We start from the raw sequence: 71197 nt of genomic DNA on the forward strand, positions 1-71197 counted from the left end.
GAGCCGCGCACGCACCGTGTCCTTTACGTGTGCGTGAGTCCCTTCTAACTCGCGTGATGGCTCTCTTTACGTTAGACGGTTACGGTGTGTATACACCACATTCTCGTCGTCTGTCGGTTGAAATTAAAAAATAGAATTGAGGTTCTTCTTGGTGTCGTTTGAACCCTCATTTTCCACCAACATTTTTTCTTTTTCTCATCAACAGACGTTTCTTTTTCAGAGCGCCATGGGGCACAAAATGTAAATGAAGACATGAAGAGAGCAAACCCAATCTGACGGTAGACACGGCCACTCTTTTCTTTCGTTCTTATTTTTTTGTTGTCTATTTTGCTCCACCCTCTTCGCCTCCTCTAATGTATTTCTACGTGTAGATGCGCGTGTGTGTGCTCTCCTCCTCCTCTCGTCTCATTGAATACTGTAATATATTATTTCGGTTTGTTGTTGTTGTTCGAGATGGAGATGCCGAACGAAAAACAAAAAAAAAAAACACCTAAAGAAAACGATGATTAAGATGATGATGTTTCGGCACCCACCCTTCTCTCTGTATAACATGTACTCTTAACCCACGTATATATAAGAGCTCATCATCTTATGGTTGAACATGTAAAAAAAAAAAACAAAGAGTGAAGAGATGATTCCGATCCTTATATTTATTCCGTCAAAGACGGGCCACACGCACGTTGCACGCGCCAGGGCACGACGGACTTGGCGTGCCCCTCTGAACAATTCACGTAACGTGTTGCGGGTGGGGGGTGGGATGTTAGGAATACGTGAGAGCACAATGGAAGATCCAGGTGTGTATATTGCATATTAGATTGTTGGCCGTTGAATTTTTTGTTGTTGTTTACTCTCATTCGTTTTTTGTTGTTGTTTTGTTTGCATATTTTTATCATGTAATTCAAATTTTTTTCTTTTGCGCGGGAGTTTCGTCTTACACGGCCGATCATTTCGCACCTCCCGCGTGTTTCTTTCCTTCCTTATTTGGGATAGGGGAGGGCGATGGTTTTCACGCCAGACCTCCCACCGTCTAGTCAGTTGAGGTAGCAATAAAGAGGCCACAGGTGCGAGAGAAGGGAGAGATTGAAGACACACACAAAATGAAGGGATGGAAGAAAGATGGAAACGTATAGGAAGCTGTCACGGACGCCGACAAAACGCCCCGCACTGCCTTGATCAATGGATTTCCTAGAGTTGATGAGCGAGCAAAAAGGGATCTTTGGAAAGCTCGAGAGAGAGAGAGTCAATCATTTCGACTCTATCTCACCGTGTTCTCCACATTTCTGCGTATATATAACTATTACAAGAATTTGATTCAAAAAGAGACGAATACCGTCGTTTTCCCACCGAAAGAAAAAAGAAAAGAAGAAAAGAATGATTACGGAGAGGGTGAAATCCGATTGGGTTAGACGCTCCCCTATGTGCAGTGGCTGCGTGATCGCTCATCTCGGTCCGATATGCCTGTCTCGTTGTCTGTCTCCATCTGTTATAGGCGGCGGTGTTGGATGACTCTGGCGGACGAACACAAGAATGCCTTGTATAACGAGCCGCAAAAGCTACTGATATAGTATAATACACTTTCCATTTGTCAACCCTCCCACTTCACGACCGCCTCGATCCAACGAATATTTCAAAACTTCTAAGGGAAAAATATGGAAAAACAAAACAAGAGGAATATTTATTATTATTTTTGAAGAATATACAAGAAAGCCGCTATGGCCCGTTATGAATTAAACACAAAAAGAAGAAGAAGAGATGGGTACATGATTGGATACGTGGAAGACATTCTTGTGCAGCGTGGAAAATGAGGCATTATGAATAAACGAACGGAGTATAACAATGCCGAGTAAAAGAACAACCATACCAATGAAAAAAAGAAATAATAATTCGGAACCAAACAACAACAAAAACGAATTTTTAGAAAAAAAAAATGAAAAATTAATCAAGAATAACAAAAAGGTAATAGATGCGTTAAGGGGAACAAGAAGAAGAAAAAAAAAATGGGGGCTGCTGGCCAAGATGAATAGAGTGTAGGCCATCGTATATTTATCTTGAGCACACAAGAGGAAGATGTCGGTTGGCATCTTTTCTCTTCCTTTGTGTCTGCGCTGGAGAAAGAGAGAGTTTTGTTACGCAACTGGCGCTCAGGTGCAACAACGGACTGCGTACCACTTTGTCATCCAACCTTGTATTAATCTCACAGCATCATACTCTTGCATATAAACACGTATACCTCTATCCTCGAGACTTCTCAATTCTTTCCACCATTTTTTTTTTGTTCTGTTGTGTCCCCCCACCGATGCATCTATCAGCTTCTATTTTTTGTGAATTCTCCATTCTTTTCTTTCTATATGATCCCCTTTCTTCTTCCTGTTTCTATTGTGGTGTGAATTCTCTTTCTCAGCCGACAGATTTGAACACATCTTTCTTTCGTTATATTACAAAAGTGTTGCTGATGCTAGCAAGACGAAAGAATAAATGAGAAAGCATTGGAGCATTGATTGAATTGTTGCTCATTTCTCATCTCTTCGGCGTAGAGGTTACCTATATGCACGTCTATAACTTGTTGAGTGAATTCACACGCGCGTTGAACAACCCCCTGCAGTTTGCGGTGTCTTTTCCGATATTCATTTTACCTATATATTCTTTTAGCTTAGAAGGGGAGTCCCCGGAGTCCCCGCTAACACAGATTTCTCATGATCAGTGAATATCTATGGAATAGAGAGAAAAATCGGTACTTGAAAACGAATGAAACTGATTAGTGTTATATAATAGCAACATTCCACATCATAAGAGTAATGGTTTTACTAGACGCATTCTCATAAGTCCATATGATTCATTCCGATCTCTCCAGTTGTATATACTGTATATATATCTGCCAACGTGCGCTGCGTGAATTACGGCGCATGTAATGTATCCTGAGCTGTTTTATAATCACATACTTACATCGTTCATTAATAGCCCGTAATAATCAAGAGAAGTGGGAGAAAAACACGAAGAGAAAGCAAAGATTTACGTGCAGGTATGACAGCACGGCCGCAGCTTGTTTTTTGTTTTTTTTCTTAAACAATTCCACAACAAAATAGAGCAGCTAAACTTGAAATGCTTAAGTAAAGGAGAACTATATAATGCCGTGCAATTTCGTGTGAAATGGTGTACAACTGTCGCTGCGCCGAGAGACTCGTTGGCGTTGGTGCAGTTCCCGCGTGACTCGGTCACGGGCGGCGAATCATTTTCGAGCTCGACAACAAAAATTTTAACGAAAAATTCTTCATCCACTTGATGACTGTGTGTCTCACGATTTCAACCTTGTCAGTTTTATCTCTTCTCTTATTCAACAACCCAAAAGAAGAAACAAGTTGCCATTTTGTTTTGTTTTTTTAAAGAAATGAGAAGAAGTATTCAATCAAGGTGATCAGCCATGATGACTGCGGTTAAGTTAACTACAAGGAAAAAATTCAAATCAAAATAAAAGGATAGAAAATTAAGTTGCTCACCTTTTTGGGTGGGCTTGCTCTTCATTTCGCTATGGTATAAAGAACAAAAAAAAAAGGAGGGGGGGAATCTCTTTATTCCAATATAGAATTTTTTTTTGAAGAATCGAGATTAAGGTAGCCTATACACGTATACCTCTAGTTAGTTAAATATACACTTCCGAGCCGAAAGAAGGAGGAGATAAGGGGCGGGCGGCTGAATGAGGGACGAAGAAAATCGAATTACCGAAACGTTTTCGAGAAGACGAGTTGTATACAAGAACAATAGAAGTTAAAAAGAAAAGAAAAAAAAAAGAGGTATAAAATAAAAGGAACAAGATGAATCAAGTCATTCAAAAGTGACACACACACGGGTCGACTAAGGAAGTCATTCGTTCAGCTTCTTATCGGTGTATATACCAACTACCTGTGTCTATACACATGCTGTGGTCTGCGTGTCGATGTGATTAGTATACTTGTACATACCTACCACCAACGTTCGCTCTAGATAGCTGGACATGCGCAGTGCATAGGACAAAGAGTTCTTCTCTTTTATATGTGCACAGCACTCTTTTTGTCTTTCTCGTTTATTTCATTTCTTATTTTCTATTTTCCCTCTTTTCTTTTTTTTTTTTTTGCTATGTATCTATATACCCCCCAAGTTCTTGTTCTATCTTTTTCTGTCGGCCTTTGACTCTTTCTCTCTTCCTTAGTTTAATTGCGGCAGCGTGAGGGTGGTGAGGAATGTCGGTACCAGGGCGGTTTCCCTATACCAAGTTTTTCTTTTTTTCTTTCTCTCTTTCCAAAACAACAAAGAAACGAGAGATAATTGGATCGGACTACGGTTGAATAGACCTGAAAACTTATTTTTTTTTTTCTTCCCTGAAAGTGAAGGCAAAGAAAAAAAGGATGGCCAGGGTGTGGGGGAGGTGAAGGAGAAGGCGGGCCCCGGAGTTTGCTGCGGCACCGCTATACACACCGAGTGGTGCATGTCCACGGGAAATATTTGTATTAGATCTTGCTTTTTTTTTGGTTTTTTTTTCTTGGCTTTTTTTTTTCTATATAGTGGAGTATTGCTTGTGTTTCTTCTTTGATTGTCTTTTTTCCCCCTTTTCTTTCGCTTCTGCTGGCGGGGGAGGAAGTCGGAACGCACCACAATATACGCGTATATATATACATATAGATATGTATAATATCTACTAGTTTGCCGGCCACCCATGACGACCAGCGACGGCCAAAACATCGGGGCGAGAGAAAAAATTTAAAAAAAAGAAATGAGGAAATCAAATCATCGAGGAATTTTTTGTTGTTTTTTTTTTGAATTTTTTGTGAGAGAATATAAGAAACAGGAGGGAGAGGCGGAAAGGGGTTAATTGATTTGTCAGACCGCATACTAAGACTATTTAGTAATCTTGATATTGTTGTTGGTATACCCACCGCCAGTCACCATATCTCTAAGCAACGTCCTTTCTAAACCGGATGCCTCGCTCAAAGAAACGTTTTTTACGAGTTACTCCTCGTGTTGATGTAAGCAAAATCGTGATGAAAGATCAGAGTTAGATTCCGTAATTTTGTTTGATTTGCCAAGCGCGCGCAATTCATTGAAATAGGGTAATAAGAATTTCATATCCAGGCCGGAATGGTTCAACTGACCCGAATGGAGAGTCTATGATATGAATGCGTCTGGCAACGTTTGACAACATGATGGAAACTTTCCATGTCCTTGTTTTGTTTTTTGTTTTTTTCCAATTATGCAATCCAGTTGAAGATCATTCATTCCTAAAAATATAAATAAATATACACGTTCTTTTTATTATCGAAAATAAAAAAAAGGTCCAGGTGTATAATGTGGCACCTTCCTGAGAGAGCTAATTAGTCGGTGTCCCCGGATCTTACGCTAATTTAAATATTCATTACCTTCTATTTTTTTTTTTTTTTAATCCTTTCGAAATAAAAATATGTATCTCGCCTTTCATGGAGGGAAAGATAACGAAAATTTCTTTAACAACTGGTTTTCTTATTTATTGCAAAATTGTATATCTTTTAGGTTTTCTTTTAATTCGAAGTATACTATATACTCAGGGGTCCTATATAATATATCATTTGGTTTCATGGGTCGTATTATATAAGCCTGTGTTAACTTATGCTAAGCATGCAGACCAAAGAAAGCTGTCTGAACTCCATTCCCGGGCGTGTGTGTGTGTGTGTGTCTATGTGTCTCGTTTTTTTTTTTTTTTTTAATCTGCTAGAGACATTCATCAACAAGGAAAATGGACAACAAAAAAAATTAGAACTTAATGTCGAGAGATATCATTTTTATTATAATGAACGTCTAAATGGACAGCGCGATGGGACGTATAATTTTTCTTTTTTCTACAAGAAGAAGAAGAAGAAAAAAAAAATTGACACGTGACGCATTCCTTTTGTCTGATGGGCGTATCGGAGAAGTCAAAGTCGATCCATTTGCTGACAGAATTTCGCTGTTAAAGCAGAGACATCACGACACGCACTTTCATGTCTGCCTTGAATGGATATAGTTATACGAAATAATGAACGGGAACGTTTGATATCCCTCGGCATAAATTAGGACGTGTAACAAGAAATCAAACAGCCAACTAACAAAGGTGACAAGATGTTGAAGAGGAAAAAAAACACACAAAAAAAACAAGAAGGTAAAAAATAATTAATTTAAAAAGAAGCGCATCCGGGCGTGTTAAATGTCGCTATTTATTTAACTGATTAGTCTGTGTTTTTAAGTTAAAATTAAAATAAAACAAAAAATTGTCTTTAATAACAGATGACCGCAATCTGCAGCCGGTTCTACGGCATTTAAAACAACTAAAAAAAAAACTTACCTAATCAAGTTTAAAAAAAAAAAAAATCAACGACTCACGCCATCGACGATGACAAGTCAATATCACATTTTTTTTGTTTAGTCTATTATAAAGACTATAATATACACGTTAAAAAATAAAGGCTCTATTGAAGGCAAAGATGTGTTTGCAACGGCCCTTGAAATAGACGTGGGTGGGCAATTCCCTCTTCTCTCTTAATATCCTAAACTATTTCAATTTTTTTTTTGTTCGTTCAAATTCTATTCTTGTTGTACTTTTTTTTTTCCTTCTTTCGAAATATTCAATGTCTTCATGTAAACAAAGGCGAGCGCGCATTATGTACGAGAAAGAGAGCGGGACACACAAAAGTCGGTTCGAATTTCCCCTTTTTCTTATGTAAGATATACCGCCCCTCCCTTTTCACTTTTTCTTCCCCTCTCAATGCTCTTCATCCTTGATCGCTTCCGATCAGATTCAGAGAAAACCACTTCAACGCCGTCACAAAGATGACGGTGATTTTATTTTTTGTCCTTCCATATTCGTCTTTAAACATATCTCCCTAAATAAACATGGACGCTCTAAACCCAATTCTTGGACGAGTGGCATCTATATTATGAGTTTAAACAACGAAACGTGAAAATGTGGGGCAGCCAACAACCATCCGCTTATATACAGATGAAGAAGAGTTTCTTATTTATTTTAGCAGATGGGTTATAGTAAAACGTGCAACGTTGAACGCGAGCGCAGCACCATGTGTGTACACGCGTTCGCGAAATGATTCACCCGCTTCGGATTTGATCATTTGTTATTCGACACGTGATTTAATGTGCAGGCAAAATGTGCGTCGTTTCAATGAAAAAGAAAAGCGGGTCGATTGCAGCTATAGACGAAGGATAACAAAAGAAAAGAAGAACAATGTCAAGTGGTAAGATGCGTATTGTGATGGTACAAACATCACGGGGGCGAAACGAAAGCAAGTTGTTTCGCTTCTTTGTCTATATGATAGATATATTGTAGACGTATTACTCTGTACAAAGAGATAATAGAGTCAAGATGTAATGTATATTATCTCTTGTTTGATTCGTGTTCAGTGTTGGACACGGCAACGAAAATCATTACAAAACAAAACAATAAAAGGACATTTCATCGCAAATACATCAGTCAACCGAGAAAAATGAAAGTCTCGCATACGCATCAGCAAACCGGAAAATATTCGGGTTATGAATATTTCCCAATTTTCCAAGAATTTTGGGTTGGTTCTCAAATTGTAAATTCACCGTATTACGTAAGCGCCACAAGCATCGATCAAACGTGTTACCTGGAAAACCATGAAATGAATCGCCATTTCGCTTTGCGCTAGTTGGACAGCAGCTTTCAAAAAGGAAAAAGAAAATGTGACATTCCGCGTGATTGTCACAGCCGGAATTGCGGATTACAAATGTAGAAGGACACAGGTGACGAGCCACAACGAGGTGGGGTCGCTCGCGCAAACTATTCAGTTCGAAGCCAATGTATAGTGGTATATACGCTGGTATTATAACTCTCTTATACACATCAAGTTTATATCTAACCTAAACATTCCGCTGCTGCGAGGTATGCGCAGAATAATTATTGTTCGATGCAGACAGCAGCAGCATCAATGCACATTTTCTAGTTTCTTATTTGATTTTTATTCTCTTTTATGGTTCAGGTTCCCCGAAAAATCCCAGCAGCTGAGATATAGTTAAAGCCTTTCGTATATATTTGTACCTCAAAATGTATCGACACGTACAAGGCAGTTGATTGCTCGCCATGCTCTTAAGGAAACACGAAAGGGACGCCAGCACACCGGCCTGGATTTTGTAGCCTTCATGGCTTGTGTCTGATCATATATTATGTACACTTATCCATGTAACATAACATGTATATATATAAAAGATACACACAAATGGATAGAATTCTTTTTGAAAAAGGGCGTTTCTTTTTTTTAAATCTTTTTCTTTTGAATTTACTTGGCGAGAGCGACCGGCAGGCTCAAGTTGCATGTCGTATTATTACATCAGACTTGCCTCCCCTCCACACACACACAAAAAAGGGGTGGGGGTCGCATATTTTGTCCACGAGATTGCCATCAGTTTGGCTTTTTCATCAATCCGCAATTGGCCTTTCTCTCGGATATTTTTTTCGAATATCAGCTGGACCGCCATTGTTGCATAGTATCGAATGTGTGTCTTATCGCTTAATGAGACGATCTGAAGCTCGTGTTACACCGGCTGGCAGGGCTTTTGCCCCTCAAGTTTTTATATCCAACGGTTCCACAGGTGATCGAATTACTCGACGCACAGACGGCGGTGACATTCGATTTGAATTGGATGAAAACAGAACGCGTTTTTGGCGAATGATCGGACTGATGCCAATCGAAATCTCGTCATCAAACTGCGCGATCGAATGTCCATACTTGGATGTTGGAGACAACAAAAGAATGTGTCCGTTCCAATGTCCGTTCTCCGTGTTTGCCCACAGCTAATGCCAAAATCAATAAATACACAGACATGTCGGGTCCGAGTTCTTTTTTTTTTTCTCGTTGAAATGTGTTTGTCGAGAGACATCAACGCTGAAGAAAAAGGTAAAAGAAGGAATTCTTCCGACGAGATTGCGTCAATATTTACTCAACTTATCTGTCAGTACACACACACACGTATGCGGAACAGACTCGATGTCCGTAGGGCCGCATCGACTAACGAATGGGGCACATTTCTTTTCCGCTTTTTCAGTTTAACATAATTCTGTTACGAGGCCAAAGCCGACAACATCAATAGAACATTACAACACACAATATTGATTCAATATATAAGAAGGGTTAATTATAATCAGTAAAGCGTCTTTTCCAATCAATCACTGTCTAAACAAGTCAAACAAATTCTCAAAGCTCAAACCATTTTTTTTTAAATTTTTTCTAAAGATTTTGACGTTGTCGAAAATGTTTCGGCGGTTTGTTGTGATTGCAGTGTCAAATGTATCGCACTTTGGATTGCTCCCTAGCGATTGATCGAAAATACGATTGTGTTGATGTTCCCAAATGTTCCCACGGTATTCAACTGAGCAAAGGGCCTCCTTCTGTGGATAACCAAAAGTCCAATTGTTTTCTCTATCTCTATTCTATCTGGCATCGGTGCCGACAACGTGCCACCGCTTCAGGAAGCCTTTCCCAGCTAAAAAAAGGTGCACAAAAGCAACGACAATCAATGTCCATCCCCGACGTTTGGCTTTTTGATTTGATTCAACAAACTAATGGAGAAGGCTATGAATATATGGGGCACACCGCCCACGTAGAAAATGAATAATAAAACTTGAAAGCAAATCACATAAACGTAGAACAATCGTCGAAACGAAATGTTCGACAGAGAAATACCACCGCCATTGTAAAAAGGAAAAGAAACACGTCCATAGGAGAAGGAAACAACGCCATCATGTCTGGCACGTACGTGGCAAAGGTGAGCTGCCAAAGGTGTATATATATATAAAGATTGTCGTGAGAGGGACAAATGGGGCTGGGTCGAGGGGGAGATTTGAAAAATAAATGCGCGCGAGCCTCTTCCTGTGTATAACGGCGATATGGCGGAACGCGGCAGCGCTAGAATTTTTTGTCGTCTTACCTTGTTTCTAACCTATTTTTCTTTTTCTTCTTTTCTCGACGTCTCGCTAATGAACTTGTCTAGCGATATGAAAACACAGAAGGACACGCTTCCGTCCTGCGCGCTCTCTGTGTCCGTCGGACGGCAGAGCCAAGGGATGTAAGGGCGGCTCGTCTTTTTGCCACATTTCCCATCGATGCTAAGTTTTTATTCTTTTATGTTTGGATTTAGATTAGAGTCGTCTCCTCATACGTTAAATTTTTTTTTTTGTTTTTTTAAGAAATGCCAAACAGCCTATACTTATGGTCTCTTAGCGTGTTAGACGCCGATGTGCGCAAACAGAGGCCCGGAATCGTTTTGCACAAGACGAAGCAAAACAAACAGAAATCGCCATTTGTTATGAGATTATGCGTGTGAAAGAGCAACCGAGGGCCGAGTCAACATCAAAAGTGTGTACCTTGTCGGATGCCCATCACGCGAACGTTGGACGCCGCGTGGAAGGGGTCAAAAGGGAAAGAGAATTGTTAACAACACGGTAGACCCTACTTAAATTTTTTTTTTTTTGCGCTCTAGATGACCGTGGGAGTGTATATTTTAACTTATCGATCACTTGATTTTTTATTTTTTCGGCCCACGTAAGGGACGCATGAGAAATATGTCAATAGCTTTCAAGGGAATATACTCAATGTTCTATCGCTGACGTACTGCGTGTACCATTCGGCACAAGAGACTCGCTATACTCTCTGTAGTATTTCTATCTTTTATCTATATAATTACCTGGCAATTTGCCAATAGGGTAGTAGAGGAGTGGTTCCCCATTCCTTTCTTTTTGTTAACCTTCCTCTCTTCGACTTCTTGGGGGCTCTCTCTCTCTCCCCCCCGAAAAAAGTGGCAGGTTCAAACGACCGACTTAAGAAAGAAATAATATCTATATACCACTCTATACTCGTCTCTCTATACTCTGCGGAGCAAAACCTTTGCCCGTCACTTCTCACCACCTTCGAAACGAAAGCGTCTCCTCCGACATGATTCACACCTTTGGTTCTCACGCTGGCCAAGTTTTCTGAGAGGATGCCATCAACACAAGAATCATCCGCTGATGGATCAAAAAGGATCGTCTATCTCTCTCAGCATCTCGAGGGCGCACACCTATAGTTGTTGAAGAGCCTCCCCTTTTGCTCCATCCATTACCTGATGGAATACACACATATATATATTTTTTTTCTTTTTAAATTCTTTGTTCCACTTTCTTCTTCTCAAATCAGCGTTTTTCCCCTAAAAAGAGAATAAATTTTATTTCATTATTAATTTTTTTTGGTTCGAATGCGAAATGGAAAGGGAATAAATACTAGTAGAGAATGTAGCAACAGTATGTTGGCTCCATATAAACTTGATCGAGTGACTCTGGAGAGAGAGAGAGAAGAAAAGAATGACTGGACTTATATTATATAGTGGCCGGTTGCTATAGAGCTTCCATACGATGTACACATCAGTAAATTGCGCCATGGCTAAGACGGAAAAATTGTTTGTAGGCTCCGTGTTAATTAAAAGTAGAATTTACAACGACAATAATTGCGCCACAGGGAATTTTTTTTCTGGGTAGCAAAAAGAACAAAAAAAATGTTTAAAGATGAATATGTATACACAGGCATATAATAACTGGGAAAAAGAGGGGAGTGGGAAAGCACAGCAGCTCCGAGAAGAAGTAATTCACGTCTAGGTTCTATTTTTTATTGCGGAAGGTGCGTTCCATTATTTTGATAAAACGCCATGTTTGCGTTGGTATATTTCAAGCTTCTCTCTTTCTTAAATTTTATTTTATTTTTGGAAGGAATTAAAGAATAACAAAAGAATAGAGAACGAGCCTTGTTCTTCTCAATGACGCTTGCTGCTAAAAGTCTACGAGAGAAGAATGAAAACAACAAAAAAATTAGTCAATTAGAATGTTGAGGGACTCGATTCAAAAAGAGGCATAGAAAGGCCGTCTGGACGGCCAACACGAGAAAAATCTACAACAGTGGGGGGTGGTTAACGTTAGTCCGTTTGCTGCTGTGCCATATACATGACTGGACATATATACATTCGGTTTATATCTTTTGAAACGGGGAAAGGATAATATCATCATCTCACACTTTCTTCTTTTTAATGTCTTCTTGGCCCTTGTGAGCAATCAAAATCTCCTTTTTTCTTGTTTTTATTTTGCGATTGCTCGTTTTTGAAACTAGAGGCTAAAAGAAGAGTGGCACTGTTAGGATTGTGACATTTAAAAAATAAAAAAAAGAACTTACGACGTTTAAAGAGAACCACAAGCTCTGACGTTATGGAGGAATTATCACATCCTTTGACTTTAATACGTGAAAATATGCAAATGTGTTTCATGGAAAGCCCAATAAAAAAAAAATGCACTGCCCCTATGACCAGATACAATTGTGATAGCTTTCAAAAAGAATAATGTATTCGTGATGTGTTTTTAATACTCACGTGCCCCGGATTGGACACGGATATCACAATCGGACGCTTTCTAGATTCTTAAATAGATCTACCGTTGCAGAGCTAATCTGGACATCTATACAGACAAAGGGGGGTGTCTCAGGAAGAAGAAGAATTTCAAATCCGCAGATTTTATGACGATATTGACGACGAAGATGATGCACTTTTTAGACAGAAGAAAGAACCGCTCGCCATCAGAATGTTATCCTCATTTCTTCCACTCAATTGCTATTATTCGTTGTCTCCTTTTGACATTCCGAATGGTAACAGTGGCTGACCAGGCCAACAGAAAAAGGGCTTTTCTTTCTTCATATCAAATAAGCCAAACAATAAAAGAAAAATGTAACACAGACGAGACACTAATATAGGGTGGCAGGGATGAAAGAAGCAAGGGCAATTTACCCTGGCCTTATGAGGCCATCAAATCGATCGCTCGATAAGCAGCAGCACATACTTCTCTGATTTTACGTCCTACCCTTGGCTACTTATTGTATCTAACATTTTTTTGACGCAGATGACAAAGCTAGCCAAAGGCTATAAGTCTGAAAGAAATGACATCAGTCGAATAGAACAAAAGTCCAGCAGAAACAAGTAATATATGATGGAACAGCTTTTGGGGAAAAAAGATGGGGCCTTTCTATATCTTATCCTCGCTTTATTAAATAGACACAGTAGAGAGAGAGTATTAGGGCCACCTACTTCTACTTTGTGTACTCTATATACATCGTCCAAAATGGTTACGATTGAATTGGCCTTAAATGAAGCAGTTTCACAAAAGCACGTACATAGCGGATATATAGCAGAAAGGGCGGACATTGCCGATTTATGTTTCAGGTTGCAGCCGGTGGAAGAGAAGGGACTTGAACGATTTCTTTTGTGTAAACTTATCTTCTCTTTTGCTTTATCCCATATAGCCTTTATTTTTTTTTTGCTGCTGCTGCTCCTAAACAAGGTAATAATCCTGGGGCTTCTTCGCCTGATGGTTGGCAACTGAATCATCAACCAAAGTCTATATATCCTCGAAATCAAGGGAGTTTAAAAAAAAAATAATAATAAATTAAGGAAAGGGTTGAACTTGATAAGCCAATGCGAAAACCACAAAAATGCGCTGGTTTAGACTGTATATACCGACTATTATAACAACCCATATAATATAAACAGTATACTATTTGACCGCTTCCTTTTCTATAATGACGGCCGACCCCACTCATTTGCTTAGAAACTTGCGCAGGCCAATGGGTATATACGTGTATGTATTCTTATACGGTGATTATAACGATACACCTGTGCAGCTTAACTCGCACCGCCTATACGTCATTGTTCTGAATCGACGTTCAATCGGGAAAAATTCCTTGAAATGAATATGATTATCCAATATTATATACTGGAAGGTTATAAGGCTCTATCCAATCACCGAAGATCATGTAGCTATAGCTCACGTTATTTCACGCACGTGGGAAAGAAAACACCAAATGTCTAAAATTTCGGTGGAATGCAAATTAACGCTGGATATTAACATATATAGAGGCAACTCGTTATCTTTTTTTTAAAAAGAAAATGACTCTATTTTGACTTTGCACTGAATTATAGATCGTTCCGCGTGAATCAGAAATCATTTCTAACCCCAAAAACATTTTTCGGACGTGATTGCATCATGATTTTTTTGCCGATGTAAATGAAGGCGCTTGATAACCGGATAAGAAAAGGAAGCCAATCCTTAATACATTGTGTGTGTAAAAAGGCAGACATAAATGTTTATTTTGTTTTGTTCAAATTATAAAGAAGAAGAAGACAGAGTGCTGGTCTGTGTGAGGGGCGAGTCGAGTGCCATGTAATCCAAGCTGCTCCAAGCCGAGGGGTTTTTTGTTGTCGTTGTTGTTGCATTGTTGAAACGTACTACCTATACACACCAGCAACAGACAGCAGAGAGGGTTCTGGCCGGGAGGTCTAACGAGATATTATACCAGCAAGTTTGGCCACCAATGACTCAGACGATTGGTCGATGGCTGTTTCACCTCCTACGTCGCCATTGGTCGAACCCAACATCATAGCAATTGATACCCCCTACACTCCCATTTCTTTCTCGGTGTATATATATGCATCATCTCAAAACCCACGGATAGTTTTTGGAAAACACAAAGAAATGAAGTCAGCTGACATCAAATAATGGACAGTGAGGCAAGGCAGAATGCACGTCATTTCAGCGAAACGATTGAAAATAACGATGAGCCAATCATCCGGGGGAAATCGATTATGACGTAGTATACGTTCATCGTCACAACGTAATCAATATACCTGAAACTTTGTATTGCAGTTGATTTCAAAGCGGAACTCTATCTATAAAACCCATCCATATTTTTGTTTTTGTTTGTCAATAATGAGCTGCGTGACTGGGCCCAACCTTGTGTCTCGATTACTAGACACAGACATCCGTGAATTTTCGAAATAAATGAGAATGTCATGTTGCTTATGATTGTTTTCAACTATCCGGTCAAAGAGAGAAAGAGAGAGAGAATAGGTCGAGTAGAAATCTACTTGTCGTGCTGATCTCTCCATCGTTGAAACAAACGGCCCCCGGAATAAAATAAAATAAAATTCCCCCTTCACAAAAAATTGAAAAGACAAATTGCTCTTGTCGACTCGTGCTTGTTATCGTTCCTCTGTCTCAACGTCCGCGTCTTTTTCAGTTTCCCGCTGTCACTTTTTTTTTTTTTTTTAAGGGCCTCCAAACAATGTGGTTCTCTACACGGGCAAAAAAATAAATAAGATTATCGTACCAATTTGGGTGGCAACCTCTAAGGGTCTCGATATGGGTGGCAAGTTTCTTCGATCGCACACAAACGTGATGTCTCCATCCTCCTTGACTGATGAGTAATAAGGGCACATAGACCTTTTCTTTCTTTCTTTGCAGTAGCCACAGGTTACGTTCATTTTTATTCGCGATCCTTGTCAGCCTTTTTTTTTGTTTTCTAACCTTCTTATTTTTATCTAACCATCCGATGTCTTTGTTTCTGACTTATTGTTAATGGGGCCAACCTCTTGACCAGACTTTGATCTTTATATCAATTTTCATCGTCGTCTGGACGGGCTTTTTTTCTTCTTCTTTTAGTTGCGTACGGTAGCAACGGTTGTATATACACCTGGAGGCTGGCTGATGCTGTTAGAGGCCCGAGGAGATATATAGGATAGGTTTTGTGTCTGTCATCTTCTCTTTTTCTTTTTTAAAGCTTCTAGGAGGCCAGCCAGGAGCGCGGTCCATCGAGTAAGCGGTGTTTTGCGGCCAGAGTGACGGATGGCTTTGGCAGTTGGACTTGTCGTCAGTTAATGACTGCCATTCGTTACGAACGCGAAGGAAGAGCCCCCACACATATTATTATTTTTTTTTTCAATCCTGAATGATAAAGAAGAAAAAGGAATGAATTTCAACAATTCAATGTTCGCACACAGGTTACTTGTACGTATACTTGTATGAAAAAACAGGTTTACTTTCATTTCAATGGCAATAACACATGGGTGTATATATAGTAACACAAGACCCTTCGGTATAAACTTCATTTTTATATTTAGACACGGTAGCCATTTTTCTTTTTCTCACAAACATGTTTGAACCTTAACCTTCTGGACGTAGCAGTGTAATATAATATATTATTGGGAAACTCTTCTTTTGTGTCAAAATGTATGGCTGATGTCGGGGAATGTTTTGCACGCGAGCGAAGTCACAAGAAATAGAAAAGGTGTACTCGTTAATCTGTTGGCCATTGACACGGCTGGGAATGGAGTGTCGTTACAGATAATCAGCGTGTCCGTTTTTATCTTTTCTCGACCCTATACGTATGTAACGTACATCTACAGGACACCCCAATTGCAGACGGGTACTATAATAAGCAAGTAAAAAGGCCACACACACACAAAAATCACCTTGTTCCGCTTTGCTGCCGGAACAACCATAACTCTTCAATTATTTCAACTTCAATTTTTATTTTATTTGAGGATTTCGAAGATTAAAAAAAAAAATAAAACATTGCTCTTATACGATACATAAAACTGGAGTAAAAAGTACGCAGTGATGAAATGTTTGGATGCTTCCTTAATGGGTGAGAAAGGAAAACCAAAACACGGATGTGAGTCGAGTGTAAATTGCGAAACGCTTTCGGACTAACTGGTTCGTTATTTGGGCTGGCTATTGTTCGCCTCGCCCAAGGTTTTTATATCGAAAACGATGGCGTCCTAATCGAAATCCATTAGTCGACACACACGCAGTGAAATAAACGTCTCTATTCCATCAAGACTTTGTGCAGAATGTTCTTCTATTTATAGCCTTCAAACAAAAAAAGAGATGCTTCTTATATGTGTACGGTGTAAGTTGCATTATTAGCCCCCGCGGTGACGGCGAAAATAGCCCAACCATATTGGAATTTCAAAATAAAAAAAATAAAAAAACCACAATAGAAAAAAGAAGAAAGAAAATGTGCAGCAATGAATGAATGATGATATGCTGTACTGCCCGCAGTGCTCGGTGAGTGGCTAATGATCGAAATGGAACAGGTGAGTGAGATGGCACACTCATTTTTTGACGACTCTGGTGGGCATAGCGCATCTCAAAGTAAAAAGAAGAAGAAGAAAGAAAAAAAAAAAGGTCCGGGCCCAAGGAACTAATCAACCGAACAACCTAATTCCTTCTCTCTCTTTCTCTCTCTTTCCGTGTGTAGAAAATAGGAGGGTCTAGGATCCTTAAAAAAATAAAAGATGGGGGGGATTCATAAAAAAAATAAAGAAGAAGGTGGTGGTAGAGAAAATCATCAAAACGTTTGTCAAGTTGCCCACCGTTAACCGTGTCGGCAATCATTTCCTATGTACCCCTATCTCCTTATTGTTTTGTTTTTTTAAATATTTTACCGATGATTACCAGACCTCTTTTTTTTTAAGTTGGCCGTTCATTGAGTATACATTCTTTTTTTTTCCATGTCCATACATGTCGAGCGGTTTCATTCAGTTCATTACGAAAACAATTCTGAAAAAAGAAAAACCCAAATTTCTTGTCGATTATGAAACGCCAAAGTCTTCCCGTGCCACCCACCACCTCAAATATGCCTGCGCCCACCTCGTGAAAATGAATGCAACATCAACAAAATTCTTCTCGATTCCAGTCCCGGTTTTTTATTTTTCCAACGTGAAAAGAGGATAGATTTTGATGGGGGGGGCCCTTGTTTCTCTCCTACACTGAGAGATAGAAAACTGCTATAGCTGCTGGAGTTCACAGGCAGTTTTATTTTTATTTTTGAAAACTCCAGCTACGAAAAAAAAAAAAGAGGAGGAGTATCCGAGTAAAAGAAGGCGGGCATGGGGAGGTGGTAGCAATGGAAGAGGATGGGTGGGTTAGAAAAAAAGACGGGGCTGGTAGCAGTAACGAAGAGAGAGTGAGTCCCCCCCCCCACCTCATTCATGGTCTCCTTGGTGGATGGCACATATCCGTCCAGTCTCCTTCAGACCGTTCAACAGTTTAGAGAGAGGAAAAGAGCGAGCTCAAGTTGCAAGTTGTTTTTGTTTTGTTTTCCTTCTTTGTCAACTTGGCACGTTCGCTTAGACAAGCCAGACACAACGCGCACGATCATCGACAATCACCTGGTTGCAGAGAGAACTTTGATTGTTCACGCCAGTTCTTGTGGCTGTCAATCAGCCATTCAAAACAACAACAAAAATTATAATAATTAAATCATTTGAATCATTCAAGCGCTAGTTGATCCAATCATCCGATCCAGTTCTTAAACTTTCCATAGTTTTCTTTTTCAAAATCATCAGCAGTACCTTTTGTTTTGTTTTCGATTGTGAAAGATAGTGCTTCTCTATTCTAAAAGAAAAGTGATACAAAAACAAAAGTTCATTCCGACGGCCGAATTTTTTGTAGCAATTTGAAAAGAAAAAAAAAAATGAGTTCGATGCGGACGACCGTTGTTTTCGTGCTCGTGTTGATGATGGTCCTGCCTTACCTGGGCACGGCCAAAGGCCGAGGAAGAGGCAGCAAATGGTGGTAAGTGAATTTTCCCATATTTCGATTGTTATTAATGGTTACATCATAGCGCTTCCAATCGCTTTGATATCCTTTCATTGATCAGCGATATTGCCCACCGCGATGTGTTGTTGTTTTCGCCGTTCACACAGTGTATTTATTCTTTTAAAAAGGAAGCATTTAAACGGGAAATAAAAAAGCCCGTCGGCCTCTTTTACAGTTGATCCGTGTTCACTATTCAGCCTATTGTTGACTATAGAAGAACAGAGGGGGGATATTAGAGATCACGCTACGCTGGTGATTATGTTTGAAAATTTGAGCCAAAAGCCGCCCCCCCCCCACTCTTAAACTCTTTTTTTTTGCTCATCGTGCCAGTCAATAGAAAATGTTTGTTGATTAGCCCACACTTCCTGTGAACATTTTACAAGCCCCTTTTTTTTTTTCTTCTTCTATTTCGATTTCTAGAGAGAGAGAGAAAAAAAGGGGGGTACAGAAGTCTCTCAAAAGGGTTTGTGGAGAGTGGCCATGCCTGATTAGCTTCTCATTCAATGAGCATAGCACGAGAGTTTGAAAAAAATCAAACGAGCGCAGCAGAAGCTTTTGAACATCAGCACTTTGTTGTTGGGAAAAAAGGGGGTTGAACAAGAGAAAGTTTCAAGCGCACATCAAGTGAAAAGGGTTTCAATTCAAACTGGTTGGATATATCACGGACTTTAGGGGAAAAAGCATGGAGGGCTTGTTGTCTGCTGTAAGCTATTTGTGTGCACGCGTTTTCTAGCTTGTTAAATCCTTTGAAAATCAAAATCAAGAGGATTTTTTTGTTGTTGTTGATAGAAACAGTGGCGGCGTCGGTTTTTTGTTTGTTTTTTTTCCCTTTCCTTGTGTGCGGTCCAAAAATCTTTTGTCGGAAGATCCCCTCCAAAAAATGTTGAGCTTGTTATGTATCTCAGTCGGTCTGTCTCCTTCATAAATCATACGACGAGGCTGGTATAAGTAGAAGAAGCGTCCGGATGTGTCAGCCGAAAAGGGGAAAAAAAAAACAATCGAAACAATTGACTAAAAATCAGGGGTCGGTGTAGGATCAAGAAAGAGAGTTGCCTCTCTCTCTCTGCTGCCGAAAGAATTTGAAAGCCTATCAAAGTGGTACTTAAAATCTGATAGATGCCTATATACACTTGAGATATGTATTTAAGCTGCTGATCTTGTTTTTTATTGTTTGTTAGAGACTTGCTCGTTGTTGTTGTAGGTTGACACGTTCGATATTCTTCCGGGGTAGTACATACCGGAATTTACAAAAAAAAAAATAAAATAAAATAAGGGGATCCGTTGCAATTCTCGGGACACCGATGCCTTTGTTCCGTTCGAAAAGACATTTGTTTAACAACCAAACATTTCTTTTCTCTATTGGATTATTTTCCCCCCTTTTCGGATGAATTCCTGTGGTATACATGACACTTCAATTTGTTTCCTAATGATGAGTGTGACACGGCGAGCAAATGCCGGACACAATAAGCCTAGATCATGACAGTATCCTTATAATGGACACAAAACCATCACAGGATCGAAAAGGAAGGAGAGGAAAACGTTAGAAGAAAGAAAAATATTAAAAAAAAAAATAGGTGATGGGACGCAGGAGATGAAAAGAGTGAGCCGAAAGGTGTATATTTATGGATGGGGGGTCTATATATGTACATAGAAGAAAGAGAGAGACAGAAAAAATAGGGGGGGTCTTCAGCTTTCCGGTCGTTTCAAGTGGAGGGATATGTATCTACATTGAATTGGTTTTGAAAAGGACTCTGTGTGTGTATATATATACAAGTTGGTCCATTGGTATATATATATATACATGTCCCTCCATTTTGCGAGAGAGTTGTATTCAGTAGGAAGAAGAGGGGGGCTCCTGAGCTGTCATGAAAGAAATGAAAAAGGTTGCTGAAAGGTCGCTCAGCGGATGTTGTATCCCTTTCTATTTTAGATGCTGGTTACGACAGCTGAATTGTTTGGCTTTTTCTCGCGTTTTGCCCATTGATCGGCCACCAAGTTCGTACCGCACGTTTTTCCTTTACGTACAAATGATGATTGGAGGTGTCCTTTTGAAATCGGAATAGTTCGACATCGAAATCGAGCCCACACATAGAAAAGAAAGGGGATCGGCGTTGTTCGGTTACAGCAGAAGAAGAAAAAGGGAGGGATGGTCCAACGATTTGTTAGTGAGGCGTCGGACCTTGTGTCTTGTTTAACAGGAAAAAAAAAGAAAAGAAGAGTCAATGAGGAGTGTCATTCTTGTTGGCCATCATCATCTCTCCTATTCTTTTTTTCACTGTTGTATCCGTTTATTAGTCTCAGTACCTGTCCTCACCCTTCGGCCCACTCATCGATGTGTCCATCTACATAAAGTTTTACTCCTTTTTTGCGACAACGGGCTTGTATATTTATGCAGCGAAGCCAGAAGGTATTGTGTGTATGCTCAGGTCCATCCCCACTGTCTATAGTTTGCTGCGAGAGCTACAGCGCACGGGGGTTTCTCTGTTTAGTCCAAGAAGAATTGGAGACAGGCAGCAAACATCAAAGTTAGGAAGAAAAAGAAATTGGGAGTTGGGTGGGAGGTTAAAAGAGAGAGATAAAATAAAAAATAAAAAGAGAAGTAAAACTACCTGGAGGTCATCATTCAGTTGCCCTAATTATACAGTCAACGAAGCTGTTTTTCTTCTTCTTTTCTGAACAGATCTATCGTTTGAAGAGTCTTTACCACACACACACACACACACACACACAGAGATACTTCAGAATTTAAGAGAACGAATGAGGCATATTTCACAAAAGAGGTTAAGAAAGAGAGAACTGGCTGTATAGTTACAAACCCCCTCCAAAGAAGAAGCGGCTGAAGAAAAGGGGGGTTCAATCAGCGGACGTTTTGGGGCTTCTAACTAATAATGAAATAAAGCAAAAAAAAAGAATGAAAAGAGGATGGACAATTTAATCAATTTTAATGATATACTATGACCCTCCTAACCTCCTTGTCTCTTCTCTATCGGGTACGGAAAAGAAAAATCGTTAGCGTATAGGTCCATTGTTGTGAGTCGACAAGCTCCATGCGTATCTCATATACGCAAAGAAAAAAACAAAATGAATGCGGGGATGTCAGTTTTAATGACTTAATGATTCAATTCGTTTGCATGTATATTTTGATTATTGACGTACTTGGGTATTATGTTATACGCGGTGGGTGCTGTTTATTCAAACACAAGTAACGTAATATCCGGCCGTAATCGCTTGATTTTCCCTTCAGCTCTTCGTCTCATTAGCATAATATATGTGAAAGAGATATAAGCCCATCGGTCTATTCATCTTTCAACACTCGGCGTGAAGATGATTGTCGGTCCCTCTATTGTGTCCACATCATTTGCTGCACACACACACAACGCGTCCATTGCTCATTTTTTCAAAATTAATTCCACCATGAATACGTAATGAAGAGAAGGCCATCAGGGTCGTTCGATTGTGTTTGATTGTCTAGAATTTTTGTTTGTTTTTTTTTTCAAATAATGAATGGATCTTTTGTTTTCCCTTTGAAATAGGGGAATTGCCCGAGCCGGCGAACCCAACAATCTCGTCTCGAATTCCATCAAGGAGAATTCAATCACGAATTCGTACTTGGATCCGGACGTGCACGCCACACTGAGACGCAAGCAGCGTCGGCTCGTTCGCGACCACCCAGGTGTCGTCGTGGCCGTAGCCAAAGGCGCCAAACAAGCCATTTCCGAATGCAAACATCAATTCAAAAACCGACGCTGGAATTGCCCCACCAAGGACTTCCATCGCGGACGCAATCTCTTCGGAAAGATCGTCGATCGAGGTAAAGTTTCGGCTGACTCATCCCTATGCTCACGTCTATCCCTCGCGTGGGAAACAACAAAAAAAACCCCACAAAAACAAGGAAAATTTAAAGCCAATTCCGACGTAATGGAATTCATGAGTAGTCCATTTTCAGAACAAACACACACACACACACACAAAAATCACGTGAAGCAATCCATTTGCGATCTAGAGAACTAAACATCGGCTGTGTGTAATCATTGTTGACACTGAGTTGCAAGTCGATTGCAACAGCAAATTGGGCAATTGTTCCAGAGAGCCTCAGCGTGTCATGTGCGTGTACGACATTACACGGACGTGCATTTCATGTTTAGAAAAAAAAAAATCGTGCAAAGACACCTACGCAGGCTCACACGCTTATAGTTGCCATCTGTCGTGTGTGTGTGTGTGTGTGTGGGGAGGAATCAAAGCGAATAATCCAACCAAAAAGACAAAGACTCGTTGGTTCGTCACACCGTTTCAAATAAAGTACGAGGCCATTTTTACGATCTTTTTTTCATAGCTTGTCTTCTCTATATATTCTTATATTTTAAGGTTTTTAGACGTCTTCATCTACCTTTTTCTCTTGATTATTCCGACGTTTCGGTTAGCGGCCGCGTGATTACGAAACAAGCGGCGAGAAGAAAGGCAAACAATCGGTGTAAACGCTCGAGGGGTGGGATAGGGGATATAGTCTCAAAAGAACAATTGATCCGGGCACGGGGTGCGAATGGAACCCTTTAGTTTTTACGTATATAGATTTTGTTTTTGTAGACAAAAAAAAAAAAAAGGGGGGCATTTTTCAATGTTGTTGGCTGCTCGATCGATAAACAAATAGACGATCGCTTTTCTTTTGTTCCGTTCGGTTGAAGAAGAAAATAAAAACGCGCGGCTTCAGTTAACGTAGTGTCAATAACGGAACAACACACCGGGGTGTGTTTGCTGATCAATGGGCCATTTCAAAGTCACGAACCTCTTCAAGTGTCTTTTATTTATTTTTTATTTTTTCCTTTGACGATAGCACACAGAGCACCCCCCCCCCCTTTTTTTTGTACAAATAACAAACCAAAGACATTGTACAGGATATATAGGCGACTGGTAGATATAGGCCTATATAACAATCGATTTCTTAGGTGATTGGGCCTATAGTATACAGTCACCTGTTTGATGGTGTGTGTGTATATATGTATACTCTACAGTTCCTTTCCTTTTCGGTCCTAAGGGCTACGACTTGTTTTCTTTCTTTTCCCACTATACTCCATGATGGAGAGGTGTTCGTTCTGACATGCGCAGACACTTAACAGAAATTGTATTGTTATGTTGGTTCTCCTGAATTTTGTTTCTCTATTTTTTTTTAAATCTCGTACGAGGCCCAGTGGGGGCACAGATTTTTCTTTCTCGACAGTTTGAGTAATGCACCAAAAGGCCCGACGGCACGGCATTAATTGGGTTTTGAAAATATGTATATCTTTCTGTTCGTCTCGAGAGGATGGGCGACAATTTGTTCTGCGGGTCCAGAAAAAAAAAAAAAAAATTTAATCAAATCAAAGATATTTTTCATCGACTCTTATGATTCTGTTACAGCATTGGCTTTGGTATCAATGAATTTCCAAAGAAATGTATATAAAACTTCTTTTCGTATAACTGACACGATTATTCAAATAAGAGGCGATAGAAATCTTTGGAAAAAGAGGGGAATATATTTCGTTATCAAAGAATTTCACGGTCGAACGGATGAAGAGACGAGGGTTACGTTGGGTGGTATTCGCAGGTGGGTCGATAGAAGAAGGCACCGAATAAATAAAATAGAAGAACAACGCGCAGGTATTCCGTTTTTATATTTTATACGAGCAGGACACACGGCAGGTTGGAACTCGTGGAGAAAATAAAAAAAAAAATCGGAGTTGTTGCATTTGGGGAACTTTGTATTGCGTTATCTACACGATCGTTATTTTCTTCTTTTTATTTCCTTAAAAAAAAAAAAAATTGCCTTTTTTTTTTCAAAAATACATACAGTTAGATTGAAATAGCTTGAAACCACCCAAGGAGGCCGCTTCCCTGTGACTGACCGCCGAAAGTATTTTCGGGTTTAAAACTATAAGAACATCATCATCAGATCTTTGCCTCTAAGCTATTCAAACAGGTCATTTTATTTTGTTCAAATCGCTACTTTCCTTGATTGAGTTTAATGTATCGAATAAGCTTCCAGATGGCTTCATTTTATTCCTTAAAAAAAAAATCAAAAACTAACACGACGCCCAGGTGAACGTCATCCAAGCGAATGAGTAGACAATAGCAAAAGGAAGGAACAATAAAAAGAAACGATGGAAAAGAAAGAACAAGAAAAATATAATAATACTAAAAAGAAAAAGAAAAACTACTCAAAGCGTCCAGGTGTGCCCGAGGCTGTAGGTGATAGTGACTTCATTTAGGAGAGGGTCTAATTATGGCCTCCTCGGCGTGCACTTCATTACAGGGCGGCAGCAGAAGGAAAGACAAGCAAAGCGATGAGACGGTTGATCTCTCCGCATCGCTGTTGTAACCGGCTCGATTAGTCTCTCTCTCTTTTCTTTCTTCCGCCGGCTCTCGATGGCAGATGGAACCAGCAGGAGGATCTCCATAACCATTTCGAACACACACAAAAAAAAAAAAAAGAAGAAGAAAAGAAATGGCTATACGTGTACATATAGGCGCTCCTATTCTCCATAACTAATAGCTCTCAATTAGTTGCGTAGTATGCAGATTTTCCGCTAGGCGAAAAAAGAAAGAAAACCATTTTCAAATGTGCTGGACAGAGGAGCCTCGACTTCTTTCAACGGCAGCTGATCAGAGTCTGATTTTTTGAAGGCTGTTATTCCCATTTTGCCAAAGCCTCGACCTCAATGGCCTAGAAGCCAAGGCCTAAAACACAACAAAGTGTCGACGTGATGGTTCTTTTTTTTTATGTACTAAACGACAATCTGCACAGGAATGTTCTACAGAGATGGAGACAACTCAAAAATAAAAAACAAAAAACCCTGACCTCGAAAAGCTGCCAGTTTAGTACATAAAGGACTATATGGCATTTGATTAGATGATCATCTACAAATAGGATTTTTATTATTTCTTTGAACATTTCCCTCTTTGGAAAATCGGAACTGAAAGAAGCGGCTCGCTGTGGGTTTATTTCTCATCGGAAGGTAAAAAGAGATGTGTGTTAAAGTAGGCGGGGTCCACTGTCGTCAGGTCGAAGAAAAGGGGGGCAAAAAATCTCATTTTCACCTAGTGCCATATCATCAATTCGTTTAGATCGGCCCACCCTGAGGAATTTACGAGTGTTCATGTACCAAACGGATGGTAAAAAAGACTTCCCATGGCTGCTGAAACGTTTGAACCATATCATCAACAAGAAGGGGGGGCCCCAAAAAGAATGTCATCCATGGACGGGTCAATTGAACCCCCCCCAAAAAAAAAGAAAAACGGGGGGGAAGTTTAGTTTTGAGGAGTGTGCCGAATCTTGTGACACTGGCAGGGACTTACGCGTGTTATCACAGGACCAATAAGGGAATGAAGCCATCAGTTGATTTTTCTTACAATACCACACAGTCACCATCGATATACGTGAACAAATCTAGCGAGAGCATGACGGTATATACCAGCAGCTGGGCAGGCCGGTTCCACAAAAAAAAAAAGGGGGATCCTTAAATATATTTTATTTCCCCCCTCCTGAGTTCCTTCCCGATGAAAAGAAGAAAAAAAAAAGAAGGCGGAGTGGCAGCAACTAAGCAATGAAACATCACAAACTCAACAAAAGAAGGAAGCTGTATAGAGCTACACAGTAGAAAAGAAAATGTTAACCATAAGGACGAGGAATAAAAGGGAACAAGTAGTTTACTATGTATGGGCATATAGGCGGATAGGAGTGGGGGGGGGGGGTTTGAAATGGAATGAATGGTTTTCACTATAGAGTCTACTTTGGAACGCGTTACTAATGCTAATGAAACTGTCACTTGGCTCTCACTAGTAACTCTTGACGATTGGGCTTCTAGTGAACAACAAACGTTTTCTTTTTTTAAAGAAGAACTTTTCCACATTCGCTCGTCCACCTGGTGGTAGGCCAACGTTAAAAAAGGGATTATCGAAGAAAAAAGGAGAATAAAGAGAAATGATGAACGAACAGAGATAAGAAAAACAAAACAAAAAAGCTGAACGTTAAAGGTCGTGATTGCGATGGAGTCGGTTTGAAGTCCTTCGGAACATATCGGTGTTCCTTATAAACAACGATCGTACGTAAAGGCTACTCTGTTTCGTTGTCTGCAATTGCATCCTGCTGAGTGATTCACGCACGACATGTTGCCAACAAAAGGATCAAAGAGATTATAAATTTTTATTTCATCCCTTCCCACCGAAAAATAAGAAGATGAAAAATGAAGACGAGCATTGAGAAAAACGGAGTTGGAAAGTCCTTCAAAACACAGTTTTTCCCCTTTCAAATTTATTATATCCCTTCCATTTGTTCTCTATATCAAGACGTCTTTTTTAATATCGAATGCATCAACTTTGAATAGCTCCGTTCAGTTCAACTGTCGTCATCCCAAATAAAGGGGGGGGATTACATAACATTTGCGGTCGAACCGAATGTCGTTCATCAGCGGTACATTTTTTTGCGGCCATCCGTGACTCCCTCATTTTTTGTTTCTTTTCGGCATGTATTCATTTATCGGCATGTTCCCATTATCAACGAATGCGGTGTACAGAGTCTCGAACATGATGCAATGAAAACTCTGCGGCCGATTAAACAAAAATTCCCCAACCAAAAACACCTGGCCGCACACGTATAACAATAATCCCCTGTTCTTCTCTTGGTGGTTGTAATGTTGACACCCCCTCCTAAATTCTTTCAACCAACGCCGCTGTGAAATAAATATACACACATATGTTTTAATCCATCAAAAAAGAGCGCCAAGGTGTGATGATGGCATCCGGTCGCGATGGATTGAGACACTGACGGAGCATCAGCAACGGTTACATCAACATCTATTACCTATTTACATGTAGAGGCTGTTCGTCGTGGGCATGGAATAGAATCAAATGGGAGGAGAGTTACGTATACAGGCAATTAAATATGGAAACTGAGAGAGGGGGGGAGAGAGAGAGAAACTGAAGATCGCGTGATACAATCACGCGCGGTAGACCTCTGTGAACCCTGGCGGGGGTTGCGGCTTTTTTCCCCCTCCTGGGCCCGCATAGGCAGCACACGCGATTAGATGTTAAACAACCGACTCCCCGCCATCCGAGGAATGGCCAGCGGGATCGTCACACCACGCGGTTCGTTGTTTTTTGTTTTGTTTTTTGGCCTTTCCTAACTCATTTATGGAGAAAATCCCACACACACAGACAGACGATTGAGAGATGGGAAAGGAATGAAGACATCAACGGAACATCTGCATATCAAACGATTATTTTCTCTTTGTGTTCTCTATGATCCATTCGTTCCAGCCCGTCTTCGGCGCTTGATTTTCTAATAGCCAAATGGTCGAAAATTGTAGAAGACTATAGACGTGTTTAATAAACTCGTCTCACACTTATACGTGATGATGGAGAAAGCATTTCTTCGACAAGAAATTGACCAATAGAAAAAAGGAAAAGAAAAAACTTGATTCAAATGTGTTTTTGAAAAGAAAAGGCTATAACAAAACGTCCGTTGTTTGACGTGCGGTCAGCAATGAACCGGCACAATTTTCGGCCACTACCCACTTCATTTGTGTAGTGTATTCTTCAACCTTTGAGTTCTTTTCTCTCTTTTTTGTTGTTGTTGTGCTCCGTCTACATCGACAGACGATATGCCTATTGTGTGTGTGTAACCTTTCCCTTTAAACCCACTATTTGAAAAAGGCAGGGAGCCCGTCCGACGGACCTCCTGCCGGCCCCGCGTTCGAAACGTATAGAGAGCCCAAAAATGAAAATAGAAACAAAAGATAATGTAGAGAGGAAAAGGAAATGTTTGCACGAAATCGACGCTTTAGCTTGGGTGGGCTGCCATTGTGCTGTCTCATGACGGAACGATGAAGCCATCGCGGGCCATATTGAATACATCAAAAAATATAAACTGAACAGAAAAAGAAGAAAGAAATAATAAAAAAAAAAAGGGAAAGACAAGTTACAACAGTGCGTTTTGTTTTATATCGACGTGTATAGTCGGCGATCCTCCGAGTCTCACTCATTACCATCCATTTGGAAGCGGTTGAGCAGCAGACTTTCGAGGAGGGGGTTTGCTCACATTTCAATAAATCATCTACGATTTCTCAGTCTTTATCTGCTTTTTGTTTGTTTTTTTTTGTCTGGGCCGATAAGAAAGTTTCAACGGATCAAATGAAATATGCATCCATGTTGGTATCCGTTTCATTTGCATTAATCGTTCCCTTTTTGAACCAGCTTGCCGTGAAACCGCCTTCATCTACGCGCTCATGTCGGCAGCAGTGACTCATTCAGTGTCCCGCGCTTGTTCCGAAGGAGCCATCGAATCGTGCACGTGCGATTACAGCCAACGTGGACCGTCGGGAGCCGACTGGGAATGGGGCGGATGCTCGGATAACATCCAGTTCGGCGTCAAATTCTCTCGCGAGTTTGTCGACGCCGGAGAGAAAGGCCGCGACATCCGTTACATGATGAACTTGCACAACAACGAAGCTGGCCGAGTGGTAAGTTTGCCTTTTTTCTTTTTAAATCAACTCATTATCAGTGATTTCCATATGCGTGATCGATCTATCGAAATGGGACAATCAAAGAGTAGATAGAGGACTGTTGTATTATATCGTCTGTCGCCATTTTTATTAGGCCTACAGTCAACTTGAAATGCAAAGGATTATGATCTTCTTGATTATTCCTTTTCTTTTTATGATTGCATCAGACTTTGTAATAAGAATTCCGTAGGAAAAGAATAAAGAAAGAAAGCTGGGGAGGGGTTGAATTGAGTTGAGAAAAGATCTTTTCGACGTGATGAAGACACTCCCGCGCTAGCTCCGGTATGCCTTATAATATGCATAAGCAGAGGCTATATACATGAAGAATCGAGAAAAGAAGGATCAGATACGCGTATAGAGATGGGGAGGTCATGATAGGGGGTGTACACAGAATGGAATAGAATAAAAAAAAAAGAAAGAAGGGGGGAGTGTTAATAGCTGCCATCCTCACAGCAATTATGTAAAGTATACATGGATTTATACACACGAATACGTTAGATGTCTATAATAGCTGTGGTGCTGCCTATATTAATGCACCCATCTTTTGTATATGGCCCTTGTTGCACGGCCACATCAACTTTTTCTTAGAGATATACGTTTCAAACGATTCTCGCGACTCCCACGCTGGCGGGCGAGAAAAAATATATGGCCACACACACACACATACACACACGCGCGCGCATTTCATTCTCTCCCGGGGTCTCATAATTTATTAACTATTACCTGTTCTTGTGTGTTTCCCTCTTTTTCCCCCTTTCTTCCTTTTCTCTTTTTGAAAATCTTTTACCTGGCAAATAACTCAATTTGATCGTGATATTTCTATTTGGGATACATATTATTATTATTTTATTTTTAAAAGAAAAGAATATACCACCCTGTTTTGATTTATTTTTTCTCGGTGTGTGCGTCTATGGAGGTAATATAGTCAGTTATAACACGATGTGGGGCTTTTTTTGAAATCGTGCTCTTAATTCTTTTCTGTTGAAAAGAAAGAGGAAAGACAACGAAATGAGGGACAATCGAGAGGAAAGAAAAACAAAATAAAGAAACGCATTCGAAGAAACCCGTCAATTTCACCTGGTAATTATAGCTGAAGAAAAAAACACGTGTCGGGGCAGGTCTAGTCGTAACTCTTGGCCCAGTTTGAAATTCTTGAAAGAAAAAGTCCAACAGTTCCGAAAAGAAATCAGTTTCTCTTGGGGGTTTTTCATTTCTTTTCAACGATCCATTAGGAAGACATTACAATATTTTGTTGGCTGCTTGCAAAAGAGGCCTTCTTTTCTCTGGTTATGCTTGTCTTTTTGTATAATAGTTAGACGCGTATGGCTCTTTTTACCTATACGACTTCATGAGCTCGCCCAAGTTGGGGGCCGCCAATGAGGACCACAAGCGGCGGCCCGCTGCGCTTGCATCGCTAAACGGATTTATTTATACTGAACAAAATTGGGCAGGCAGAAGAAACAAAAGCAAAAAAAAAAAAAAAGGCCTAAAGGTCTGCAGGTTTATCATGAAACAATATACGAAAGAGAAGAGAACAAAAATTCTGGTCGAGAACGAGCCATTTTGATGGGGGCAAACCCTTTGAACTAAAGTCCCACTTATCATGGGCTCTGACCTCTTCTTGTGCGATCCTCCACCTTTTCTTGACGTCTCGGTGCATTCCGTCGAATTAAAAAACAGAAAAAAAAAAACTTGGTAATGGGGGGGGGGGCAAGGGAACCTACACACAAACAAGAATGGACAATATAAATCACAATTTTGAGTTTATTCAAGTTTCTCGTCTCGGGGTCCGTCCACTTCTTCCAGCCCAATGAAAGGCCGGGCTTTTATGCTATAGGAAGCAAAGGTTACATTAGTCTTACACCGTAACTAGGCTTGAAAGGGGACGGCCAATTATTATTTTTTTTTATTTTATTTTTTACTCGGCAAGGTCCTCCTTTATTTTATTTCTTTAATGCCTGTTTTGATTGCCCTAATGGGACCCCACATTTGATCGTTCTTTGCTTTTCAGTAGGAAATGGTTTCTTTTGACTGTCTCGCACTTCATGAATTCAAATTGTACGTCAGTTGAATAATGGGGTGGTTCATTAATTGCATTTTTAAAATTTCATCTACAACACTTTAATTGAAACAATTGAAGGCATATACACTGAGCAATGGTTATTTTTTGTTTTTGCAGCACGTTTCGACAGAGATGAGACAAGAATGCAAATGTCACGGAATGAGCGGCTCGTGTACGGTGCGCACCTGTTGGATGCGGCTTCCTTTCTTCCGGGTTGTTGGTGACAATTTGAAGGATCGCTTCGACGGAGCGTCTCGCGTACTAATCAGCAATACAGGACGGACGCCGGGCAACGGCCGAAAGAAGTACAACTACCAATTGAAACCGTACAATCCTGAGCACAAAGCGCCGTCGAAGAAGGACCTCGTTTACTACGAGAACTCGCCCAATTTTTGCGAAAAGAATCTGAAATTGGGCATCGCTGGAACGCAGGGCCGTGTGTGCAACGAGACGTCGATCGGCGTCGATGGATGCGATCTAATGTGCTGCGGAAGAGGCTACAAAACGGAGGTGAAGGAGGTGGTGGAACGATGCGCCTGCACTTTCCATTGGTGTTGCGAAGTCAAATGCAAAGTTTGCCGAACCAAGAAAACCATCCACACTTGTCTATAGAAAATATGCGAACCAAGTGAACGAAATCAGACACCAATTTTCCAGCTCCAAAAAGAGGCAAAGAACGAACAAAACCAACCAACGGGGGGCCAGAAATTGGCCAATCCAAGTGCCCCAATTTTTTTTTTTTAATTACTTTCAAAAATTATCCTATAAATATGAGACATCAACGTTTTGACAAATACGATTCGACTATAATAATTATGAACACTATCGTGCCTTTAAACCAACTTGTTAGTGTGTTGTAAATTGTATCTTTTCTTTTTTTAAATTTTGTTGGTGGCCTGCACCCAGAAACAGGAAAGCAGAACCAGGCGTTTTTCTTTCAATGTGTTTCTCAATTCTTTTTTTAATTCTCTTCCTCATCATCTATTCATCTAATTTTGAAACTAATTTTCCCCATCTTTCCGCCTGTTTCTCATCACCGTCCTCTCCTGCCGACGCCATTCGTATTGATACAAACTAGTCACCTTGTCTTTTGATTACGTATGATCTGTGTTTGATTGGAAAACAAAAATAGGCCATCGCGCCTCACCCTCCGTACCGCCCAGCCCTTTGTCTACATCCTCCATTTCCTCCGAATTTGTTAGTTGACTTGGATTTATTTCTCTTTTATTTATAACGAATTTTTTTCTTTCAATCGAAAGCGCGCGCGATTCGAAAATTGCTGATTCCTTATAGCCGATTAGACGGACTAAAGAATACTCGCCATGTTCCGCCTTTTTTTTTCATTTTTCTTAAAAAATCATTTCCTATTCTCATGTGTCCAATCCTCTATTGTACAGTCCTTCCCTACACCATCCCTTTTTTTTTTCCGCACATCTTCTGCAAGACATTGAAGACAAGTGGAAGAAGATTCCCTTATCCCGCTCTCATTATGTTGATATCAAACTTTATATATATAAATATATTATATATGTAGCAGCAAGCAGCGACAAGTATCCCATTGTAAACATGTGTACATGTTTTTGTTCGTGTTTAATTTTTTTTTTTTTTGTCTTCATTTTGATAATTTTTTGTTTGTTTTTTTTTTTTTCAAAAAAATGCCAATTTTTTCTTGTTTCTTTTTCTCTTTTGGGTTCTATGATGGCGTGTTTGTGTGTATGAATGCGTGTTATTTTGTCTTCGGGAGGGCAGTACGAACACGGGACTATATGGGTGGGCATTTTTGAATTTCTGTTGAAAAAAAAAAGGGGGTGGGGAGGGCGGAGTTAGAACGCAACCATGTTTGATTATATTTCTTTATCCCCCATTTGCTCGTGTCGGTAAAGCATAATACCAGCCAATAAAATAAAAGAGAAAAGACGTTACAAAAAGAAGAAACGTGTCTTGTCCTGTTTTAACTGTTTTCATCGTTCAACACAGTTCTACATACTAAACAGAACGAGCGAGTTCTCGTTATAGTTACGAGCTGACCGATGTAGATAGTCTCCACACGTCCTGGACATAAGAAAAAAAAAAGAGATGACAAAGTCAAGAGAGAGGAGCATTAAAAAACAATAAGGGACATCAAAATTCACTCGACCAAAAATGGCAAGGACCACTGATGTGTAACATGTCACTTGAAGAAAACAAGAGACTCTATGTTTCTAAAATGCGTAGTTTGTTGAAAAAAAAAAAAGGTAAAGAAAAAGCTTTTTAGCTTGTTGACACTATTTCGCGCTACAAACATTATTTATGGCTTATTTCACGCTGGTGTTGGTGCTGCAATATTGAAAACACACGCACCCCACCAAATAGGAAGAGAAAGATGTTTTTTTTTTGGTTTTTTTCAAAAAGAAAATTTAAGAAGCAGAAAACGGGGAAATGGCCGGAAGTGTGGCCCGCGTAAGTGTTGGGTAACGTCCTCTCCGCCTTACTCAACACACCGTATAGGTTGGAGAACAAAAATATGATGGGTTCATCCTTCTATATACCCTTTCGATTTTCTCCCCTCTGTTTTTGACCCTCTCATTTCTATATTAGAGTGTGGAAAAGAAAAAAAAAACACACACACACTTTCACGGACTAACATTTCGGATATTTGCTGTGACATGGCGTAAAAGCCACATAAAATATCTTTTCTCCTTTAGCATATCCCTTTAAAAAATCTAAACGCACCACTAACACCGAAGCCCTTCTGAAAAACATTTGAAATAACTGGCCATAGGACGAGGTTGGTCGGGAAAAAAGAAAAAGAAAGTCCGACAGAACGACAAGAATTGAAAAAAAAAAGGCAAAAGCTGTTGCTGGCACTTTCCTGGAAAATATAGAGCGCTCTCGCTGTTCGGGTTCGTTCAGTTGTCTCACAAGGTTATGTACTCGTTTTCTGTTACACGAGACTGTTATTACACCGAAGAGAAATGTTAAGATTTACAGGGTGACTGCTGGCTCTAAAAAGTGTATTGCTATTTCGTAACTTAGAAAGGAGTCGATCCGAAACAGGACAAAATCGGGGACGATGTCAATTCACTGAACAGATTCGAAACATTGTTCGTTTCAGGCCTATAACGTTTTGTTAATTTTCCGGAGACTATGTTGAACAGAAATGTTTAAAATAATGTTTTTCAATCATTTCTCTGAGCTCAGCAACCAAATATATTTGCTATGGCACTAAAGGAATGATTGGCTCACGTATAAAATTCAACGAATCGCTTTGAAAATGGAATTTTTCTTTTCATCGCGTTTCACGTCAGTTCGGGGCGATAAAAAGAGTCGATCATTTTCTTTTGGCGCTTTTTCTCTTCTTCGCTTCGGATTCGCCACGGGTCCATGCAAAAAAAAAAATCTAATCTTTCAAATATAGTATAAAAGTTATTCCAGCATCTAAATGACGTCCGACTCGGGCATTAAACGAAATACTGTCGAAGAACAAAAGAAAAAACGAAGTAGAACGTGGTAAAACGACGAGAAGAGTGAGTCGATGCAAATGATCTCTCAACTCCATTTAATTTTTTTATGACTTTAAAAAGTTCTGCGTCGACGCGCACAAGCCCCGTGCTCGGTCACGTCAGTCCTTTTTCTTCTCTCTCTCTCTCTATATATGTCTCTTTGCTTGCCTGTTGACTGGCTGATGCTCGTAACTTTTCCTCTCTGCCAAGGGATGTGGAAGATGACTTCCCAGCAGCAGCCAAAGAGGTTCATAAATGTCAAATAACGGCCCAAGGGCTGCTCATATCTCGTCGACATTAAAAGCAATCAGCAGCAGCTAGCAACAGCGCTTCAGATTTGAAGCTTTACTTTTTATTTATTCATTTTTTTTCCCATTTTTGAACCATAAAATACCCAAACTATTTTTTCCCTTTAAAAGAGCGGGGTTTTAAAAACAAGGTTGATCTGCCCTTCAATCGTCCTCATCTGCTGTATTATATACTATATGATTACATATATACATATGTGTCTATATACATCTGGCATATAAAATGCATCTACCTGGCCTCCCTCCTGTTGTATCCATTTGATCACATTTTCTCATGCATCGTAAAAATTCCTGACCGAATCAAAGAGAGAGTTTCTCGATTGATTCATTTCGATTTTCGACTGTATAGGAAATAGCCGGGCGAAATGTTCATTGCCATTGCTCCAACGGCTAAACGGCACATTTCAAATCGAATATAATTACCCAGAATAAGAGAAAACGTTTTATTTCAAGAACACAAATAATCAATGGAAGGTGGGAATGGCCTTTACTTCATTTGGTGACGCAATTGACTTTCACTCGCCCTGGCCACCTTATAATAATGGGAAGGTGCGCGTATGAACACGTTATTACTTGATGGGCTTGCATAAACAGCGAGTTAGGAAACGTGTGCATGCCCAGGTACGATCGCTGCTCCGTGACCCAGTGGAAATGTTCGAACCCGACAGAGGGAAGACTCTCGCGACCTTCCTTCATTCCTCTTCTTCTTTTTCTATGCTGGCCAAACGACGATGGATTGGCCTCTGTTACCATCAGACGGTCGTATCATCGTCAGTCATAAATGTTTCATTCCACTCCATCATCCGCCCACCTTTCATTTCAGATTCCAGCAACGTTTTTAACATTTATTGGATGCCCGTCTATCTGCTGGCCAATCGGAATACAGTCTGTTTTTTTTCTTAGTCTGACAACGGGTCACACACACACATCCAGACACACAGACACGTAACGAAATAATAAAAAAACAAAAAAAACATGTTCTAATGTTTGATTTATTTCGAGAATGGAGGGGAGGGAAGTTGATTTCGGAAAAAGGAATTAAATCAACGAAAGAAAACGGAGAGAAAAAGGATCCCAGCTGCCTTTTCTTTTCTTTTTGTTTTGAACATTTTTATTTGACGAACGGATTTTATGAGGGAAACCTTTTCTTTTATATTATTTATCATTATTTAGTTTGTTTGTTTTTTTATTACTCTTTTGTTGTTGTTGTTTTTCTTTTGACGTAGCATCGTAACTCATAATCACAGATATACGAACGTGCGTGAGCAGAAGAAGCAAACTGTGTGGTCAGTTTAGTAAAAATCAAAGCCCATTTGGTTGGAAATTGCCAGTATTTTCAGGAAACATCGGATTTACTTAAGAAAAAAAATGGGAAAAAGATAAACTCATCAATCAAAGGGAAATTCGAAGAAACTGTGGAGCTTCCGTTATTAAACCAACAATTTAAAAATCTACATACATGTAATTCTGAGGAAAACAAATATTTTATTCGGAATCAGTGTTCAAATTAGATGACCGAATTCGGTTTTTATCGAATTCCAAGTCAAAATGTTTCTTTTTTCTTTTCACGAAAAAGCCAGGCTTAAAAAATTAGCCCATCAAAATAAGCCCTACTTTTTAAATATTTTTCTTTTTTATTTCAAAATCATAGAAATTGCTTTATAAATACATGATTCTCATTCAAAATTAAACGAGAATCAGGAAAATTGGTGTTGTTTTTACGTAGAACTTCATGTTTTTCGAGTAAAAGTAAAATACGAGTTATCAAAGTTTGCGCGCTAGCACGCTACAGCGCTAGATTGCAACAGCACATTTATTGGATATATTTCTGAATCGGCTAATTTGAAGTGAAAATAACTCGTGTTGTAGAAGTAAGCATTGAATTTTGAGTATATGGTGTGATTTTTTAAGAATTCCAAGAGATTCGGTTTTTTGCTGATTTTGACAAAAGTGAGAAGGGTATAGCCTTCCCACTTTTTCAGTTTTGGCTAAATTTTAGATTTCAATAAATCAACATGATTTCGATTCAAAATTAAACGAGAATCACGAAAATCAAGGTTGTTTTGACGATGGGCTTTTAGTTTTTTGTTTTTTATTCAAATAAACGTATAAAAACGGGACGAACAGTGTTGGCGCACCAGTAGCATTATGGTTCCACTATTCCAATTTTAGCTGGTTTGATAAGAAAACAAATACATTTTCTGAAATCAGCATAAAATTGTGATTATAAACTGTGTTTTTTATTGAATTCAAAGAGATGTCATTTTTCACGGATTTTGACAAAAGTGAGAAGGGTATAGCCTTCCCACTTTTTCATTTTTCGCTAAATTCTACTTATAGGTTAAAATACATGATTTCGATTCAAAATTAAACAATAATCACGAAAATCAAGGTTGTTTTGACGATGGGCTTTTAGTTTTTAGTTTTATGTTCAAATAAACGTACAAAAACGAACGAACAGTGCTGGCGCGCCAGTAGCATTATGGTTACATTATTCCAAATTTAGCTGCTTTGATAAGAAAACAAATACATTTTCTGAAATCAGCGTAAAATTGTGATTCTAAACTGTGTGTTTTATTGATTTCAAAGAGATGTCATTTTTCACGGATTTTGACAAAAGTGAGAAGGGTATAGCCTTCTCACTTTTTCATTTTTGGCTAAATTTTAGATTTCAATAAAACTACATGATTTCGATTCAAAATTTAACGAGAATCACAAAAATTGACTTTGTTTTTACGTGAGACGTTTCGTTGTTGAGTTATTTGAGTTCAAATTTGGTGCACTAGATTCACCTCCATTCCGTTTTCAAAACAGAATGGAAGTGGGGGATCATTCACGCTAAAACGTATCACATACTCGGAAACGGCGTTTAGTTTCAGGCTTAGCGGTAGGTTTCATGGTATTCCAAGTGAAACATTTTAATCTGGCTTATTTCGTTTATAATTTCAAGGGTTTCAAATTCGATTTCTAAGTGGGTGGTGCCTTAATTAATGAACTTGATGGAAATGTTTGATCTCTGTAACATTACGAAATAAATGGTCAACCAGAGAACAGAGGGTTGTCAATAAAAATGTGGGTCAAATGGCGTTCCGTATATTCAAACATTTAAATGAGAAATCTAAAAAAAAAAAAAACCAAAAAAACACGGAAAACAAATTCAAATGAAAATAGTTAACGTGTCGTTTTTTCTTCTTTGACCGACCGACACGACATCCGTTGGTAAAAAACAACAACCAACGAACGAAAATCTTTGCAAATTTTTCTTTCTTTTTTCCGAAAAACGTTATAAATGGATGGAGTAGTTTATAGTAATAATAAAAAAAATAAACGACAAAACTGTACAACACCAACAGAGAGAGAGAAAAAAAAATCAAATGGAGGGTATCGGAGGTAACGTTCGGGACTCATTGGCGGGACTGCCCGACGAACAAACGTTTATTGCCCGTTGGACATCAACCATCAGCGGCAAGTGTTGACGTGCTTCTTGACCGTGCAAACCTTACAGGTGACCTCGCAACACCATTTAAATCGGCAATGACAGTTGACGCGGGTCTTGGTCGTCCGCGTTTCGTAGCCCCGCCCGCAGCAGAGCAACTCGCAACCCTCCACTCCCGGCGACGTGCTGTTACACACACGACCCGCCGTACCCAGGGACCCAGTGACTCTGTCCGGATTACAAAAGTCTGGCGATTCTTCCGAATAAATCAAATCCTCTCGTCCCGGTGGCTTGATGGTGGCCACCTCCGGAATGATTGTCTTACCGTCGTTTCCTGCGGATTAATTGGACACATTCAACAGAAATTCTCTCACTGAAATTTGACTTTTGAATTTTAAGAGGTGCGGAAAGAAATGGATCACCTGGAATGACCTTGGCAGCACCGTCGAATTTTTCTTTCAACCTTGTGGCAACGTCACGAAAAAGAGGTAATTTACGCCAACAGGTGCGCAGTGTGCACGACCCAGACAGACCGTGGCATTTGCATTCGGTCCGCATAAAATTCTTGACCGACTATCATTTTTCACGTTCAAACATCCCAGAAAATATTATTAATTATTATTATTTTTTAAATTCTAATTCAATCAGATGAATTTGAACCAAAGAAAGGTGTCAAGACAAGTACCAGTCGTCCGGCTTCGTTGTTGTGCAGCATCACTTGCGTCTTGAGGTCACTGCGCTTCCGATATTTGGCGTCCATAAATTCACGCGATTTTTTGTAGCCGTGCTGGACGTTGTCAGCGCATCCTCCCCACTCCCACTGTCCATCTGCGGAAAGGCCTATAGCAATAAAATCAATATATGAACGATACTTAAACTCGCTTAAGCTCACGACATTTCACTGAGGTTTCGCTCACAAATTCCGAATTTCAAATCATTTCCCCCGATGACCGAACCCGGAAAGACTTGACGTTTGACCCGCGTGAAATGTCTCAAGCGAATCGTTTCAACTATGGGCCGCTACGCATTTCTTTTGTTTCACCTTTCATCCGCCCATCCTATTGGCTTTGAGCACGTCTTTAAACAAGAAACCCCTCTCCATTTCTTTGTGCCCTTTTCTTTTCCCTCTCGTCGGTCTGACATGATCTGATTTCAGTTGACGAATGATCTGATAAAACTAAACCAAACGTTGCTGCCATTGCGTTAGAGAAGAAGAATCTGGCACTGGTGCCCATTAATGACGCTGGAAATTCTTGTCGTTGTCAACCTTTCTTCTTCTTCTTCTTCTTCTTCTTCTTCTGAATTTTTATTTATTTATTTACTTATATGTCTGTTTGAAGAAGAAGAGAAAAGACAGAGAGGTGGAAAAGAGAGGAAAAAATAAATTGTGGCGCTGTGTGTGGGTTCGCTGTTGAACTTGTGCTGCCGCCGTGTTGCGTTGCTGACGAGCTTTTTCTCATCGGCTTTTTCGAATACCTTTCGGGATAGACACACGGGAGGGATAAAGGGACAGTTCAAAGAGAAGAAAGGATGACATTCTTTTGCGGAGAGCGTGGGAAACGTTCTCAAGTTTCTGACCACCGCCGCCGCTGCCGCCGTCGTCGTTTCTGATTCGTTGTGTGCGGCAATCCTTGATTCGCTTTTAAAACATTGAATGAAAAGAAAAGAAATCAAACGGTAGGAAGAAAGAAAACAAAACAAACAATTACGTGTGACACACGTTTTGAATTCGATTGGTTATTTTCAATGTCAGTGTATCAAAAAGCGCGGGTGGTCTTTTCCACCTTTCTTCTTCTTCTTTTTTGAAATTCCCGGTCTAAAGTTCCTCGTGTGTTGCCCTTGACATAGCGGCCGCTTGGATGTAGACTAAATAACACGTAGATATCATTCCCTGTGAGCGGCATTCCGTCCCCCCCCTACCCCAGTTCTGTTGCAATTTTTTTAAATTTTAATTTCAGTTTATCAAGTGTATCAAATACAGTCGAGAACCGCTTTTGTTCTCCTTTAATTATTCCCAAAATGTCGGGCATTTAATTAAAACAAACGCAGAGTTTAGTCTGTTGTTGACTAACGCCTACAAGGATGGGAATGGCTTAATGGACATATAAATGAATAAGAAAAAAATAAAAAATAAATACAACTTACCTTTCATCGTTTTATCGCAGGTGCACTGCAGGAGGTGGCCGGAACTGCAGGCCTGCGTCACCGTGTAGGTCACGCCCGCTGCCACGACCGCATTGACGAAAGCCGTTTCGCGTGTGTCTGCACACAACAAGTTGATTAAAGACAAACATTCAAACAGAATCATACAGAGATGATTGAATAAATAAGAACTGGCGGGTGGCATTATGATTTTTGAATCTCTTGATACACATTTTTAAAAGATACTGTATACGATACGCATATCAGCAAGGGTCTTCCGATATGTACGTAGGTAGAAATAGCACCCAGGTGATAATGATGTCGGCAGTAGCTGAAACGCCGATTTCTTTTCTTTTTCTTTTAATACAAAGGATTTCTATTTTCTTGTTTCGGAATAGAAGAAGGAGCCATCAGGCCGACAGCATTCTTTTCTCACGCTGATGTCCCTCAAAAGAGAGGCATCTTTTAATAAAAATATATATATATAATAGCCGGCACCATATAGACGGCTTGATCCGCCTTTGATTCAACTCTCTCCAAATATTTTTTCTTGAGGAGGGGTTGACGAAAAAAAAAATAAAGTATTTCAGCGGCACATCAACTGACATACACAACATTACAACATACACAACTGACATACGAAAGCCGTTTCGCGTGTGTCTGCACACAACAAGTTGATTAAAGACAAACATTCAAACAGAATCATACAGAGATGATTGAATAAATAAGAACTGGCGGGTGGCATTATGATTTTTGAATCTCTTGATACACATTTTTAAAAGATACTGTATACGCTACGCATATCAGCAAGGGTCTTCCGATATGTACGTAGGTAGAAATAGCACCCAGGTGATAATGATGTCGGCAGTAGCTGAAACGCCGATTTCTTTTCTTTTTCTTTTAATACAAAGGATTTCTATTTTCTTGTTTCGGAATAGAAGAAGGAGCCATCAGGCCGACAGCATTCTTTTCTCACGCTGATGTCCCTCAAAAGAGAGGCATCTTTTAATAAAAATATATATATATAATAGCCGGCACCATATAGACGGCTTGATCCGCCTTTGATTCAACTCTCTCCAAATATTTTTTCTTGAGGAGGGGTTGACGAAAAAAAAAATAAAGTATTTCAGCGGCACATCAACTGACATACACAACATTTCCTTTATTCCTTTCTGTTAAACCCTGACCGTTTTTTTTGTTTTTTTTTGTTTCAACTACTTGCGAAATGTTTTTTTTTCCCCAGACTCGCTTTATAGATACACATAAATTGCTTTTGGAAAGTTCCGAGATTTTTGTCAATTCCCAAAAATGAAATCGAATCTTTCTTTCTTTTTGCTTGGATTTTTGCTTGGCACGTGATGGGTTTAGTGGTTAAACTTGTAATTGTTTGTACACACACGAAAAAAAAAAATGTCAAAGACGGGATTGTTGTTTTAATTGAATGAGAAATAATAATAATGGCTGTGACATAGTGATCGTTTTTCGTCCTTTTTCTTTTTAAGTTGGTTCTCACGAGCGTGATCGTTGTTGTCGGATTGCTCCATTTCTGGCTGTCAGTTTTTTTGTCTGAAGTTGGACTATAATATATATCAGCAGGGAAACCAGCCTCCATAGAACCGGCATTATTAGGTAAAAATAACAAACAAAAACAACAAAAAAAAAAGAGACAACAACCAGAGGCTATCAGCTGCCGTGTTTGTTTATACGATCCATTTTTAAAGCGATTTTAAACAGTTTTTTTTAGCCCTTTGATTGCACGTTTGTCTTACAAGTGTGGACTGGTTTAACGTGGCTCCCAATAAAACTGGCTGTCTAACAGGATTTGTTTCACCCCGTTTTTAATTCTTATTCAAATGTCAAATTTAAGATCGAAAGACGTATCGCTTTATCGCACTTTCTGCTAACGTCCAACAAACGCTTGCAGGGAAAAGAGAATAAAAAAAAACTAAACTAAAACAAACCAGTTGGAACATTTGATTCATCTATGCACTTTCTTCGGTCATGTTGTTTTAATGAGCTCACATTACGTAGGGACTAAACAGAATGAAAAAAACTTAGAGTCGATTTCTTTGTTTCGTTGTGTTGGGATTATCGTCGTGACCTTCCAGCGATTTTTCTTTTACTTTTTAGTGTGTGTGCGTGTGTGTGTGTGTGTATCTTTCATTGCCTCTGTTGGCGAGCGTTTAGTTTGACAAGAGATGCACAGTTTTCTATATACAAGACGTATTCCCTATCCCCATATGAATGACTGCGTAACGGGTTTCTGCTTTCGTTCACATGTTAACGTTCGTAATAAATGTGATGACTCTATTCTCAGACAACTGGAAAAGCTTGTTTTTGCTACCGAATCCTATATAGAAATTCATTGTGCTACCAAAGGTTGTTTGGGCTTTTTAAGTGCCTATAGATTTCTATAGGATGTATAAAGCGCTTCTTAAAGAGCGACAAATTGATGAGCCACCTGTCATGTTTTTATCAAAATAAGTGAAACAATAGGCGAAGAAAAACAACTGGCGCCGACAAAAGGTGGGAATGCGCACGTTGGTTTTTTTTTTTTTTTGGTTTTGATTTCAATAAAAAGAATCGATGGACCTCCCCAGGAGTTGAGAACCAAACGGCGAGACGATTCCTGATATCGAGAAATGCTTTGGTAAACGACTGACAATGAGATAGCAGCCAGGTGATAATTGCAAGGCTCTCGATATTGAAAACTACGGGATAGCACGTATAGAGTCCCTCTGGTTCTTCGCCTCTCTCAATCCCTCGGCTCATACATCCATCCCATCAAATAGTACACCACAATAGCACCTCTATAATAACAAGATCTAACCATCCCAATTTTTTGTTTCTCTCTCTCTTTTGCCGCTATCTTTGTCATCGTCTTGTCTACTTTTGATTCACACACAATCTTTTTTCATCTTTCTGTTTTCTATACTGATTTCTCAAGTCGCAGTCTTTGGTCGGCGATTCTTAGAAACCGCCATTTTCCCTTTCATTTTATGTTGGGCGAGTGTGTGTGGGGGGTGGACGCTGAAGCTATAAGAAAGTCATCCGAAGGCTTTGAGGGGCGGATGCGAGAAACATGGCAACGATGTTTGATAGTTTAAAGGATATCTCGATTTCGCGATATCAAATCAGAAATCATTCAGAGTGTCCTGCCCTGATTTTGAGTGAAATGTTTTGTTTGTTTTTTTACCTCTGGCGATGACTTTGCGCAGACTCTTGCGTGCCGTGGTGCAGTTCCAGCGTCGATTGCGGAACTGGTGTTGGCACTCTTTGGTGCCCAGCTGGGCACCTTTGACGATCTCCTGCAGCACTTTCGGCTCCTTGCGGCAAATCTCCACCTGGCGGCTTTTGAGCCTCTCGTGTCGGCCGTTGTCGTTGAGCGATGTGCGTTCCAGGTGTTGCCGCACCCGTCTCTGACGACACAGCCGCATCGGTTCCATCATCATGGCCTGACTGGCGCTCGCCCTGATTAAAAAAATTATAATAAATCAAATACGATCAAATACAATTTAAACAATTACAATTCCCTATGATCCTCGTAAGGAGGGGAAAAGAAGAAGACCAACTATACAACAACGAAATAGAAGGGAAAAGAAATTCCTGGAACGTTTTTAATCCGATTATTAATAGGTCCGCAAAAGCCATGAATTGGAGAGCCACTCTCTCGATTGCTTTTAACCCTCTTTGGCGGCGGAGGAATCTCGGAATTCATGACCATCACGACTAGCTATATAGGAGGAGTGAGGGGAAGTAGGAAGGGATTTTGAACAGGTGATATCTAAAAGCATCGCAGACGCAATACGTATCTGCTTACCAGCCCGCTTTTTTTTTCTTCTCTTTCTTCCACTTAAAATGAGGATAGGTAAAAAAAAAAAAAAAGAAGATGGCATCCGAGACTGAAAATTCCGCGCCTGACGTTCTTCTTCCGAGCCGTCGAATTCGATCAGAAGTTGCCTCATATGACTCTCACGTATATGTCTGTGATGCGTATATATACTTTGTAGACGATTAATGTGCGTCTAATCGTACCCACGAACAGCCGCTAGCATTGCCGTAACATTTCATTCAAGAAGAATCGAACCGTGTCCGTCCTTTTTGGCAACGTTCGTCGGGAACTATTTAACGCGTGGAACGTATTCAAAAATATGGCAAATGAAAAAAAAAGAAGAAAAGAAATGAGGATAGGTATGGCGATAAAGATAAGCAGGACGCAGGAGAAATTGGGTGGAATCGACCTATTCGATGGTGGATATCATCAAACTGCCGAATGCAAATTTTCTTTGGGGGTGGCGCAATTCCGAGAAAGAAGAATTCGTCAAAATGGACATTGTTTTTCTTTTGTTTCTTTGAAAATTGAATGTCTTTCTTCTTTCTGCTTCAATATCTAGTTGAACTTGAGTGGACTTGTGAAATGTTGCGTCTTTTCGGAAAGGAAAATACTGTCGGTTTTGGAACTACAAAGCGTTTCGAAGAATGTCACCGAGTCGCGACCCGTCACATTTAAGTCGAAAAATATAAAAAAAAAAAGAAACTGAGAAATGCGCCCTGAACTACTTCGGTCTCCGATTTCAACGTGCACGAACTAGTTAGGCAACTACGTCCCACACACGCTGACCTTTACAGCCCACCCAAACCCATCCGCAATCCCCTCGAAATTCAAAACAACAGCACTGAAAATTGAGAAAAATAAATGATAAACAATTCTGAAATTGGGGAGCAAAGACGAGCGAGGATGACCGACATTTGAAGGGCTGCGATGTTGTTGATTTCATCTCCTCCGTGACATGTTTCAAATGTCATTGAAGTCACGCCAAAAGGGTTTTTTCCTGTACCGGAGCGTTCATGAAAAATACGACGGGGCTACGTGTTTGAAACTGTTGTTGTTGTTTTGTTTTATTGGGGTTGTAAGAGTGAAAAGCGAGGGTGTTGGTAGCGTCATTTTTAACTGCCGACTGCACTTAGACCGTGAAAGTGGACCGTCAGTTTTCCAGTTCACCATATTTACGAGACGACGATCGCGAGCCTTGGCCGAAGCCAATTAAGGAATAAAAGAAACGACATGTTCCTCTTTATTTCACTCTACTTTGCCTATCCAATAACTTGATAACCTACACTGAAAGTGATGGCCAATCAGGGACATAAGCACCACTTTGTTTGTGCTAAAGATTTTTGCCAATTGCTCACACGCATGTACAGACACACGTTTCGAATGGGCAGCAATCTATTAGCATTTTAAGCCGTTCACGCATCGACTGACGATCGCTGTCCAACGTCTCGGGCAGCTCTCTTTTGTTTTGTGTTCTCCTACTTGCATTTACAAATATAGAAATAGGAACGTCGGGGATAGGGGCATGGATATTAAAAGAACGAATGCACAACACTTACCACCAGACATCGACTGCGCAGACGTGGAGGACGATCCCAACCAGGAGGCAGAAGAGCGAAGCCGACCACAAATGCATATTTACACACTTAAACACACCGCGGGATTTGAAACACACACACGCACACACACACTAATGCTAGACCACAGACACAATGGGGACGAAAATAGTTTGATAATTGACACTTTGCAGACAGGGGGTTAGATGATGGAACGAATGGAAAACAATCAATTGAAATTGAACAAAATTCCGCACGGCAAGACGGAATCTTGTCCCGAGGGTTTCTTATCTATTTGTTTCTTTTCTCCTCGATCGCTGTCCTTGTTTACGCTACTAACAAGAAGGATATGCGGTTCAATTGACACGTGGATTCCAAAAAAAGAGTGAATGTAGGGTGAGGGCGAATTCTCGCTCTCCGCTAAAAGCAAAACCACTTGGAAAAGAATTCGATTGATTTGGCAGTCGACTTGCGAAATCAAAGAATTTCAACAAATCAAAGAAAATAAAGGAGTTATTTTGATTGATGAAGAAGAACGAGGGGATCGGGCACGCTTGCGGACACACAAGTGATGGGCTCGTTTGCCGGCAAAACAATTGAAGAAGCACAATGCCTATCAGCCGGGCAGATCGGCCACCGAGTCTCTCGTTTCACGTTGAAGACCAGATGAATAGTAGTTGATTGCTGGCCGTGCTCCAGCTTACACAGCGCGCAAGACACACACACTCACTCTCACACGGTGATGGAATAAAAGTCCGAACTGCTGCGGGGAAACAAACAAACGGGATAACAAAAAAGAAACAAAACAAAAAAGAAAGAAAAATGGCGGCAATTCTTTTTACTTATGAAACTTTTTTGTTTTATCTTTTTCTTTCTGTTTTTTTTTTTCCTCGTTTTTTTTATATTGTGATTTCTAAATTTCTGGTTTGATAATGCTGGCGGGAATGGAATGAGAGACAAGAAAAATCTGAATTGACGGAATAATAAGGCGAACGTAGAAAAATACAAAGAATATAAAAATCAAATGATATAAACGAAAGCGCAACTGGCATCAACTGTCAGCGTCGACTCGGAGGGATTTTCTTTTGTTTTGTTTTGTTTTTTTTAGCTGCGGAACAGGTGCAAATGCAGCGAGCGACAAGATGATTGAAGATTGTCTAGGTGCGCCAGCCGCTAGCAAAGAGATCGCACACTTTACTAGAGGTCAACCAAGTTGGCAAGCCATGTCATTCCGGCAACTGGGCCCGCCCGACCGGCTCGTATTTCTCTTTTTTTTTTTCTTTGAATTTTCTTTTGCTTTGCTACTGAGCACAAGCAACGGATGGGAGGAGGGATCAAAGAGAGGAGGAGGCCAGAAGAGGATGGTCGATGGCTTTTTTAGCAATTGGCGCACGGTGCACTTCGTTTCACGTGTTTGTGTGAATATAGTCAAACAAGCGGGCGCCTCGTTCCCGGCAAATAGCAAACAAGCGGACACTATTGTTGTTTATAGCCTATTAAAAAAAAAACACGTGAGAGCCGGAGGAGGAGAAAAGGGTAGTTGACCCTCCCACGATGTGAAATTTATCTTTCCTCGCCTTTTTTTTTAAATCCCATTTCTTCCCCGACTGTAATTATGTCGTCCGACGTCAAAAGAAGAAAATCAGCGATATAAACACATCGGGGATGCGTCTAAGGCTGTCAAGTTCGATCCAATAAGGAAACAAACAACCACAAATTTACGTTTTCATTTCGAGATCTATTCAATTTCTCTTCTTTTGGTCTGTGTGTGTGGGGGGAAGGGAACGCAGGAGGCTGATGACCAGAGTCGCTGGATGAAACGTGACCGGTAGAATTTGAAAGAAAGAAACGGACGGGCAAATGGTATACGAACGAAGTGGGTGGTGTTCTGTCTTGAAGAGAGTCTCTCCAGTTACAAAATGTGCCAGAGTATAGACTTCAAAAAAAAAAAAATGGCGAGCGCTGAAGGAGAATGAAGAGGATAAGTTTGCCTTGATCCGTCCGAGGCCGCCGACAATATCCAACTTATCCGGCCGATTAAACTCTGACGTCCTCATCTCTCGCCCCTCTGATGCAGCCAAAGACATGCACACACCAAAACAGCCCCATTTCTCTCTTTCGCCACGGCTCTTCGTCATCACAGAGAGAAAGAGAGCTGTTGGGGAGGCTCGTTTTTCAGCCGAAAATATAATGCCCGTCCACTTATCGTCGAGAATAGCGTCTAATTGATCTGACATCCCGATGCCGTGCCGTTGTGACGTTGGAAACGAAACACCGCATTTATCACCGAAGACGACCACCCTCTGGAAGAAAGAAAAAAAATATATATACATAAAACACCAACGCGTGTTGTTAAATGGCGGTTGGTGGTGGAAGGAGACTTTAAGAGACTTTAAGGGCTCGTGTGTTTGTTGTGCCTGGTGATTGAATCGTTCCGAACGCTGACTCCAGCCAAACAGATGTCGGGACGAGATGGCGGACGTTTGGGAAGGGAGGGACAATCATTTTTCAGGCAGATATTCAAGTTCGTATAGCGTTTAACACGAGTCTTATGTTGACAACACAGCAGAATATAACGCACACGCTGACTATTTGAATAGATGCGACTGGGAATGGACGAACGATCCTCCCTGAATAAAAACAGTCGGAAAATTGAATCGTGACGACAAGGCAGGGAAATTCCGGCCGACCCTCAATATCTCACCCGTCCCATCTTTTAAGTCATTTTTGTTTTCCTCCCCTTGTTTTCCGCCCTTCGCATTGACTTGGTTTCACCCTCCGTGGCGTTTTGATTTTTGTCAAGTCATTTAAGAGATTATTCGTTTTTCTTTTTTTTACTTCTTTTTCAAGTGCATACCTTACGTCTTATACTGTGTGCTGTATATATTGTGTTCATTTGTCTTTTGTTTCGTTTTCTTTGGTTGAAAGGACACACAGTCAGCTGTTTACACGGGTCGGATTACGTAGCCACTCTCTCTCTCTCTTTCTCTATTTTCTTTTCCATTATGTATTTGATCTTTGACAAAAAGAGAACCGCCTTCACTTGTGGAACAATACAAAGAAACAAAACGAAAAAGAAAAGGTCCTAGATAAAAGTTAATAAACATTTGCATTTCTAGTAAAAGATTGAGAGCACTGTATTGCTGATTTCACACCACTTGCATAAGTAGACTACGTCTTGCATCATACGAATAAATCAAGTTTATTTTAAATATTAAACTAAACAAAAAAAACAAAATCTATTTTCACTGTTACCAAATCGTTATCGATCGATAAAAGTTTTCTACCTTTTTTACAGTTATTTTTTTTTTTCTATTTTCTTATCAATTTTCTGGTTTTCCGGCAAGTCCATTTAATTATGCAGAGTGCGGTAAGGTGCAATTGGAGTGTGCGGACGCTGATGAATGCATCGTGTTAGAATGGAATATTAATATACAATATTATAGTGGTGAATAATTGAGACGAAATGGATTGGATTTGCAACAACTTTAGTGATCCGTGCAACGTCCAGCTAATTCGCTTGTTTGTATTTTTCTTTCGTGAAACGCACTGACATGCAGTTTGACTGGCTTCTCTTTTTCAATAGTTTTACGTGCACTCTACTTATCTGCGTTCGCATTTTTGGCTTCGGATTTTCTTTTTCTTTTTTTTTGAATTTTTCATTCCTGAAAAAGAATCTGATTAACAAAAAACCCTAAGGTAAAAACTGGAATGGTCGTTCCGGTTGGCCAGTTTCAAACACAAAGAAAAAAAGAAGAAACAACACCAACAAAAAAAAAGTGTCATTGGAAAACTTCAAAATAAATCGAAATTTGAAAAAAAAAAACTGATCCAAGGTTCATCAACTATTTGTGTGTGTGTGTGTGTGTGTGACTGTCTCAACCTATGACATTCATGTCGTAATAAAGTAAATTTTGATTTCATTCTGGCCCAACCTTTTTCTTTCGTTTTGAGTACTTCTGCGGTGTTGTTACCAGCTGTGCTGGGGAATAGACGGCCGAATAAAAAATGGATGATGGCGATAGCGAATGAAGGTAAAGAACTCGTTTTTAGTTAGGCAATTGGCGTATAGCGGGCCCGGGTCGTTGCCGCACCTGTGATAATGCAAACCGTAGTCGTGACAGGGCGCGGATGCACACCTGTGGACGACATTGAATCCATCATCATTTCAATCTCGCATTATCTGCAATTCAATTTTGGCTCTGTATCCGGTCTCATTCACAGCAGTCGTCTAAACAAGCCACACACACAAAAGAAAAAAGATATCCTTCTCTTATTTGATATTTTAAAAAATAATAATAATTTTTGTTCTAATTTTTCCATCTATTTTCCTTCTGCGTTTCGCGCACGCGCCAAGATAATAAACCTTCCGCCTGTTTGCATCCAACTGATTTTTGGGGAGCTTTTTCTTTTTTGACAGGTGGCCATTCTTATATTGCCAGAACAAGTGACTACGAGAAACAGAGGAGAAAAACAAAACAAAAAGATCTGCGTATTTTTTAAAAGATGTACACAAAGAAGTTGCAGCCATGTTAATAGAGAGGCAGCTAATCGGGAGCAAAAGAAGGAGCACTTAGCAAACGCGGACCAGACGGCCCGTGCCGCCCGTTGTTGTGAACTCTCAACGTCACAATCGGTCGCCCCGCGTGACGTCGGCACGTATACGAAGAGGGTAACATGAACAACAACAAAAAAAATAAAAAATTCAAGACGAAAATTGTGCATTGTCTGCCGGAGTCGGCCCACTTAAGACACGAAAGAGAGAATCTTTTCTTATCACGGTAAAACACGTGTGTGCTGTTTGGGCGACTTGTTCGCGTGCGTCTCAAATTTCGCCTCTTAACCGGCGAGAGATGAGATGGAGAACAAGTTGCGGTTTAGAGTCATCATAATTTTCGTTTCTTCTAGCGTGTCAGGGGCTAAGGCAGGAAGAACTGTTATATAAAGGCTATGGAATGTTCTACAAAATATATTTTTGAAAAAAAAATAATTATTATTTGTCTGTGCTCTAGGTATGTTGGCTTAATAACGATTGGGTAGTTATGATTACGTAGTCGACGATGATGATGATGAGATGGCCTCTTTTTTGTTTCGAATAAAAACAGTGGAACCTGTGATGGACAGGGAGGAACCATCTAGCGGAGGAGGTCCTCACCTCCACCAAGACCCATTTTTCAAATCGAAAAATGTAAAACAAGATATAAAAGAATATCAATAATATTCAAATATATTCAAAGATTAATAGGACTTGATGGGTGGTCGTGTTCATTTGTTTTATTGTTATCACACATCGTTTGTTTTTTTCGATGCCGGCGTTTCCTCGTTTCTCCGCTCTGAAAAGAAACAGCGGATGTATACGAGGAAAGCTGAGAAAGAAAAAAAAAGGCCGACATGTTTTAATACACAGATAGGAAGACTTTCATTTCGAACTCATAAAAAATATAAATTGGTGTCGAAATATTTACGGGTAGATTCCTTGTGGCCTTAAAAAAAGAGAACCAATTAAAACGATAGAAAAAACATCTTTGTCTCCGTGGGGTCGAAAACGATCCGCGTCCAAATTGAACTGGATAGAGAGGAGGATCCCATCACTTAAACAGCTAAAGAATTTCTTTCTCTTTCGTACCCTCCTTCCACTTTACCTTCTTTTTCTAAAAGTCATTCTCGAATTCGAAACCCTGTGATTTGGGGTCACACGAAAACTGCTGGCTCTTCCGTGCCGAAACCTCTGCGTGTGTTGCACTTACAGGCTTAATTATCATTCGCAAGCGAGCCTTGAAGCCACAGACAAGCCACACCATCTTGTTTTGATTCTTTTGTTTCTTCTTATTGACGAAGATGCTGGCTGTGGCTGGGAAACAAAAGGACGCATCCGAGTGAATCATCGTCATCATCATCAAAGGAATAAAAATAAGAGAAGCTGTTTCATCCTGTGAGATGTTTTCACGTTCAGGTGTCAAAAGCTCCTCATTTGATTATTCTGAATTCACGCTCAACACGACCGCCCTGCTATAACGAATTATTCTTTTGTTTTTGTTTTTTTTAACACAGTACTCCCACCACCGGTTTTATCCTTTAACGCAAGAATTGCCAAATGTCTTACCATCGTTTTTCATTTTTTTTTTCCTTCTTTTTCTATTATGCTAATCATAATAATTAGCTTCGCATTTCACTATGCGGTTGATATTACAATTGATCGGTCGTCTGATGAAGATTAAAACTGCAACAACGCTGTCGATATGCGACCTCTAGATCACTTGCTCTTCCACTTTTTTTGGGTAGTTCTTGGTTTCGTCATGTTGTTGGTGTCACCTGTGTCACACGGTATCTCGTAATGACAGGGTTGTCGTAGCGTGAGTTTGCGAAACAACTTGCAAGCTAAACTTCGGAAAACAGACGCATGCAGTTTGCCTTGAGAGCATTTTAATTGAACAGCTGCAGTGATAACTCAATTATTCCCTGAAAAAATGGGATATATTTTGTTTTTTATGTCTTACTTTTTAAAGAAGATTATTAACAGTGAATAAACTGGTATTGCTTGATGGGCGGGCTTATGGAAAAATTAAAAAAAACAGAGAATGTTAAAGCCAATTTGTTCTTCCCTTTTTTCCGAAATTTTTCTCTGGCCTTCCAAGTTTTATGACGGTATCGTCATAACTATACAGCTATGGCGTCACTGGGCGTCATACTCATAGACGCAGTATATATTTACTGTGCCCATGTCTATAAAAAAAAAAAAAGGAAAAAAAAAAAAAATTACTAGCAAAGTGTGATATTCCTTTCACAAATAATTCGATATCGCATACAAGAGAGAAAATTCTCGTACAGAACGAAATAAAAACAAAAACAATGAAATTATCAAGAGAAAAAAAGGGCCAGACGGCAACTGTGAGAGGCTGTTCTATGTAGTAATACCCCAGTAAATAATACGACCTACAGCATATAGCGTATGTGTCTATTATCGTGAGCATATAGAAAGCAAGCACTTAAATGTGTTAACCTAATGCTCCGCTATTATGGGGGCACGCTGTCTTTTTCACAAGGATTACGCATTGCGCAGCAGGGCTCTTCGTGAAGGTGTCAAGAAGAAGGCGACCCAGAGTATATTCGAAAGAGAGAAAAGATAACTGTTAGGGTGACGTAAAAAGGAAAAAAAAAGGGCGAAAGGAAGAAAGAGATCTGTTTAATGCTAGGTCTATAATACCAAGCGCTAATGCCGCCCATTCTTGTGTGTGGCCGGCCATCAGGCAGCAGCAAAACAGCAGCAGCGGCATCAGGCATTCGGGCTTGTTTTTCCTCTCATCTTTTCTGTTGTTTCGTCTAGTGTTGGTTTGTTAATGACTGTCGGTCTTCAAAATTTCCTCCTTTCCCTTTTTTTTTTCTTCTTTCTTTCTATATGATTCCGCGCTGGTGGGGTTGTATGCGTTTTAACAAGTTTTCTTATTTTTCCTCCTTCTGGTTGTTTTCTTTTTTACGACTTGAGCTCTTCATTAGCGCACATAGAACATGATACTCGAGGCGAATGTGCTGCTACCACTCGTCCGCCGACCGTGATCTGTTGGTACTCCATTTTCAGGAATGAAAAACAATTGCCTAATTTTTAAGATCGAATAGATCAATGGCTACATTCAATGGCTCATTTCGGAAAATGGCAATAGAACCAAAACGTCTTGCATTTTCTTATGACTCGTTGACGCTGTAAAAACAAGAGGAAGGATGACTCGTAAGCAAACGGTGGTTCTTCCTCGCACTACTAGGGTGGTCTTCTCCAGTATTATGCGTGCCTATGCGCAGCTCTCAGGGACGCGGACATCTATCTGCCTACCTATGCCAGCCTTTTCATTATTTCTATTCATTTGATACATGATCGTATCAAAAGGAGCTGCAAGTGTTAAAAAAAAACGATTCTCAGATTTATATCGTCATCATCGGATCTCTTTTTTTTTTCTTTCTTTTTATCTCGTATATTTCTAACCCAAAAGGGCTTTGACATAGTCAAAAAGAGTACCTGTGGCCTTCCAGCATCTCAAATGCAGGTTGCGCAGTTCCTTTCGGGCGTCCCCTTCTTTTCCCTCCCCCAGTTCTACACACACACACACAGCAGCGTGTGTATCCTACGTAAGACGACGCTGACTTGATGGCGCGTTACACAAATGCTGCATTCACGAACGCGCCAGTCGAGTGGGAGGGGATTGAACTGTGAGGTGGTCGGTGGTTTTCTCTTCTTCTTCTTTATGTCTAAGAAGGCGGACGATGAGGAGGAAGAATATTATAAGACAACTCAGCAGGACAACTTACGACAATGTGACATGCCAAACAGCTGTGCTGCACGAATTCTCCGCCGGAATGAAAGCTCACTCCAGCTTACGTATACGAGCGATATGTATTACCTTCCAAAAAATAAAATAAACCCAACCTATATATATGTTATGTGGGCCTGTCTGACTTCCTCCTTCCTTTGGCCCACCTACATAATCCTCCCTGTCTATTTACATTTGCCCTGTTTTCTCCCACTTTATCTCTTCTATATCCTTTAGTCACATTTTTAAAAAATATATACATGTTTTATTCCTTCCTCTCTCTCTCTCTACATGTCTGGCGGGTGTGTGACTGTGTGTGTGTGTGTGTGTGCATTAGAAAACTATTTATACACACGACTCTTGAGGAGGACATGGCCATTTGATATTTTTATATACACTACGTGAAAGCCATGTCAGCTCTCCGTGTTCAGTCTCTTCTTCACGCGCAACATGTTTTTTTTTTTTTCTTTTTCTTCTTCTTCTCGGCGATATAAACGACGTCCATATTTCACGTTTCACTTCAACCCCCCCTAAGGGAAGTCGATTGAATTCGTTCCGCGTTCTGTTCCCCGAGCCCTCTCGCTTGTCCCGCTTCGTCTCAAAAGAAGAAGACGGAGCACAAAAAGAGAAACATCAACGAATAATAACATCATAAGTCATACACGATTTCCCCCCTATGATGAAGGAGAAATATCTTCATTACGATTTGTCATTTTGCACGAATTTAGTTTTAAGCGTCTGGGCTCTGTGTGTTTGCTCTTTTCACTGATTCATATAGTCACGACGGAGATAGCCTCAGTCCGTGGTTTGTTATTAATTCTACCTCCAAAACGAGGTAATCTTAATAGGTCAATAGCGTTTGAGGAGAAGGTGGTAGTAAATCATCTTCAGGTCTGAAACATTGTCCGGACGTCAATATAACATTTCCCCCCCTAACGGAATTCTTCAAATCTTCTCATTTTTCTTGTTGTGATGGTTGTAGTCGTTGTCGAGTGTCTAATGTATTAACGTAATGAGTCGTTGCGACGGGTCATCATTCACTAAAAAAGAAAAAAAAAAAAAGGGAAAAGCACAATTTGAATAATGAGCGGCGGGAGAGCGAACGACCACCACGATTCGGACGCCTGTTGCTGCTGGTTGCTGGTCTTGCCCAATTTACAAGAAACGGATGGATTCACTAGATGATTGCTGTTGGTGTTTTTCCACTCAAGAAAAATTTAAAAAAGAAAAGGTCCATGCTTCTGCAACTTAACAAGGAAATGGCGTGCTGCTTTTTTTTTTTCATCTGATTTTCTTGTTTGATGTTGTGTGTGGTGCGTGATGCGCCCTGTTTGTTGTTGCCCGGAGTCTTGGAGGCCTTCCCTCTCACGGTCCGTCTCTCATCGGAGGGTCCGAAAAGAGGAGGAGGAACACCAATGGTGGCCACGTCGAGGGAGGTTTGAGGTGGGTAGGGATTTATGGGCGACGGCCGCCATAGCTGATTCGTTACGCCATGCCAGAACACGCCGCTCGCGCGGACTCGCGACTGGACCTCGTACGCTGGCGGCCACAACTGGGAGACGCCCATTCTTGCTTCCCCTTTCTTCATCTTCCCTCCTCTTCCGCCGCCTCCTTCCCTTCTTCTTCTTCTCTTCTGTGAATAGCCCAGTCACCTTTTTTCTTATTTATATTTCTTGGTAAGGACTTGGTGTCTCTATTATGCATCTAGGGCTCAGGTTTCAACCCGCTCGATTCGACACAATGAAGCGGCAATATAGGAGCAAACGAGCATGCTGGGCTAACGCTATCCATCTTTTCCTCTGTTGCGTATCGTTGTTCACAATCCAGTGGATATACCCACGGATCACATTCTTCGCTTATGACCCTCTGTCCGCGTCCTTTGTTAAGTTGTTAAAAAGCGGATGCGTCTGGCACCGGCTGTATATATGCTGCTTGAATAGATAAATAGCCGCAATGCATTCGAGGCTGACATTTCTATTCAGAGGTACGATTACTATACATACAAGTGTGTGTGTGTGTATATATAGCACACACATAGAGATATACAATATGGCGTAACTGAATGTGGGCTTGTAACAAGAGAAGCGAGCCGAAGCGAGCCATCCGATCAAATGTCTATCTACGGCCATTTTCAGCCGAGAATTGTTTGGAAGGCATTTGAATTATTTCCAAGATTCCAAATATTGATAAATATACCTGTAGACCATGACTGTGTGTACGCTTTACGTTACAACGTCGTGGACAGTTTTCAATCGATGCATTCGATGATAAGACGAGAGCAACGGTTTTTCGTTCATGGCGTCAGCGTTCAGTAAGTCCTTTCGCTCGATAAATTGTTGTACACAATTGAATTTTTTTCGACCTTCTATCGACCACACATTGCGTCTAAACAATTTCAGAATTTTTTCGCCTTTAATTTTTATTAGTATGCCATTGCAAAATCAATCGGCAAATTAGTAAGACCTTGATGTATCATCTAGCTCCAGTGAATCAACAAAATGAGCAATGAGAAAATGAATAGCATCAATAACACAAAATAAAAACGAGTCCCAACTGTGATGTGGTAGGACTCGAATCTCGTCCTTTAGGTAGGCAGTTACATACTTTCGAATACGTGTATCTATACAGGTGTAGCGCTACATTAATTCGTGTATGCACCAACACTTGCACAAGTGGAGACTTTCATTTCACTCCACTTTCAAGTAGGTAAATCCTTTGTTACTGTGTCTATTAAAAAGGAATGGTCTTTTGTGTCGACTGTGACATTCTATATACAAACAAACAAAACAAGGCGAGCGAATTTCTACGCTGGAACGTTGGAGGTCTCAGCATAGCGCAGCGTACAAGGCGGGGTCAAAGCTAAAGGAACTTTAATCAATGCGTATATATTTTTACACGTAACACAAAGGACACATGTCACTGTGTCCGCAACGCAATGTAGAAAGTAGCGAACTAGAAAAAACAAAAAAGAGAAGAGAACACGGTGCGTGGATTACATTGAAAAATGACCCGTCTCAATCCTTCATGCCGGAATGTTTTGTTGTGAAGAAGATTTCTATTCAATATTTTTTTCCCAAAACATTTCCAACATTTTTGTTCGCTCCCTTCTATTTAATTCTCCTCCTCTTGATGTTGATCTACTAGCGGCTGTTGGTGACCGCCGTGTTCATGCGTACTGCATGTATACGTGGCCGCGTGAATATCATTGTTGCATCCAGCTCATTATATTTAAACATACCACAGTCCTGACCAAACAAAAGGATAGATAATAAAAAAAATATATTAAAAAAGAAAACAAAAACGAGCGGCCAGCAACAATTTGGAGGTTGTTTTTTTTCTAAGTACAAAGGATCTCGTCATGAGTTAAGGTGAAAGAACTCGTGACAGGTGAAATAAATCAGGGCGATATAGAAGAGAAAAGAAGAAGAAGAAAAACTTGGAAATAAGAATGTGACGGCCACAACTGAAGAGAAAACAAGTGAAGCCATGCCACCAGCAATGAATAGGCAAAGGCCAGCGCAAAGGCAAAAGAAAAAGTGGCAAGTTGATAATGTGTGAGGTGTCGAAAAGAGCAGGACCCTTTAGCCGCTTTGAAACATGGATGAAAGAGCTGCTTCTTTCTCGCCGTTTTCTTTTTTTTAAATATATTTTTCTCTACCAACTCTTGACGATCATCAATGTCTCTTTTGCTTGTCGAATGAGCTATAGTCTCCCCCCGCTAACTTGAACCTTCACAAAAAGGGGGACAAGCCCACCCTGACAATAGATTTCTCTCTTTTCTTTGTGTGTTTCTGTGTTAAAATGTCGATTGTTTGACTATCTAAGCGGCGGGTCTGTATATACGGTGACCACACCGATGATATTCTTCATGCCACCCAATTTTCCAGCATCGCTCTCCTCAGAACGTGAAACATGGGAGGTGACTCGACCTGCACGCACGCTGTGATCGTGCAGACATTTGTCGGTCGACTAGATCGACTCCGGCCAGAGGAGAAGAGGTGGAGCTTGAAGAAAAAATGTTCCAGGATTTTCCCTTTTTATTTATTTATTTTTTTTTCTTTTTCGCCTTATTTCTTCTTCTTCACTCGTGTGTATATCTCTCTTTTTCTCTTTCAATCCGCTGCAAGGGCTATTCTGCCTAGACGAAGGTGAGGGGGAAGGCCGAGCCCGCTATTCCGACTGGCGGTAGTGATGCTGCTAGTGGGTCTGCCAAGCTGCGCTCCGTTAGATTGAATATCTCACACAGTTATGACATTTGCCACGACGGCTTTGCATCTCTCTCGCTCACTCTCTCCCTGTCTATCTCCCAGTCCCCCCTCTCTCTATCCCTCGCTCACTTACTTTGGTCGGCGCTTGATTCACGGTGGGTGGTTTCAGGCAGAACGGACGCCGCCGTCGTCGCGCAGTGATCCATCGGTTCGCTCTGTTCGCTCCATCAGTCAGCATCCGGCTCTCTCGCTAACATATCTGACTCATTTTTCTTTCCCTTTTTCCCCATTTGTTTTTTTTTTGTTTTGTTTTGACGGGACAGTTTTCAAATGTCCCGCGTCTTAATTGACATCGACCTGTGACGGTGAAGAACCGAGTGGCTATTTGTTTTGTCGTGCGTCTCAGTGTCCGTTGCAGCACAAGTGCACAAGTTCAACGCGATTGGCTATTTTCTTCATCCGTATCACGTTCCATGCACCAACTATCCACCTGTCATTCACTGAATAGCACGTCATGGTCACCAGGAATCTCCTAAGATTTACCGTTCCGTCTGTCTTTGTTTTGATCGTCGTTTGTTTTTTCACTAACAGGTATAGCGCAAAATGTTTTCTATTGTTATTTAATTAAAAGAAAAAAAAAACGTAGGGGGGTGACAATAAGAGTGACGTCAATCCAACATTTGGACTAAACAGCGGGCTTTTGTAGATTGTTTCATGTTTCAGTAGAATACCGCAACGATGGGGGGTTTAAGTTTGAAATTGAACACCTGGGTGGATCTGATGACGGTCATAACGAACGCCATCAAATAATGAACGTGCGTAGTTTAATTAGACGTTTCCCGTTGCTCCATGAACGTCGGTGAACTTGTCGGCCCGTCTACCGATGCATCCAATAACCATCCCTCCCCGAGTTGGCTGTTAAAGTTAAAAAGGCAAGTTAGCCCGTGACGACCTGCAGGGGGAAGGTGCGCCCTCCCACATCTTTGGTCTTTCTCATTCCTCCCTCTGTTTATAGACGTCTACACTCGTTAACATTAAACTCCGGTGTTATATATTGTGATGTGTCTATTGCGCTTTGATCTGTGCGGGTCTTATATCGTAGGGCCGGCGTAGTAGAATGGGGTTAGTCGACGTATATTTAATGCCAAAGAAAAAGAAAACCAGAGAGCCGAAAAAAAATGGGAAAAGAAAAATCCCCTTGTCTTTTCGAATTTATTCGACTTGTAACTTTACCCTCCACCCTGTAAGTGGTCGTTATCGCTGTCAAAACTTTGGAACCCAACTCATGGCCGAGAAAGTTTAAGAGCTGCGGCTGGATGCAATTACATAAAGAGATCCATCGCTGCACTTGTTATCCGACACACGTCAGTCAGAGTCATCGTATTGCCAGCGTTTACATTCTAATAACGAGCCATCATCGCTCACTGGTTTAATGAATGTTGATTATGTTCTTTTTACGACTTCTATAGTTTTATGGGTTTTTTCCTTTTGTTTTTTTGTTGCTCGACGTGAACGAAATATAACAGCCATGCAGGTGCTGACACGAATAGCTTCAATCGACGAACGACCAGTGGGAAAACATCGTTGATGCGACGTTCTGATTTGCTGTTGAGCGGCAATTCGTTAATGAATATCCGTCGGAAGCCGGATGAGAAGAGACGCCAAAAAGAGGACAAATATTTCTTCAATTCGGTGATGGATCGACAACGTCGTAAACCTCGTCCGACGAGCGCCATTTGCAAAAATTTCCCGGGACTCAGTAAAAAGCAATTGGAGCTCTGCTTTCGCTACCCTGACGTCATGTCGGCCGCTATAGGAGGCCTTCAGTTGGCCGTCAACGAATGCCAGTTCCAGTTCCAGAAACACCGATGGAACTGTTCGGCTCTGGAAAGGAAGAATCGCAATCCTCACAGCAGCAATTTTCTACAGAAAGGTAAACAAAAACACTGTACGAACTCTTAATGAACTCACTTGAACACATTCCATTTGTCCATCTTTTCTTTCTGTATTTTAAGAACTAAAACAAAAAAATAATTTGTACATAAAAAGCCATTACCGGTTACTCGATATGCAAGCCAATGTGCGGAGAGAAGATGATAAGCCATCAGCGATATAGCCTTGGTTGTAATAATCCGATTCCGCCTCATTCTTTTCCATTTACTGATGGATCTCGCCTTCGAAACGTTGTGCTACGATGGCAATTGGATATTTCGTAAGCATCGAACAATGCGTTGAACCCCCCAAGCTGTTACTATTATCGATGAAAGGAAGAACAAGACGTCAACCAAATAACGAAGAAAACAACACACACACACACACACAAAAGCGATGGTTATCAAACAAGAGAGAGAGAAAGGAAACCCTAAAGCGTCATGGCAGACAATCATCAGTGAGCGAGCAAGTTTTCCTTGGCTTTTTTTTTTTGGTTAAAGGTAGAGGGGGGACGCAGACGATTTCTTCACATCAACAAGACGCACAAGAGCAACATACACACACACATACAAAAAAGTATTTCATCGGGATGAATGGACGCGCTTGGTTCGCTTTTGACAAGAAACCCCCCAGACTGGTTTTCTTCTCTCTGTTTCTTCTGAATGTAACCAAGAGGTCCGTGTCTATTGTAGCCCCCCCTCGTCCTGGACCATTGAAATGGCTGTATGTGAACGTGACGCGATAGTAAGCAGCAGCTTGTTGCATGTGCCACCTTTCTTTCTCTGTCTCCGAAGAATGTCGCTTATTAAACCAGATAGAGCTAAGACGTTTGAGAAATGCCTACTTGTATTGGTAGTCGAGGGCTTTTCATCCTTTTTTTTTTTTTCGAGTTCTATGTGTATTTATAATGTAAACGTTTCATGTAAACGCCACACAAGAGAAGCTCAACACCGCACAGATTTCAGCTGGCAAAAAGGGTCCCGACCGTGTCGAATCGATTGACTCACGTCGCTAGCTAACACACAATTAGAGATTCGTCAGCTGGTAACGGTTTCTACGTTTTTCATGAGAGATGTGAGAGGCTACTCCGAAAAGAGAGTGACATCTGCGTAAAGCTCAGAAGCTTTCGTTTTCTTTTTCTACGTGGTCATGTCTCAATTCTCATGGCTATCTCTCGCATTTTGCCTTTCCTTCCTCGCATCCACCGGACATATCCAAATTTATGTTTCTTTAGAATAGAGCATTATTATTTTTTTTTTTTGTTTGGATAAGGTCTTGTTCGTCTCATGTGGTGGACAGACGTAATCTATGCTGACTAGGACTGGTAGCCTCTTGTCGACGTTAGCAAACGCGCTCAGCGGTCGTGTTTCTATAATGAAAGCCCTTGCGATTCAATGATGGATGCAATCGGCGCATTTTTTTTTTTCAGAGAGAGAAAAATATGCAGATCTTGACAGATCGTTCTCAATGAACTAGTAGCGGAACGGCTTCGGGTTTGCCAAGTCCATTAATTATATTGCCATCTTTATCTTCTTGCGCTAGTCTATAATGGATGTCTTCTTTATTTTTATGACGTGATGCGCTTTTCTCGGACATCAGAATTTGACTAGCGGGGTCCACCTGGAACTCTCGCAACACGTACAATAGTCAGAAATGGAGGGGGGAAAGAATAAGGATAAAAGAAAATAGGAACAAAAGCCAAAAACGAAATCAAGAATAACATGGAAGTCCGTTCTTTCGAGGATGTTATTTCTTTTGTGTGCACGTCGTGGCAGATACGGATGCATGTTCGGCTGGGTGGTCTGACCATTCAAACTGGCTCTGATGATCTGGATAATACACTCAACAGAGGGGTCAGAAATAGAAGAAAAGAAGGGGATCAAAGAAGAATGAGTCTAAGAAAAAAGCAGCAACACACACACACAAAAGCGGAAAATGAAAAAAAAGCTACACGGGGGCCCACGTCGGTCGATTAAGATTCGAGTGAGAGAAAAGACAGAGCACAATCGATCAATAAGAGCATGATGAAGCCGAAAAAAAAATGTTGTCTTAGAAAGAAATATTTATACATTTTTTTTCTTTCGGGAACGAACCGCGACCTGCTGCTGTTTTCATCTTTGCATTTCTTTGGGTAGTCTCGCGATTAGCATCATCATCATCCGCATACACATGAGGCCTTCATCTGGCTGATGGTGGGGGGAAAGGGCCACGGCTACGGTGTTATGTATAAATTAGTTATTGCGTCCCAATGTATGTAGAAGAACCCTAAAAAGAAAAAGAAAAAAAACTAAAAGGCAACGATATTTTCGTGGAATTTTGTAAATCACGCTTGATAATACCGACTCCGGTCTGGGTCTCATTTCATCCTCCTATCCTCTCAGCGGAATTTTGAAAATCGGCTGTGTAGTCACGCTAATCATTGATAATTTTAAATGGCCTGTTTTTCCAGAAACGGATATGCCAAGTAAGCCATTTTTAAAACTACGTCTAGAAATGGCTTCTAGACGTTGTCGTGCTTGAAGGTTTTGAACATGCCACGGTTGAACCTGACCAATTATTGAAGTAAAAAAAAAAAAAGTACAGCGGCACAGAGATTGCGGCATGTAAATTTGACGTTGCTGCCTTCTAAATTTCATGAGAGTTTTACCTTGAAAAGTGATTGCGCATCTTATTTCAGCTTCCCTTCTTATACCGTAGCGCAGAAATGAAGGTGAATAACATGGGGATCAATGTGCGTTGTAACGTGTAATCATCCGGGGCTGCATTTTATCCGCCTTTATCAAGACGTTACCGTGTTGTAATGCAATAATGATACAAGAAAAGTGTATGGTACGTGTACCTATACAAGCGGCTAGAGCTTCTTGTGTGGTAAATGTCAAGTTATAAACGGACAATGGCGCACTCCAAAAGCTTCGTTATTTTTGCTATAGTGAGTTGCTTCTTCAAGCGAGTAAAAAAAAAAATGTTCGTGGATCTAGACGGGCAAAGAACATGTTTATTGACACTTATCCGAAACATTAGCCAAGTGGAAAAGAAGACACACATTATACCTTTTACACTGAGATTTAACACAGCTATTTTCCCATCCAGATGTTATTCCATTTTTTTTTTTTTTTGTGGTCTTGTCCATCTCCTTTGCGGCTTAGTGGGCCCAAAGATATCATCACCGTACAAACGTTCAATCCGATAAGGATGTCACCTCAACATCCAGCGAATGTCTAACATTTCTTTTACAATTCAATCGCCTCTCCACGGCATTTAACTTTAAGAATTTTGTTGTTTTCTTACCCAACATTTAGGTTATCGGGAAACAGCGTTCGCGTACGCCGTTTCCTCCGCTGGAGTGGCTCATTCCGTATCAAAGGCTTGCGGCCAGGGCAAGTTGGAATCGTGCGGTTGCGACCCGAAGAGCCAGCGCGGAAATGGCGGTTTTGGCTCATCGTCAACGCTCGTCGATTGGCGCTGGAGTGGCTGCTCGCACAATATGGATTTCGGCGTCAAATTCTCCCGCTTTTTACTTGATTCACGCCAGCGCGGACAGGATATCCATTCGCGGATTCACTTGCACAACAGTCACGTCGGTCGAACCGTAAGTCCTACACTCCTTTTTTGTTCTACGGTACTCGACCTCTCAAATACGTGGACCGAGAAAGTCTAAAGGGGAGTTCTAATGCCATTAAAGTCTCAACAACAAAAAAATTCTCGTTGATAAGCTTGGAAACTGTTAGATCCAATTAGACAGAGTCTCCCGCATGAGCTACACGGTCGTGTGAAGCCTGAGAAGAACATAATCTGACAATCATATGCAGGAAAAGTCTCCTTTTTTTTTTCTAACCGAACAAACTCAAAAAGGAATAGGATTTGCTTTTTCCTGTCCAAATTCTCCTTCGCCACTTTGCTTTCGGTTCCGTTTTAGATTTCGAGAGTTGGAAAATAATTGCTCACCGCCATCTGTTTTTTGGTGGCTAATTCATCGCACGGCCATGACCGTCTCAATAGTTTTGGTCGACGCAGTCTCGACTGATGGCTAAATTGAAGACGTAGTCGTAGCGAACCGACGGCGCATCCAACGCCTCATAAGTTGCCCTTGATTACTATGCTTTGGCTCCTCTCTCTCTCGAGTTAATTGAGCGTGAAATTTCTAAGTGGCCTTCTCCGCAAGAGTGGGAAAATATTTAAGCGTCAAAATATGGGGATGGAAGGGGAGGAGAAGGTAGGCGGAGGAATGGATGAGTCAGACCGCCGTGAGAGTCCTATTCTTCTCGCTGTTGACCTGCCCTTAATGGATCAATCTGAGCCACTCTCTGTCCCTTCTATGATGATGGTTATTGAACATCAAAGGTGGTTGGAGCCAATTCCGAAATCCGATGTAAATGCCACGGCATGTCCGGTAGTTGTGAAATGAAGACATGCTGGAAAGCTGTGCCGGAATTCCGGCGCGTTGGAACCGTACTGAAGGAGCGTTTCAACCAGGCCGTCCTGGTCGATCAATCTCAGCTGGGCAATGAAGCTGGCAGCAGTAGCAAAGGACGCCAATTCGCTCGTCGCATCCGCGACACGGACCTGCTCTTCTACGAGCGATCGCCCAACTTCTGCGAAGAGCGGCCGGATGTTGACTATCCGGGCATTACCGGACGACGTTGCAACAAGACGGGAGACGAACTGGACAATTGCCAGTCGCTTTGCTGCGGTAGAGGTTATAACGTCGTCCGCCAGAAACGGACGGAACGATGCCACTGTCGCTTCCATTGGTGTTGCTCTGTCGTGTGCAACAATTGCACCGTCGAGCAGTGGGTCACTGTTTGCAAATAAATTCGTTTTCCCCCAACTCATTTCGTTACCTGTCTGTTTGTCCATGTTCGTTCTTGTCTCACTTCTCACCAAGTGGAAAGAAGAAGAAAAAAAAAAAAACAGGTCCGTCTTATCTTTTGCCATGTCATTGCACTTGTTTTATTTGGATAAGATCCGATTTCGTGCTGTCGTTCTCGATTTACGTTACATAATTATGTATACATACTGTATGAATATATAGAAGAAGAAAAGTGTTGGCCGAATATACCCCGGTGCTATATTTGCTTATCTTTGTAATGTGTAAACATGTTCTAACCCATCCCCAGTGTAACCTGACTGTCGATCTCTTTGTCGAGAAAACAACAATAATAAATATACATATATACTGTGTACAGATATCATCCAGTACAGCTGAACAAAACTCAGACGAGGGCAGACATGTAATCCTGTGCAGTGGGGAATAGCATGTGATCTATTATGCATGGTGTAGTGAAATTGCATGCACTGGAAATCTACACGAGGAAATGAGACAAGGGTAGCGAGAGAGGGGGGGGGGGAGGGACAGTTGAAATCTTATTTTAGAACAGGACATCAAAGGAATAATCTCGAATCGACGAGTAAATTGGGCAGATGGCATCCTCATACCGACTGGCAGCAGATGATTGCTCTTAAGTGACATACTCAACTACTAAGAGTAAAGCTCTTTCTGCTGCCCCCTCATCTCCCCTTTTTCAGCATCCGTTCATTTCCGAAAGAGTCTGCTGCAAAAAAAAAATATATAAAATCAAAATAATGAAGGAAAGAAGTGAAAACGCTGGCCCAGCCAGAAGGGGGAGGAAACAGCGGACCCAAGCTCTCTGGTGGGCTACGGCCAACGATAAAGATCACACTGAGCGCCGCATATAATGACGATGGTTGATGTAACGGACAATGCCAGTCGGTGCCAAGCTGATTTCTACCCTCTCTCTCTCTCTCATTACCAGTTCCACGTAAGTGTGTGTATCTACATGTGTGTAAAAGAGGGATAGCTGAAAACCTATCGCACTTAAACGTACGCACAGACAAAAAAAAATGAGAGAAAACAGAAAGAACGTACGCAATAGATTGGAAAAAAAAAAGAATCTGAAGGGGAGCGAGAGATCCGCCTCTTTACTTTTCTAAACAGACGGGCGTAGAACACATTTACACAGAGACATACACCGTCGAGAAGAGCCAAATATAAATACAAAAAAAAAAAAAGAATGTAGATAAATATTCAGTTGAAAGCTTCTCATTATGTGTGGCGTAGCGATCTAGTTGATAAACTCAGCGGTCCCCGTCAATTTTCGCTTGGGGATTCAGATGTGTGTAGTATTTGAGAAGATAAGGCCGGTATACCGACGTTGGCCAATCACGAGGAAGTTTTTAGCTTCTTTTCCAACAATTCTTTACCCCCCCCCCTCTAACATCCAATGAGCCTGTCAGTGTCTATCAACATCTCTGATCGACGCTCCGTCCGGAGTAGCCGCACCGGGATGAGACCCTGGGAAAAACCGATCTACGCCCCCCTTCATAACGAACGAAGAGCTGGCCTTTTCTCGTCGTCGATGACTATTGACATTCTTGTTTTCATAAAATGTTAACGAAAATGTTAAAATCTTGATGGAAGATTAATCTAGATAGCAAAGAAAAACGTGTAAGTAAATATGAAGGTATCAAGTCCTGAAAAGAAAACTCTGGTCGCATTAAAAATACTGATTTTCAATTCAAAAGTTATCAAAATCATCAAAGGAAATATGGGACGTTACAGTGAAGTTGAGCTACACAGCAACGTAGCTGGGAGACATGCTAGTCCTCGTTCATAATCCAATTGTTGTTAATGAGATCCACTGTGGACGGTGGGACTAATTGGTGTAGTAGCACAGTGGGATAGTTGGCAATTAGAGTCAGGGCAAGGAGGAAATCACGCGATGAAAAAACTGCAAATTCAAACCACCGCCGAGGGGAAACCGCTTCCCTGTTTCATTTCTTTTCTCGTTCACCCTTTTTATTTATCTTTAAACATACTTACGGACTGACATTTTTACCGTGTTAGGCCGTCCTCTATTCGCGCAACTAACAAGATTAAACCCTGTGTCCTATTTCTGACAAGACTATCGTGAATATTCGTCTTTGTATTGAGTTCCTTCTGGCTAGGACCCCCAACCAGTTGGCTCCGGTACTTCGTTTGAAGTTGTCCAACACAAGGTCGTCTCAATTTGGTGGAAAAAGAATTCAATTTTGATTGTTGCAGTTCATCCTACGAAATATTGGCTACAATTTTTAGATAACGTTTCAATTGCGAATGACCTGATCGTGTCTGGATCATCTGTAGAAAGTTGGCCGGATAGAATAAAGGGGGGGAAAAAAAAGGAAAAAATCATGTCTTACTACGGGAAAAGCCTTTATTTGGATTTTAATACATTACCCAATGTTGATCGTCGGTTCTCTCTCGGACGTATCCTAGCAAGAGGAACTTCAGCCACTATTTATCACGGCGTTGACCGTGAAGCAGGTATTGCAACTTCAGCAATTTTCCCATTTGTCTGTGTACCTTGTCTTCCAAACTGGTGCCGACATAAACTTTATCCACACATAACTGAATCGTTCTATCGTCAGGTGATCGAATGGTGGCAGTCAAAGTATTGAAAAACTTGGCTGAAAACGTAGAGTTCATCGAGGAAGAGTACAGGATCTTCAAGAACTTGAGCAGACATGGAAACTTCCCCACTTTTTACGGTGGGTTCCTCAACAAGTTTGACAAGGCCGATAAAGATGAGCTCTGGTTGGTCATGGAGGTAGCTATCATTTAGTTAAACCAATTCTCGTTTTCATTACATCATGGAGCGGCTTTGTGTTCGCAGCAATGCGAAGGTAGTTCCTTGGGCGATCTGCTTTACAATATGGGCCTGAAAAGTCGCAAGTTGAGTGAACCATTGATTGGTTACATCGTCCGCGAACTACTCAACGCGCTGAGCTATCTCCATATGAACCACATCATTCATCGTGACGTCAAAGCTTCCAACGTTCTTTTGACATTAGACGGAGGGGTCAAGCTGAGTGACTTTGGATTCGCAAGGTAATGCAGATCGTGAAACACCGTTTGAGTAGATGTAAACTTTTCGCCTTGTTTCCCCGACGCAGACATTTGAAGCACACGATGAGTCGACGATCTACTTCCATTGGTTCGCCACATTGGTGAGAAGGCAAATAACAATTCAACATCAATAGCATTCAGTAATAGACGATGGTATTCAGGATGGCTCCGGAAGTCATAACAAGCAGCCCAAATGCTCCAGGAACTCTGGAACCACTGGACGATGACGAAGTCAGGAAAGGCTATGATCACCATTGTGATGTTTGGTCTCTCGGTAATAATGCCTGATAAACACGACCCTAAGAAAGTATAGCTGGCATAAACGCGGAAGCCTGATTCCTATATTGCTTGGGGAACTAGCCAATTGAAATTCAAAAGAGAAGTGTGAAGCCAAACTTGGACATTTCAGGGACTTCCCTGTCTTTTTTGTTGTTGTTCGATTTTGTGATCTGACAGACGCTAATTGAAAGAACAGGTCACTATAGAATTGTTTTGTTTAGGTATTACAACTATAGAGATGGCCGATGGAGAACCACCATTATGGAAACTGCATCCTATACGAGTTTTGTTCCAAATTGTTAATAATCCTCCACCTGAGGTGAAAGTGCCTTCGGACTGGTCGGCAAACTTCAGGGACTTCATTTCAGAGTATTGCTGGCGATTTTTTTTTTTGGTTTCTAGCTTAATTTACCTAACCTTGTTATTCACATGGATTTGCGATGTCCATCACGTGTACGTTTTGACATAGAACAAGTGATTCACAATTAGGATTTCTTTTTCGTAGATGTCTAATCAAAAATCCCGATCATCGGCCAGTCATCATGGAATTAATGGATCATCCTTTTATCCAGGAGATCCCCGAGGATACGGGAATGGTAGGTTTTCTGTTAGAACATTATCATCTTTACCGAAACTGATTGCTCCTCCGAACTTTGAACAGCTGCAAAACCAACTGAAGGTTTTGATCACGAAACACGCTTCGTCCGTTGATTTGGAAAGACCGCATGAAGTTATCGCTAAAAATGGCAAGCTGAAGGTCCGTACGAATGGGATTGGCTATTAAAAGTCTTTGCACATAAGAAGGATGAAAGAAAGAAATTGAAATCGTTCATTTAGATGGAACCCGACGGTCCGTTTAAAAAGATATATCCCGACGATTTGGCATCACTTGAAAGCGTGGACGAAGAAAAAGTGCTAGTTACTCTCGGCAATCGCTTCAGTCGTGGCCAGTTTCAAACTTACGCTGGAACTGCCCTTCTTATCATCAATCCACTGGCGGAACAGATCTCAGTCTACGAGAAAGAGGTAAATCTGTTTTAGAATAGTCCCATAGGTTTTCAGTAACCGCTGTAAGTTTCAATGAATAGCACCATGAACGCCACATGTTCAAAGCTCGCTCTGACGAGGAACCCCACGTTTATGCAGTTGTCGATCGAGCTTGGCAAGACATGCTTCACCATCGAGAACATCAAAACCTTATTCTATCGGGTGATCGTAACTCTGGCAAGTCTTTTAATTTCGCCCAAATCATTAACCATCTATGCTACATGGCAAAGGTACACGTTGCAATGTGGTGTAATTAGAACGATGTCACTATGGAGCTGTTTATCTAACGTTTAAAGGGCAATCAAATGGTGGCTGAACGAGTTGAGCAGCTGCCTGCAATCCTCGATTGTTTCGGCAACGCGGCCACAGAAGGAAACGCCAACAGTTCCCGACATGTCCGCTATATAGATATGAAATTTACCGAAAGTGGCAAACTTAGTGGAGCCATCATAAGCATTTACCTACTGGAGAAATGGCGTATAAGCGAATCGCTTTCAAAGTACGTCAATATTCTACTCAACATCGATTATCAAGCATGATGGGTTCATTGATTGTCTAGGTCAAACCGCAACTTTCACATCTTCTACTACGTCTATTACGGACTGAAATATGAGGAGCTTTCGGAAAAATACTTTCTCGACGGTCAGAGAGACATGCGTTTTCTACCGATCGGTGACACAGACGCCGAAATCGGTTACTACTTAAATGGCTACAAAAAACTGAAGAAACATCTTCGTTTTTGGGATATGGAAGGAGAAGAACAAGAATTCATTTTCCAAACAATTGCGGCCATACTCCTTCTCGGTCAGATTCGATTCGATGATCAAAACGGCCAATCATTCATTGCCAATCCCGACATCTTAAATAAAGGTAACAGTCTCTATCAAGTGTAAAAATATCAGAGTCCATCAACTTCATTGTTTTTCTACAGTTGCAACCCTCTTGAGCGTTGAGTCATCCAAACTCGGATGGGCTTTGTGTAACAGCTCAAAGTTCAAAAATGGAAACGTGGAAGTAGAATCAAGCAGTATAAGTGAATGCGGCCAATCTCGTGACGCCCTTGCAAGAGGATTGTATTCTCGTCTAGTCGATTGGCTAGTCAACATCCTCAACCTCAACATGTGCCTCGGAAGAAAAGCCTTGTGAGTCAAATATTTAACTATTTTCATTTGACATTAACTCATTCGTGTTCATTTCAACCTTTCAATAGTGGTGAGAAAAATTCAATGGGAATTCTAGATCCTCCAGGATTTGACAGCGCGTCACGCAGAAATTCATTCGAGCAGCTCATTTCCAACATCACCAATGAGCAATTGTCTTACCATTACAATCAGAATCTTTTCTCGTGGGAAATGGTATAACCCTATTTTCCAATTGATTGCTTCTTCAAAACTGACAACTGCTGTGTCAATTTCAACGCATTTAGCAAGACTACAATGACGAAGAGATACAGATGGGAAAATTTGCTTTCAGAGACAACCGGAGCGTGCTGAACGCAATGCTTTCAAAACCCGATGGTCTGCTTTCTGTCATTGACGAGCAGTCACGCGCCCCCGACGCCAATGATCAAACTATACTAGGTAAGTTGTCTTAATCACTTTAATAATTGTGCTACTAAACACGATGTTTCAACAAAAAAAAAAAAAACAGAACATTTCGAACGAGTCATTTCACCCCAACACGTTCAAACCGAGAACGATGGCAATTTCCTTGTC

General features: G+C 40.7%; 4 protein-coding genes and 1 long non-coding RNA gene across 7 annotated transcripts in view; 3 read left to right on the plus strand and 2 right to left on the minus strand.

Moving 5' to 3' along the window:
* The first annotated feature begins 17854 nt into the window (after positions 1-17854).
* Positions 17855-32985, plus strand: LOC116929137 (protein wingless). Its single transcript, XM_045169290.1, has 4 exons — positions 17855-18436; positions 21994-22271; positions 28685-28950; positions 31172-32985. The coding sequence occupies exons 1-4, from the start codon at positions 18336-18338 to the stop codon at positions 31664-31666; spliced, it is 1140 nt and encodes a 379-aa protein (XP_045025225.1). The 5' UTR covers positions 17855-18335; the 3' UTR covers positions 31667-32985.
* A 4930-nt stretch (positions 32986-37915) lies between these two features.
* Positions 37916-47056, minus strand: LOC116915929 (protein Wnt-6). Its single transcript, XM_032921094.2, has 6 exons — positions 45814-47056; positions 43619-43893; positions 40426-40542; positions 38966-39120; positions 38703-38853; positions 37916-38614 (listed from the first exon to the last, which is right to left on the minus strand). Exons 1-6 carry the CDS (start codon positions 45888-45890, stop codon positions 38304-38306), a joined length of 1086 nt encoding a protein of 361 aa, XP_032776985.1. The 5' UTR covers positions 45891-47056; the 3' UTR covers positions 37916-38303.
* Positions 47057-58215: 11159 nt separating this feature from the next.
* On the plus strand, positions 58216-65431 carry LOC116933903 (protein Wnt-10b). Its single transcript, XM_045168523.1, has 4 exons — positions 58216-58909; positions 59845-60251; positions 63550-63839; positions 64592-65431. The coding sequence occupies exons 1-4, from the start codon at positions 58833-58835 to the stop codon at positions 65060-65062; spliced, it is 1245 nt and encodes a 414-aa protein (XP_045024458.1). The 5' UTR covers positions 58216-58832; the 3' UTR covers positions 65063-65431.
* LOC116933912 lies at positions 60321-63677 on the minus strand. 2 transcript variants are annotated; one of them, XR_006642729.1, is made up of 6 exons: positions 63539-63677; positions 63301-63468; positions 63090-63224; positions 62898-63024; positions 62590-62796; positions 60321-62515 (listed from the first exon to the last, which is right to left on the minus strand). It is a non-coding gene; the product is annotated as an uncharacterized LOC116933912 (long non-coding RNA). The 2 variants fall into 2 exon arrangements; XR_006642728.1 differs by having other exon boundaries at positions 60321-62796.
* A 1768-nt stretch (positions 65432-67199) lies between the features above and the next one.
* Positions 67200-71197, plus strand: part of LOC116933924 (neither inactivation nor afterpotential protein C) — a 10005-nt gene continuing 6007 nt past the window's right edge. For both annotated transcript variants that reach the window (XM_045168524.1, XM_045168525.1), the window contains exons 1-16: positions 67200-67574; positions 67679-67857; positions 67924-68138; positions 68204-68257; positions 68318-68430; positions 68657-68804; positions 68941-69031; positions 69097-69192; positions 69273-69461; positions 69524-69712; positions 69779-69981; positions 70042-70352; positions 70414-70624; positions 70693-70837; positions 70909-71062; positions 71133-71197. The exon at positions 71133-71197 is cut by the window's right edge and continues 225 nt beyond it. In XM_045168524.1, the coding sequence (XP_045024459.1) occupies positions 67442-67574; positions 67679-67857; positions 67924-68138; positions 68204-68257; positions 68318-68430; positions 68657-68804; positions 68941-69031; positions 69097-69192; positions 69273-69461; positions 69524-69712; positions 69779-69981; positions 70042-70352; positions 70414-70624; positions 70693-70837; positions 70909-71062; positions 71133-71197 (2496 nt within the window). In that variant the 5' untranslated portion in view covers positions 67200-67441. The remainder of the gene's footprint in view (positions 67575-67678; positions 67858-67923; positions 68139-68203; positions 68258-68317; positions 68431-68656; positions 68805-68940; positions 69032-69096; positions 69193-69272; positions 69462-69523; positions 69713-69778; positions 69982-70041; positions 70353-70413; positions 70625-70692; positions 70838-70908; positions 71063-71132) is intronic.

This window comes from Daphnia magna, linkage group LG1 (assembly GCF_020631705.1).
Source record: "Daphnia magna isolate NIES linkage group LG1, ASM2063170v1.1, whole genome shotgun sequence".
Taxonomy (NCBI): Eukaryota; Metazoa; Arthropoda; class Branchiopoda; order Diplostraca; family Daphniidae; genus Daphnia; species Daphnia magna.

Coding starts and splice junctions, on each gene's coding strand:
- LOC116929137 (XM_045169290.1), top strand. CDS start 18,336: ATGAGTTCGATGCGGACGACCGTTGTTTTCGTGCTCGTGTTGATGATG. Junction 18,437..21,993: donor GGAAGAGGCAGCAAATGGTG/GTAAGTGAATTT, acceptor CCTTTGAAATAG/GGGAATTGCCCGAGCCGGCG. Junction 28,951..31,171: donor ACAACGAAGCTGGCCGAGTG/GTAAGTTTGCCT, acceptor TTGTTTTTGCAG/CACGTTTCGACAGAGATGAG.
- LOC116915929 (XM_032921094.2), bottom strand. CDS start 45,890: ATGCATTTGTGGTCGGCTTCGCTCTTCTGCCTCCTGGTTGGGATCGTC. Junction 43,894..45,813: donor TGCGCAGTCGATGTCTGGTG/GTAAGTGTTGTG, acceptor TTTTTTAATCAG/GGCGAGCGCCAGTCAGGCCA. Junction 38,854..38,965: donor ACAACGAAGCCGGACGACTG/GTACTTGTCTTG, acceptor GAAAAATGATAG/TCGGTCAAGAATTTTATGCG.
- LOC116933903 (XM_045168523.1), top strand. CDS start 58,833: ATGGTCACCAGGAATCTCCTAAGATTTACCGTTCCGTCTGTCTTTGTT. Junction 58,910..59,844: donor GTTTGTTTTTTCACTAACAG/GTATAGCGCAAA, acceptor GAAATATAACAG/CCATGCAGGTGCTGACACGA. Junction 63,840..64,591: donor ACAGTCACGTCGGTCGAACC/GTAAGTCCTACA, acceptor TGAACATCAAAG/GTGGTTGGAGCCAATTCCGA.